Source organism: Megalobrama amblycephala, linkage group LG7 (genome assembly GCF_018812025.1).
Source record: "Megalobrama amblycephala isolate DHTTF-2021 linkage group LG7, ASM1881202v1, whole genome shotgun sequence".
NCBI classification, from domain to species: domain Eukaryota; kingdom Metazoa; phylum Chordata; class Actinopteri; order Cypriniformes; family Xenocyprididae; genus Megalobrama; species Megalobrama amblycephala.
Genome location: NC_063050.1, coordinates 56,211,467 through 56,283,555, shown reverse-complemented (window position 1 = coordinate 56,283,555; position 72,089 = coordinate 56,211,467). Strand labels below are relative to the sequence as shown.

The 72,089-nt window shown below is 33.9% G+C and overlaps 3 protein-coding genes across 4 annotated transcripts; 2 read left to right on the top strand and 1 right to left on the bottom strand.

Annotated features, from left to right (window-relative positions):
• Positions 1–23,409: 23,409 nt before the first annotated feature.
• LOC125272983 lies at positions 23,410–30,684 on the top strand. 2 transcript variants are annotated; one of them, XM_048198196.1, is made up of 5 exons: positions 23,410–23,561; positions 25,044–25,336; positions 25,491–25,757; positions 30,049–30,201; positions 30,305–30,684. In XM_048198196.1, the coding sequence occupies exons 2-5, from the start codon at positions 25,060–25,062 to the stop codon at positions 30,472–30,474; spliced, it is 867 nt and encodes a 288-aa protein (XP_048054153.1). In that variant the 5' UTR covers positions 23,410–23,561; positions 25,044–25,059; the 3' UTR covers positions 30,475–30,684. The 2 variants fall into 2 exon arrangements, with proteins under 2 accessions (XP_048054153.1, XP_048054154.1); XM_048198197.1 differs by having other exon boundaries at positions 25,041–25,336.
• Positions 30,685–31,521: 837 nt separating this feature from the next.
• gart (phosphoribosylglycinamide formyltransferase) lies at positions 31,522–67,007 on the top strand. Its single transcript, XM_048198194.1, has 22 exons — positions 31,522–31,676; positions 33,951–34,105; positions 34,249–34,344; positions 37,413–37,587; positions 38,965–39,076; positions 39,338–39,406; positions 39,482–39,607; positions 41,990–42,077; positions 42,831–42,916; positions 43,519–43,687; positions 46,688–46,922; positions 47,285–47,379; positions 57,146–57,255; positions 57,338–57,536; positions 60,091–60,342; positions 60,419–60,571; positions 61,941–62,144; positions 62,247–62,399; positions 62,481–62,611; positions 64,624–64,765; positions 66,325–66,440; positions 66,543–67,007. Exons 2-22 carry the CDS (start codon positions 33,961–33,963, stop codon positions 66,738–66,740), a joined length of 3,054 nt encoding a protein of 1,017 aa, XP_048054151.1. The 5' UTR covers positions 31,522–31,676; positions 33,951–33,960; the 3' UTR covers positions 66,741–67,007.
• A 963-nt stretch (positions 67,008–67,970) lies between these two features.
• atp5pf (ATP synthase peripheral stalk subunit F6) lies at positions 67,971–71,619 on the bottom strand. Its single transcript, XM_048198195.1, has 4 exons — positions 71,468–71,619; positions 70,126–70,299; positions 69,921–70,048; positions 67,971–68,069 (listed from the first exon to the last, which is right to left on the bottom strand). Exons 2-4 carry the CDS (start codon positions 70,293–70,295, stop codon positions 68,038–68,040), a joined length of 330 nt encoding a protein of 109 aa, XP_048054152.1. The 5' UTR covers positions 70,296–70,299; positions 71,468–71,619; the 3' UTR covers positions 67,971–68,037.
• Between the last annotated feature and the right edge of the window lie 470 nt (positions 71,620–72,089).

The following is a 72,089-nucleotide window of genomic DNA, read 5'->3' as shown; positions in this document are numbered from 1 at the left end:
GGTATTGTGTAGTGAAACATTAACTTACGTAACGTTATATTCTAAAACTGAATTTTATATTTTTACTAAGGAAGAGTAGGTCTCAGCAATCACTATCCAATATTACGCATGTTTTACGGTCTTCGTGATAATCTTTCATAATATGACAACTAAATTTGAGCTTCAGACTTTAAAAAAGTACTTTTTTTGTACAGGTCTTTTAGAAATGCGGAACGAAAGTGCCGTTTGAGACGAGCCGAGCCGCGCCGCACGGACCGTTTATCAGCTCGGCCTACGCAGCGCGAGCTCGGTCCTCGATCCTCGATCATACGGTACTACAACAGAGCTGTTTGAATTCGCTAAAATCTAAGATATTGTAGGCCTAAGATGAAAAAGCGCAATATTCCCAACAGCTTCTATGCAAAACCTGGAAAAACGTTGTGCAACCAATGAACGATTAGTTCATGAGTGGTTATCGATAAATAACCTACTGTTTATTAGATTTACTGTAGTAACACTAACTGCAAATCTGGTATTTGCAGAAATGTGGTATATTAATAATGCATGTTCTATATAGTAATGCATGTAAATGTATTACAGGGGTATCTGAAGCATCTTTGTACTATTATTTCTTATGAAGCTAACGTTATGTTAGTTCTTGCATTTGTGTTGTAGCTACTAAATGTGTTTATACTTGTGTTTTAGACAAATGGAATAATTTGTGAAGCAAAGACTACAACAACCTGCTATTTAATGGAAACATTTGAAGGTAAGCTATTTAAATAAGTGACAACTTACTGACAATATTTCATTTTTCTGTTTCTGTTTATTGTAACAGAACAAGAAGTGGATGAAAGTTTTATGCTGCTGGATGACCGTGGTTCTCAACTGGTCCTAGATTATCCCCAACAATACACATTTTTGATGTCTTCCTTATCTGACACCCTTTTACGGCCTTGGAGTCTCTCTGCTAACAAACTGGTAAGTTAAATCAGGTTTAGAGAGACAAAATGTGCAGTGCTAGGGCTACTACAGAACCAGGTTGTTTGGGAAACACTGGGGTACAGTTTATTACTCTTGTTTTGTTTTTTTCTCAGTTGTCTTCCTTCATTTTAATACATTATGTTTTAATTTAAACAGAATCCAAGTTGTTTAATGACTGACAACGATTTTGTATCAAAAGAATGCAAGAAGTCCTCACAGCCAAGCTAATGTGTTCATTAGACGTACAAAACCTCAGCAAACTGCATGGATTTGATCCTTTGGAACAAAAACTATTGAAGAAATGGAATGCTGAGTTTAATGATGTTCAGAATAGTGAAGGGTTGTTTTATTTTGGGAAAAAATGTATTGACCATGTCATGCTTGTGAAATTTGTCCACACACATGTGGTATAAATACAAATTTTTTAAACTTGTCTTTCAAAGATGGTCATGGAGAAACTGCCTTCAAAACCCTTCCCGCTTGTCCTGCCATCATCGCCATGTCTCACAGATGGGAAAATGGTGCTGAAATGAAGCACAGCTTAACTGACAATCACCCTGTAAGTAAAAGCAACACTACAAAATTAGCTTTGATAAATTACACTGCTCTGTACATATTGATTCTGCTTGTTAATGTGTTAGTTTACCCAAAAATGAAAATGCTGTCATTAAAGGGATAGTTCACCCAAAAATGAAAATTTGATGTTTATCTGCTTACCCCCAGAGCATCCAAGATGTAGGTGTCTTTGTTTCTTCACTAGAACACAAATGATGATTTTTAACTCCAACCGTTGCCGTCTGTCAGTCAAATAATGCTAGTGGATGGGAACTTCTACAATAAGAGTAAATAAAACTTGCTTAGACAAGTCCAAATTAAACCCTGCGGCTCGTGACGACACATTGATGTCCTAAGACAAGAAACGATCGGTTTGTGCGAAGAAACCGAACAGTATTTATATAATTTTTTACCTCTAATACACCACTCGATTCGTTTGGTCTGATCGCGCTCTGACAACGGCAGTGATGTCTCGCTCTCATTGAAGTATATGCGCGAGACATCACTGCCGCTGTCAGAGCGCGATCAGACCAAACGAATCGAGTGATGAATGCAGTTGGACATACAGGGAGTGCAGAATTATTAGGCAAGTTGATTTTCTGATCATATTTTTTTCCCAAGACATTTTACCAATTCCAATCCACATCAATCTTAATAACTACTATTAATATTGTTTTTAATCATTTATAAGTAAATAATTGTTCATGAAGGCTGGAAATAAAAATGCCTTATATTCAGGTGTGCAGAATTATTAGGCAAGTTTTCTTTTACAGGCAAAATGAGCCAAAAAAGAGATTTAACTCAGACTGAAAAGTCAAAAATTATTAAATACTCATGAGAAGGACGCAATGTTATTATGTGTGAAACCATCAGGAACCCTTTAGTCTCCAGCGCCACCATTTTCCAGAACTGCAACCTACCTGGAGTCTCCAGAAGTGCAAGGTCTCAGGATCTCAGAGACTTAGGTTAGCTAAAGAATCCTAAAAAATGACCCGCACTTGATAAGAATCACAAGCTGAAGTGTTATAAAATACATGAAGACTGGGTTTTTATAGGCCTTATAAACAGACAGCTTGAGAGTGACTCCTGAAGGACCAGCACCACATCCTCTTGTACCACTGTTTGAAGAATTTATCTTCCAGAATCTGGCAGTAAGTTTTGGAAGATCATTTTTAGTCCATCTCTGCAAGACAGACATTTCAGGATAAGAGATGGACTAAAAGTGAACTCAAACACCTTACTGCCAGATTCTGGATAAATTCTTCAAACAGTGGTACAAGAGGATGTGGTGCTGGTCCATCAGGAGTCATTCTCAAGCTGTCTGTCTATAAGCCCTATTAAAACCCAGTCTTCATGTATTTTATAACACTTCAGCTTGTGATTATTATCAAGTGCGGGTCATTTTTTAGGATTCTTTAGCTAACCTAAGTCTCTGAGATCCTAACACCTTGCACTTCTGGAGACTCCAGGTAGGTTGCAGCTCTGGAAAATGGTGGCGCTGGAGACTAAAGGGTTCCTGATGGTTTCACACTTAATTCTTCACCTTAATTCTTAATTATTTTGCAGTTAACATGTGTCTTTTCTTTTCCACCTGTTTTTGTCTGACCCCGCTGACCCAATGAGCATTTTGCTGTCCCTTGGTCATGCTTTAACTTTGCAATTTCTAGTATTGCATTAGTATTGCGTCCTTCTCATGAGTATTTAATAATTTTTGACTTTTCAGTCTGAGTTAAATCTCTTTTTTGGCTCATTTTGCCTGTAAAAGAAAACTTGCCTAATAATTCTGCACACCTGAATATAAGGCATTTTTCATTTCCAGCCTTCATGAACAATTATATATCACTTATAAATGATTAAAAACAATATTAATAGTAGTTATTAAGATTGATGTGGATTGGAATTGGTAAAATGTGCTTGGGAAAAAAATATGATCAGAAAATCAACTTGCCTAATAATTCTGCACTCCCTGTAGTGGTGTATTAGAGGTAAAAAATGATATAAATACTGTTCGGTTTCTCACACAAACCGATCGTTTCGTGTCTTAAGACATCAATGTGTCGTCACGAGCCGCAGGGTTTAATTTGGATTTGTCTGTTGTGTTTTATTTACTCTTATAGTCTAAGTTCCCGCTGACTTGCATTATACGACTGACAGACGGCAGCGGTTACAGTTAAAAATCATCATTTGTTTTCTACTGAAGAAACAAAGACACCTACATCTTGGATGCGCTGGGGGTAAGCAGATAAACATCAAATTTTATTTTTGGGTGAACTATCCCTTTAATTTCTCACCCTCATGTTGTTCCACAACTATAAGACCTTCACTCATCTTTGGAACGCAAATCAAAATCTTTATAAAGATATTTAAAGAAATTTCTGTCCCTCCATTAAGAGTCCACGCAACTAAAATTTTTAAGGCCCAGAAGGGTTATTTGAAATTATTTAAAAAATGAAAAGACACTTTAAACCTGAAATTAAACCCGCCAGTAGGTGGCAGCAAGTCCCTTCTAAAGAGCGAGTCATTGAGATTCAACTGGATTCAACCGATTCATTCAAATGGCTGATCAATTCAGGAAGTGTTGCTCAGAGAATCAAAACAATTGTGTGGACTTTGTTTGGAACTATTTTCGTTGGCGAAATGGAGTGAAACAGGCGATTTAGTGTCTAAAATGAAAGTCCATTGATATTAAGTTATTTTTCATTAAACTGTACGCTGAATAAAATCAATATCACATTTGTAATTGTTGATATTTGGAGAAAAATGGCGCTGTGTAATATTGGTTAACTATATTAAGTGATATAAATATAAAGGATATACTGGAGCATTTTTGCCCCTTACCTTGAATTCTGGGTCATTCTAAAGGCATTTTAATAGACTAAACCACGCGCAGTGAAAGCGTACACTCTAAATATGCACGCGCACTAGTCTAACCTAACTGTTACTAGACTACGTCACATATTGCATGCGTGCGCTCAATGGGTGTGTTTTTGTTTGGTTTTGTAAATTGAGGGACATACTTGATAATTTCAGATCGTTAAATCAACAATTGCGATATCATAGACATAGATGATATATATCGCATACCCTACAACACTGGCCCGATCAGACAAGTGACCGTTCCGTCTACTGTCCCGAGCATCGTTCACACTGGCCCCTCTGCCATCGGGCAGTCCTTATTGTCGAGCCCTGAAACTTCATCCACTGTTCCCTTAACGCTGTGCTCTTTGGGAAGCTGAAAAAGGCAGTCTTTCCATCACAACCAAAAACACACTTCTTTGGTGACCACTGTTGAAAAATCTTTTAGCTTCCGTAACCCGAACGAAATGCGTTGATGGGCGTGCTCTTGCTTATCAGAGAGAAGTGCCCATACAAGGAATTCCGTCCTTTATTACATGATAAGGGATACGATAAAGGGCCATGCTCGAAAAAAACTATCCGAAACCAGAAATAGTGAATCCGTCATACATCCAACTCGTGTTTTGAAATTTTGGGCATGTTTAGCATGAGAATACAACTCTTTAACAGTGTAAATAAGTCAGAATACATGAAATAGCATTAGACCCCCCTCCCCCCTTTATGTAAAATGTAAAATTTTACATTTACATAAAGGGGGGGGGGGGGGGGCTAACCCTTTAACAGCAGGTGTAATGCAGTGACTATATTTTAATTCAGTATAGCACTGCTTCAGTGTAACTTTTACATAATTTTACATTGCTTATGTTGTCACAGTGCATGCCAACTAAACTTTATTTATTCTTTGAAGGTTGGCACTAATACAATGCATTACCTGAGCAGTGAGACAAGCCAGGATCCACATGACTTGATGCCTTGAGGACAAAGAGAACTCCCAAGTTTTTTATGTATATATATATATTTTTTTTTGGATCCACTTCAAATGTTGACTATTAAGAGGGGTTCCTTCAACACTGCTGCCTCCTTAAGAACTTTGATCATCATCATTAGGTCCAACATATATGTGGTTTTATTACTTAAGGTATGTTTACAACACATCAATGCATACAATGTACAGTGTTGACCCACAAAATAGAACCGGAGTCCTATTCCATTATTCCTACCTGTGGCCGACCTCACTGTGGACCTCAAGCGCCTGCTGTACGCGTGATATGTTTATTTATTGAAGGATTTAATGTTATGAATTTATGTGTACTCGTAGTTTTTCATTTAGTGTTCATTTTGTATTTGTGTGTTATGTATATGTGCATATTTCATGTATGTTTTGAGTTTACATGGTTGCAAAGGTTTTAAATATAGGTTTTAATTGTGTACTGTTTGCAAATTTATAGGTTTTGAATTTAATATTTACTGTACACTTTTGTGTATGCTTTAGTATAATTAGGCCTACTACTAAATTAGTAGTGATTACCATAAGATTAGTTAAAAAATAGTGTAATAATATTTAAATAGTGTTCATTTTGAATTTTTGTGTTTTGTATACATATTTTATTTATGTTTTAAGTTTACTCTGTACATGTTTGTGTAGGTTTTGAATTGATTTACACTTGTGTTTTGATAATATGTACACTTATATTTACATTAAATGGCTCCACAATATTTCATTTGTAATTTAAAATATATTTGTTAAAACATATTATTTTATACAAATAAACAATCTAGAAAACAAAGTGTATTTTATATATTAAAATAATATCATGAATAAAAGTTAATAGTCATAGTTAGTAAATAACCCAACTATGGGTTAACATAGCACCTTCCCTGCCATAGGCGCCGATTTATGTTTCTGCCGGTGGGTGCCCAGTGCCCCCCCCCCCCCCCCCCCCCCCTATTACATTCATATTATATTACATATAAATCCGCACTTACTTTTCGTGTTCCCTAATAGTGTAGTGGTAGAAATGTTGTTAATACAGTCAGAGGTCCAGCCGTGCTCTAATTATCAGTGGTTCGAATCTATCCTCATATCGTTTTTTTTTTTCTCTCATAAAGTTCAAAGAAGTTAATTAATGTTTGTATATCAAGAGCAGGGACATGTCTGTGTGCATTTTGTTAATGATTTCCCTGGAAAGAAGAGTCAAGCGATAGATTGACGCGTATGTCAGAAGACTAACTTACACGAGCGAGCCACGCATGATTTCAAAAACAACACGTTTCAGCGCTAGTTCGCTTCTTATTTAACTCAAATCAACGTCAACTTGATGTTTTATTTGCATTATATCTGTGCAGCAATATGACAATTTCGACCCAAAAAGCACATTCTTTTCACGAGCGTTGTCGCGAGTCATGCTCTCGCTGATATCTGATGCAAGGAGTGTTTGAGCGCGCTCATGTATCTGATCGAGAGAAGAGCCATTTGTGCTCGCGCATCACTTGGATGCGCTCTCGACGTTTGCCATTAAAATATTCCCATATAAACGGTCTTATTAAACTATAAAAAAGGGTTTGGATAGTGTCTGAAAGCTCCAATTGATTTTCTATTGGTTAAAATCAATGGAGAATATCTCGTATATTTCCGTGGGTGCTCGACCATTTCCGTGGGTGCTCCAGCCTATGCTTCCCTCATCCGTCATAGCTGCCATCAGGACATATAAACTCTTAACACAGCTTAATGGACTCGTACAGTGATATAAAAGACCAAACTCGCACCTCATTTGTGATGTAGGTTAGACTATATAGGCTCCAAGAAAGCAGATACTGGCATTAAGTTGATTTGACGCTGAACGTTTGATTATGATATTCGCAAATTTAGGGACTGTCTCTAAAGTTACAACATTCTGTATTCACGTTTCTACCTTCAATAGCATTTAAAGAGAATGACTTAGTCACAAAACCAACTGTAAATTGTTCATCTAGGTGTCAGGTATAATGCAAACCTTTTAGATTTTTGATGTTTATTAAAATAAAAGGTAACACTTTATATTAAATAGTTGATATGAACGAACAATGAACTGCACTTCTACAGCACTTACTAATCTTTGTTAATGTTAATTCCAGCATTTACTAATACATTATTAAAATCAAGAGTTGTATTTGTCAACTTTAGTTAATGCACAGTGAAGTAACATGAACAATGAACTGCTGTATTTTTATTAACGTTAACAAAGATTAACAAATACAACAACAAATGTGTTGCTCATGGATAGTTCACATTAGTTAATACATTATGAACCTTACTGTAAAGTGTTTCCAAATAAACTGTCAAGTAATATGTAAAGATTGCTATGTATTTCACTACTGTTTTGGATCATACAAAAAAATGCCATAATTTAAAGCTCAATAGCATTTGATGAGAATGATTAACAATCACCAAAACTACCTGTGAAGTGTTCATCTATAGGTGCCAGGTCGAAGAGTGATGCACCCTTCTCTCTCTCTCTCTCTCTCTCTCTCTCTCACACACACACACACACACACACACACACACACACACACACACACACACATATTCAAACACACTCAACTCAAAGTACATGCACATATACTTTTTCTTTTTTTTACACATTCATCACACAATTAGTTCTACTTAGTTAATTTTATTTCTAAATTTTATTTAAAATTTGTATAAGCAGGATAATCTATGATCAGGTAAAATAAAAAATGAACAAAGTAAAAAAAATTGTGTGATGAACGTGTAAAAAAAAAAAAAAAAGAAATAGTATATGCATGTACTTTGAGTGAGGTGTGTTTGAATATGTATATGTGCATGTGTGTCTACAAGAGTTTGGTAGAAGGTAGAAACGTGAATACAGAATGTCGTAACTTTAGAGACGGTCCCTAAATTTGCGAATATCATAATCAAACGTTTAGCGTCAAATCAACTTTATGCCAGTATCTGCTTTCTTGGAGCCTATATAGTCTAACCTACATCACAAATGAGGTGCGAGTTTGGTCTTTTATATCACTGTACGAGTCCATTAAGCTGTGTTAAGAGTTTATATGTCCTGATGGCAGCTATGACGGATGAGGGAAGCCCTAGTATTACAACACAGCGCTGCGATACAAAGTTAAGGAAACTAAACAACAGAGAGAAATATATGTCTATCTCAGATTTAACGTTTGATCTATACACCAGCATCGGGCAATAACGTTATCTTGTTCACTGTAGAGAAAGCTGTAGCTACACAGGGAAAGTAAGCGTAAAGACACTGAATTAAACATAAATGCAGCTTTTGTGTCTTTATCAGCTTTTCTGCATTTATACTGGCCCTGATAATCATCACACATTCACTTACCGCTTGCTCTAATTCTGTAAATCCGTTTTTATGAATGAATGACTTACTAGCGTTGCTTTGGTCTTCCTAAACAGCCGCTAGCGGCACCTGCTGGTGAAGAAGACTAACAGCAGATAGAGATGATGCATCGGCACTCTACTGCTCTTCCTGCAGTTCCCGGATGTGAAATGTTGAATTTTCTGCCGAATTTGAGCCACTGAATTTGTGGAAGCGAATTTGTAAAGTGAAATAAAATGGACTGAAAATTGCTAGTCGAATTTTATAGGTTGTATTTTTAAACAGAATAAATATCTTGGAAGTGAAATTTGAAATCTGAATATGAATTATTTAATTTTTAATAATGAAAATGTGTGTGAAATATTTTTAATTGAAATATTCACAGCTTAAATATACGACTGTGTTGAATTTCATCCCATAAAAATGCAAGCCTTAAAAATACAGTGCATCTAAATGCAAGTACAGCTAATGTAATGCATATTTTTTTTCAGTTAGAGCAATTCAACAAGCTTTTTATTTCAAAAACATTTGGCATTAATTTACTTCCATACGTGCCCGCCCAATTCTTCAATATCGCCGATTCCGGGAGATTTTTTTTTTTTTTTTTTTTAAATCTTGGTTAAAGCGTTCTAAACCGTTACCAAACCAGCTAAATCGCAAGATTACACACTTTCAACTGAAGAAAAAAAAAAAAAATCCAAAATCGAACGTGGACAAGGTACAAGATTGAGTGTTTAATGACTACAATGAGGTTAAAACTGCAAACCCATGAAGCATTGCGCTTTTCTAGATGCGACCTGATTGGTAGATTTTTTTTCCCCATTAAAAATTTTCATTAAACATTTTCAGAGAGAAGACATATATATATATATAATTTGCTTTGTGTACTGTGTTAGACTGTCTTAGTATTGTGCTTTTGTTGGTTTGCTTACTTCTGTTGTCCTCTATTATAAATCTCTTTGGATAAAAATTTTTCCTAAATAATGTAGGCTAATGTATTTAAAGTTTTAATGAATTTAAAGTTTATGGTGTTTCTTAATTATTGATGAAACCTTGTTGATAGAGAGCAATAAACCCACATTGCAAACAGGAATAGGGGAAACAGCTTTGTGTATAAAAAATATTATCAATTATAAAAATATCTGTGGGAAAAGACTGGCCACACATATGTGGTCCACAGTTCTATATTTTACATGTGGGCCAAATAATACACTTAACAGTTGGCCCATATCTTGTTTGCCGTCTTAAAGACGGTTCCATCTCCACCATAACCGGGCCATGTTCGGTTCACGTGCCTTATGCCAGTGCCGACTGAATGCCAGATGTGCCGGCCTAATGCCAAATTAGGGCCAAAAGTCTTTGCTACCTGGGTTCTTTCTGTTGACAGTCACTGGACCGTTAAAATTTAAAACTGTTGTCGCGGGAACCGCATTTAAAGGGTTAGTTCACCCAAAAATGAAAATTCTGTCATTAATTACTCACCCTAATGTCGTTCCACATCCGTAAGACCTTCATTCATCTTCAGAACACAAATTAAGATATTTTTTGATGAAATCCGAGAGGTATATGACTCATCCATAGTCACCAATGTAAGCTTTCAAGGTCCAGAAAGGTAAAGACATCTTTAAAACAGTCGTGTGACTGCAGTGGATCAACCTTAATGTTATGAAAAGACGAGAATACTTTTTGTGCACAAAAACAAAACAAAAAATTATGACTTTATTCAACAATATCTTCTGTTCTGTGTACTTCTCATACGTTGTTTATGTCCAGCACTTCCAAGTTAAACGTCAGAATGCCAACTCATTATTGGCCGGCTCCTGCATCAGCATCACACGCATGCGTCGTGCTGATCACGTGATCAGCTTTGACCAATACTGAGCCGGCATTCGGATGTTAAAGGGTTAGTTCACCCAAAAATAAAAATTCTGTCATTAATTACTCACCCTCATGTCGTTATTTTTGATGAGTGACTGGGGTACGTGAGGTGACAAAAGGGGGTACGCGAACAAAATGCTGAGTAGTTCATTTAATTCTACATTAAAATAATATTAAAATAGAGCATGTATTTCTAACTGCCAAAATGTCGTAAATCCAGTACATTTAATCAAATTACCTCATCATTTGCAGTCAGAAATGACTGTATCCACACAAGCAGCATGCATAGATTGCGTGCCGAATCTGCTGCCTTAAATCGTGCTAAATTACTGCCGTTCTCGACAAAGTGGGGATTTAGCATTTACTCGTATGAAGAATAAATATAGACACAGATAATGAATTAATTTCGATTATAGACTCAAACTTTCTCCGGTACAAAAACATACCTTGTGTGAGTTCTTGTATTTAATGATGATAACGAGCAAGAATGCAATTGTTCTCAAATATCCACATGACTGCAAACGTGACATTATTATCCCTCAGGGGTCTGAGGATTTTTGGGGCCCTGGAGAAGTTTTGACATGCCCTGACATTTGTGCTTTTTTCAGTTGTTCATAAACATATTAATGGAAAAAGTGTCATTACACTGTATTCAGCACAAACTAGGCTACAATAATATGTGAGGAACATGTATGTACATGTTTGTATTTTTGAAGGAATAATGTTTATGCGTGGTTATTGAAAAAACAAAAAACTTAAGTCACTGAAATAAGGCCAAAAAAAGTATATTAAAACTGTGTTCATAAGACTTCTAGGTATTGGAGGTTGTAGACTAGAGTTTTTGCTTCAGAATGAAGTAAAAATTATCCTTCCTACTCCTTCATATAAAACAATAGAGAGATTTAAATTTTCTAAGACACTTTTGGTCAAGAAACACAGTATGCGAGGAGGCGGGAATCCTCATGTATAATGGGTGATTCTCACCTGAGAAGACAAAAGAATTGAATAATAATGACCTGAAATGACTTGCATATTAATGAGGCCTTTCAGTCAGGTAGGCTGTGAAAAAACCCTCTGTGATCATGCTAATAACAGGATTAAAGTCCACTCAGGACAAAAAAAACATGATTTTTGTGATCTCATGCATGCACGTATTATTGCAAATGATATGAAGAAAATTTTGTATAGGCCTATGTTAAATTACACTACCAGTCAAAATATTGAACACATTATAATGCCATTATAATGTTTTTAAAAGAAGTCTCAAGTCACTAAGCAAATAATGGTTTTCTATTTTAATATACTTTCAAATGTAATGTATTTCTGTGATGCAAAGCGTCTGAACATTCCTACCTCTAGGGCATTTCATATAGGCTACTATATTTGTTATATTATAGAGCCTAAATGTTGATGTGCAGTTGACAAATTATACATCATTAAAAAGATCTAAGACTCAAGCTTCACATTTTGACTCTTAAAATCTTATATTGACCATAATTTCTTAATATGCTTAAAAGCATACACATTTGGAGAAATATTGATGGATTCTCATATGTTTATATACATTTTCTATACAGAGATAATATTTATTATTCTATATTTATTGTCATTACTATGAGTGCTGGATACTGTGTTTTCATCATTCATACTTGCAGCCGGAGGGCGCTGTGCCCCTTTTGTCCACAAATGCCTCAGTAAAAGAAGAGGAATATCATGTGACAATCAAGGAACTAACAGAGGCAAGAGATCGCTAAATATGGCTATTCAAAACACTTTTGAAGACAATAAATACACGATTGAGATGATGAATGCATGTATTGCCTCTGAATTTGCGTCTGAATAGCGCTGGCTCCGTGGGCGTGGCCGCATTAGCGGATAATGAGCTGAATCACGGACTTCTGACATGGCTCTCTTTTCATACAGATTACATAAACACAGAAGGTTTGTTTTCGATTTGACTTACATGTTTTAAAGCCTGACATCTTAACGTTTTTTTTAGACATAAGTGTAATTTTTTTGTCATCCGTATTCACTAAGTTACAGTTCATTTTCTAAGAACTATCAGATTGGACTTCGTTCAGAGGGAGATGAGAGATCACGCATCATGTTAGTTTTCTTTATTTTACAAAGAGCACAACATTTTGTTTTTACTCTGAGTGTACACAAATGAAAGAAGATATTCCACAGATTAAAATGGTGTATAACTCTTAATTGTATGTGCAACATTGACGGAGTATTTTGAGTCTCTTTCACACTGATAAGAAAAAACCACGGTGGTATCGCCGGCGATACCTTCAGACCTTCAGAGTGTTAAACAACAGGTCAAAAAACAAAACGTACATTTTAAACACAGTACTGCCAGTATTTACTCTATTTTGCAATGAAATAATAACGAAAACCACAGCAGAACTACAACACACGTCTGTTTCGCGAACAATTCTGCGGCTTTGAACGAATCGTGAGAGTCGATTCAATGATTCATTCACAGCCACTTGCTTCGTTACTGAATGAATGACTCGATGACTCACTCAACAGTGACTTGCTGCCACCTACTGGCGGTTTTAGTTTAATATTTAAAAGTTTTACTTAGTTTTACCATCATTGCATATTTCTCTACTGAACATATTTTTATTTAAAACATTATTTATTTTATAAAGTTATTCATAAAGGTAAAAAAAATCACTGGAAAATCAATTTAAGGGGCAAATATTGTCCCTTAATGGTAAAGGTGTGACCAGACCAGACCAGACCAATGTTCAATTTTAAATTGAGCTTGGTCTGGTGATAGCCAGGGTGTGGAACGACATGAGGGTGAGTAATTAATGACAGAATTTTCATTTTTGGGTGAACTAACCCTTTAACCCAACAGATGGGTTATTACTAAAAATAACCGAACGATGTTAAAAATGACCCAACATAGTGACCCAATATGTGTAACCCAACCCTGTGTGGACAAACCCAGCGATTGGGTTGTTTTGACCCAGCAGCTGGGTAAAATGTTTGACCAATCTGCTGGGCAGTTTTATTCTACTCAACTATTATTTAAAAATGACTATATGGCTGGATTAAAATGAACCCAAAATAGCTTGGAAATTAAAAATCAGACACATTACACTTTGAAAAAAATGCAGGGTCAAAACAACCCAATCGCTGGGTTTGTCCATTTTCAACCCAACTTGGGTTGTTTTTAACCCAGCATTTTTTTTTTCAAAGTGTAAGATTTAATCAGTCAGAAAAAAAATATGTGCAGTGTTGGTTTGTTTGGTTATTTACTCCGTGAGAACCCTGTTTATGTGCAAGTGAGAGTTTGTTTTTTAGACTGTTTGTCACCAGTGAGTTTTGTCGAAACTCTAAGGAGGTGAAATGCTGAGGCAGGAAACATTTATTGCGCAACATTCCTTAATATGAGGACATTATTCAGTCTGCCAGAATGGGACAAGACTCTTTAATTCAGTTCAACCCACATAAAATCCAGCTTCTGCTTAAAACACATCCAAGCTTGTCTGTTCATGGAGTTTTGCTCTTGTATGTTTGACCACCTTTGTTTATACTACACTTTCCACTATCATGATACAAAATGTTCCCAATTATGTCTCGCTGTTCAAGAAAAACTGCTTTTTTTCTGTGTGTTTAGTCTTGGTAGTGATATTTGCCCATCAAACAAACAAATGTTCTGAAATTGAAACAACACGTCTGTCTGTTGACTAACCTGATGGCAGTTTGGAGAGAACAAACTTTCTTTTGGTCAGTTTCACTTCTGCATATTTGTGCCAAATATATGCTGTTTAGGATGTGAAATATAAACCAGATAATGCATCATTTAACTTGACTCATCTGTGAATGTTTAGAGGCTCTGAATGATGGAGACTCTATATTTAATCTGTTTTTGTACATCTATAAATGCTGAAGGGGAATTGTAATGTTTTTAATTTCCTATAGAAATCTCATGGGTTAAAGGCTGCGAGTTTCTGCAGGGTATTTCAACATGTTCAGTGAGTCACACACATTGAAACTGCCCAGACAAATATTAAAGTGGAAAAAAAAAACATATAGTTTTGTGATTGAACATTAACTGTAAGAGAATGACTCAGGAAGAAGGAATTGATAGACAATGAACTCCTATTAGTCATCTATTAACTGTTTGTCGTACATGATTTTACAGATTAAGTGTGTAATAGCCTACTGAAGGACAATCAACTGAAGATATGGAAGCTTGCAAGTGTTTGGGAAACCTGTTTGGTGACACTAGAAGTGGTGTAGAAATCCTAAACACTTCCATTTAAAGTTAAACATGATGTCTATTAGCTTGATTTACTCATATTGAATTATATATTTAAACGTAAAGAAAACCAGTTAGTTTAGAAGTTGCCAGTTTTTAAGTCACCTGTCGGAACATTTTGTATTCGAATTTTGCCTCCAGCTTGACGTTTCACACTCCATTACATTCACAGATGACAGATAAACTCACCGATACCTCAGGTGTCAAGTACAAAATGTGACACAAGATGCTCTAGTACACCACTCACATTTTATTCAGTATTATATAAAGTTTTTATTTTCACACATTTCAGAGACTTTTTAGACTTTTTGTTACTCGTATCCCACCTAACAGTTCTCAGAACATTCTGGCAAGGTTCTCTCAACGTTCTTACTGTAACATTAATAGAACGTTTGTTCAGAGTTATCTGGTCTTTAGTAATGTTCTTGTTCATTGAAAGTTTTTTTTTTTTTCTTTTTTCTGAAATGTCTTCGTTGGACATTAGTCTAACAGTTTTTAAATGGTACTACTTGTTTCGGAATGTTCAGAGAACGTCCAAAAGTAACATTCCATTAATGTTTGATGAACGATAAAATGGAATGTTCCTTTAACCTTCTGATTACCAAGAATTCTTTTTTTAAAAAACATTTTTTTTTTTTTTTTTTTAAACTGGACGTTTTGAAGTTTCTCAGAACCTTCAGAAAAACCGTTTTCATAACTTAATGGGAACATTAACAAAACATTCTTGGAACATATTTCTGTTAGCTGGGATATGATATACAGTAAATGGCATACAAAAGTGCAGCAAAACACATGGAATCAAACAGTTTCTGCATAGATATGATGACATATTTCACTTTAAAAAAGGAAAACAGAAAAGACAGACTTGTTCATGTTTGTGATATATTTCAGTTTAACTAATAACAGTTTGTTGCGCAGAACAGGGTTCATTTCCAGTACAGTAAACAGACATCTCCAAAACATCCCAACACATCAACTTCATTATACACAATTGCTAGAAATGCAGGACTCTGAGATGGCTTACACACACACACTCACACACACAAGTGTGCACACATCTGGTTCACTGGAAGACTTGTGCATTCCTACAATATGACTACATTTAGTAATGCCCTATGAAACCCCCTCCCCAAAAAAGTCTGAAGTTATAAAGTCCGAATTGTGATATATAAACTCGCAATTGTGAGAAAGTCAGAATTATGAGATATAAACTCGAAATTGTGAGGAAAAATTCAGAACTGCGATAAAAAGTCAGAATTGTGAGAAAAAAAAGTCAGAATTGTGAGAAAAATCCATATTTTGAGATAAAAAATTTTTTGAAATTGCGAGGAAAAAAGTCCAAATTGTGAGATATAAACTCAAAATTGCCAGAAAAAGTCAAAATTGTGAGATAAAAAGTTATAATTGCAAGGAAAAAAATCTGAATTCAGATATTAACTCGAAATTGCAAGCAAGTCAGAATTGTGAGGAAAAAAGTCAGAATTGCGAGTTATAAAGTCTGAATTGTGAGAAATAAACTCGAAATTGTGAGAAAATTCAGAATTGTGCAATAAAAAGTCGTAATTGCGAGAAAGTCAGAATTGTGAGAAATAAACTTGAAATTGCCAGAAAAAGTCGTAATTGTGAGATAAAATCTGAATTGAGATATTAACATGAAATTGCGAGAAAAAGTCAGAATTGTGAGATAAAAAGTCGTAATTGCAAAACATGAAGTCCGAATTGTGAGATATAAACTCGCATTTACGAGAAAAGTCTGAATTGTTAGATTAAAAAGTCGCAATTACATTTTTATTGTTTTATTCCATGGCTGAAACAAGCTTGCATAGTTGAATGTACATCTGTGTTGTGGTTGTGTACTCTGTATATATTAACAAGAACACTGTGTTTAGTTGGGAATAAGGAGGTGAAATATTGACGCTGGAAAACAATATAAACAGTATAAAGTGTTTGGACAGAAAGCATCTGTTAAAGCATATTGTACATTATTATTTTGTTTTTAATCTTTTCTCTGTTGTTCACTTGTAATGTTTACTTACTGCATAACATGTTTCTGACCTATTTAACTTTGATTGACCATATTCCAGGCTGGACTGTGAGGTACTTTTCAACAAATTAAATGGGTCACTGAACACTTGTTCGAGCATGTGCAATTTGTTGTTTCGTTTTTTTCTAAGCCGACACTGCACATGTTTTGCATTTCTGTGGCGATATCATCCGTGATAAGAAATTGAAAACCAGAGTGATAAGCAATTTAAAACCAGAGATCTGGATCTGCATTATTGACAGCTCTTAAATGCTCCTTGGCGATGTTGCAATGAATGCTCCTGCAAAGCCAGAAAAATGTCATGAAATACACTTTGATTTTATCTTGATGTAATTAAAGTTTCTAAACAAACATGAAGTTGCAAGAAGAGTGCACGTAATGTGCCTAAGTACTGTAAACTGACATTTATTTCAATTGCCATGAACACATTTAAGTCATAGAGGAAAAAATGGACTTTACCATTCGTTTGATGTCTATTTCTGCGAGTAAATCCCACAAATACTGCAGCCACTGCGACCACAATGACAAGGATACCGCAAACCGAAGATGACACCACAGTTTTCTGGATGCTCAGATCTGAAACTTGTTGTGGGTTATCTACAGAAACAGCAGAAGTTCATTGCATATTTGTGTTGGAATAATGCAAGGGTGCTGATGAAAAACTGTGTTGTGTTGTGTCACATGGCCGTTACATCTCCACAGAAACCATTCTTTTGATGGCAAACAAACTCGATACGGTGGCGGTGAGATAACAAATGAAGGTTAACAACAAAGCCATGTCTTCAGTTCCCAGGGATCAGACGGATAAACAGAGATAAAATGAACGTTGTTGAAGTCAACTGTGACAGTACGGATCAAACAAGTGCATGGAGAGCTCAAAATGAATTTTAATTATGTAATATTACTATTATAACATATTTATCGATTTAGGTTTGGCTTTTCATGTTAATGGTTAGATTGACTTGTTTTAATAAACAATGAAAGATTTTGAAATAAATTATGGAAAAAAAATTGAAAGTGACAACTTAAAATGGAAATGGAAATTAAATGAAAGTGATATTCTTAAAATGGTTCCTTGACAGAAAATAAATTATGCTCCATTTATTTTATTTTAATTTTGAATGTGGCTTAAATGATTTTAAAGGCTACATATTTTTGTTTTATATAACTAGTGAGGACAAAAATGGTGAAAAGAGCAACATCCCTTCATAGTTTTTAAAATGAGCTTTTATTTTTATAATTTGTGCTTTCATTTTAATTCTAGTTAAACTTTTAGTGATTTTGCTGTTTATTATTATTATTGCATATGGTTCTTAAAAAATGTATTTCAGTTTTGTTTTCGTTATTTTAGTGTTTCAAGAAACTACATTTTCTTGTAAACTACAAAAAATCATTTCTTTCTTGAAATCATTTCTTGGCAACTAGCTGATTTTCTTTAGATTTTATTTTGTTTTAGTTAACCATAATAACCCTGATTGTTACTCAAGTGCACACGTACTGACCTGTGACGTCCAGATAGATTTTGTCGTGTTTTAAAGGTTTTGTCTTATAGTAGCACTCGTACACTCCCTGGTCTGACAGAAGCACCTTGTAGAACACAAGAGAACAGTTTCCTGTCTCCAGCTTCAGCTTGGTTCTTTTGTGATACTCTGGTGCCGTTTTTTCATCTTCTTTGTAGGAGTTTACCACGAGCGGTGGTATTTTCGATGTGTTTTCACCAACAGCCTTCTGCCAGACCACATATGGAGGGTCATCAGGCGGACACTCGCAGGGCAGAGCTGCTTCTTTTCCAGCCACGGCTGTAACGGTGTGGTCAGCGCCATCTGTTGAGGAAACATCAAGATAAACATCAGTTTTAACAGAGAGTAATGAGATCAGGTACTAGGTACTTTAAGATTTACCATGAATACTTTTCACATCCAAACTAACAGGGAACGTTAATTTCAATCGTCTTCACACAATCTCTCGTCTATGTAGGCCTCCATTGCTTGCCGAGGTTTCCAGGTTTTCACAACACGCTCCGGGGGGTAAAATCCGCATTTTTTGCAGGGTTCCCCTGGTAAATATTGCATTCCAGGGGCTAAATATTAATTGATGCAATGCTATCATTGCATCGCCATTCGTGGATCGTTTCTGATATTTTCGAAAATGCATCACAAATCGATTCTGAGCTTAGTTTTTAACAGCAGACGGCACTCTAGGCTATTTTTTAACCGCACGCTCAAATGCTCATGAAGAAGAGCGCTCGTGCATTCGGCTGAGTCTGAGAATGTAATTGCACCTCAGAATGCTTTTATGACGCGAGATTACTGTAAACAGACCACTGCAAACACCCTTCTAATTCACTTCAACCTTTTCAAACTTTATGAATGATTATTTTATAGAAGGTTCAACTGGTGTGTGTACCGATGTTGATGAAAACGAAGCTCAGAATCGATTCGAGAGAGAATCGTGATACATACAGAAAATCGATCCAGAATCATTTCTCGATTCGCGATGCAACGATGTATTGTCCCAGGCCTACTAAATATCATGTTATTTAGGGTCGCTTCAACTCGCGGACATGAAAAACAACCCACAGCAACAGTGTTAAAGTAGCCCAATTCTGCAGGAAAACCGCAGACTTGGCAACACCGTTGACTACCTTGTGAAACGACGCAATAAACAAGTCATTGCAAAAAAAATTATATGCGCATGTGCGGCGGTTACAAAAATCCGGCGGTCCATACTCTTCTGATGACGCCATTTGCGTCACGCGCAATGAACAAGTAAAAAGTGAAGTATACTTTGGGCTTAACGTTAATATAACGTTCGTTCAGTGTTATCTGGTCTTTAATAATGTTCTCAAAACATCAGCACAAAAACATTATTTATACATCGTTCATGGAACACTTTTATTTTCTTTAGTTGGACTTTTTTAAAAAAATTTTTATAAATGTTACTGCTTGTTTTGGAACGTTCAGATAACATTCAAAAGTAACGTTCCAATAATGTTTCATGAACGATAAAATGGAATGTTCCAGGGGATAAAATCCATGATTTTGGGGAGGGATTTCCCTGGTAAAATTTGCATTCCAGGAGCTAAATATCATGCTATTTGGGATTGCTTCAACCTGCGGACATGAAAAACAACCCGCAGCAACAGTGATAAAGTAGCCCACTTTCGCAGCAAAACCGCAGACTTGGCAACACTGTTGTTTTTTGTCAAATTTCATTATACATTTTTGTTATATTTTGACTTTTTTATCATAATTATCACTTTTTATGTCATATTTATGTTTTTATAGTCATAATTGTGAATTTGCATGTCATTTAGCATGTTATAATAATTGTTTTTAGGTCATAATGTGAATTTTTATGTCATATGTTTGACTTTTAATCATCATTTTTTCTTGTGCCATTAAAAATTTGTGCGGAAGAGGGTTATTTATCACTTTTTATGTCATAACGTTGACCTTTTATGCCATAATTATGACCTTATCTAAATTTCATTATACATTTTTGTCATATTTTGACTTTTTATCCTTTTTTTTAATCTTTGTTATCACTTTTTATGTCATTTTCATGTTTTTTAAGTCATAATTATTATGACAACGTTCAGATAACATTCAGAGAACGTTTTCATAACTTACATGTGGAATGTTAGCAAAAGAGCATATTTTGTTAGCTAGGACAAATTTGTACCCTTAATAGTGAGATAAATCTGACAAAACCTTCTTTTGGGCATGTCCTAATTTGTAAAAAATCTATTTTGTTATTTATTTTTTAATACTTTTTATTAACTACCCGAATATATAATACGATAACATAATAAAATAGAATAGAGAGAGATAGAGACATTAGTTTTTTTCTGATGATAATCCCCTCCAGTATTGATTATGATAGGCTACTCACCACCGCGCGCGCATATCGATAAGAGCATAAACGCAGCTGAAATTCCCCTGAAGCGAACAGATCGTTTTCCGGAGGCGAAATTCATCCCAGAGCTCTTCATTCAGCCTCTTCTCATTTCAACAGGATCACGTATTCCCAATAACTCTAAATGTTTAGCTACACACCGGAGCTCGTGTTTGCATGTTTGTGCACGAGCACACTTTCACTGAATGACACATTCACACTTTTACTCGAACAAACAGTGCGGACGAAAGCGAAAGCAGTTCCACTGACACACATTCACTGACTCTGAGCTGATCCACCCAATGACAGACAGACAAATAATGCTAAAGAAGTGTGAATAACATAAATGTCCTCTGTAAGGCTGTACGTGAGTATTTTTAATTGCGTCAATAAAAATGATATTGAAATGTGAATTTTAATTAAATTAGGCCTACATTAAATATTCCTATAGCAAATCTACGGAAGCCTATTCTCGTCAAAAAAGCAATGTTATTGTAAATCATAATTATGACAGAAAGTAGAAATTATGACAAACTATGAGATGAAAAGTCGAAATTGACTTTCTATGTCAAAATGTCGATTTATGTTAGAATTATGACATAGTATATGAATTTGTCTCATGATTTCGGCTTTTTTTTGTCATATTTATGAATTTGTATGTCATAATTTTGACTTTTCATCATAATTATCACTTTTTATGTCATAATTATGATTTTTTTTATGTCATAATGTCGATTTATTTATCGCTTATTGTCATTTGTTTTTGTCATCTCAAATTTCATTTGACATTTTTTTGTCATATTTTGACTTTTTATCCCATAATTATCACTTTTTTATGTCATATTTATGTTTTTATAGTCATAATTGTGAATTAGCATGTCATTTAGCATGTTATAACAATTGTTTTTTATGTCATAATGTGAATTTTTATGTCATAATTCTGACTTTAGATCTCATAATCACTTTTTATGTCATATTTATGTTTTTATGTCATAATTGTGAAATTGCATGTCATTTTGCATGTTAGAATAATTGTTTCTTATGTCATAATGTGAATTTTTATGTCATAATTCTGACTTTTCATCTCATAATTATCACTTTTTATGTCATATTTATGTTTTTATAGTCATAATTGTGAATTAGCATGTCATTTAGCATGTTATAACAATTGTTTTTTATGTCATAATGTGAATTTTTATGTCATAATTCTGACTTTAGATCTCATAATCACTTTTTATGTCATATTTATGTTTTTATGTCATAATTGTGAAATTGCATGTCATTTTGCATGTTAGAATAATTGTTTTTTATGTCATAATGTGAATTTTTATGTCATAATTCTGACTTTTCATCTCATAATTATCACTTTTTATGTCATATTTATGTTTTTATAGTCATAATTGTGAATTAGCATGTCATTTAGCATGTTATAACAATTGTTTTTTGTCATAATGTGAAGTTTTATGTCATAATTCTGACTTTAGATCTCATAATCACTTTTTATGTCATATTTATGTTTTTATGTCATAATTGTGAAATTGCATGTCAATTTGCATGTTAGAATAATTGTTTTTTATGTCATAATGTGAATTTTTATGTCATAATTCTGACTTTTCATCTCATAATTATCACTTTTTATGTCATATTTATGTTTTTATAGTCATAATTGTGAATTAGCATGTCATTTAGCATGTTATAACAATTGTTTTTTGTCATAATGTGAAGTTTTATGTCATAATTCTGACTTTAGATCTCATAATCACTTTTTATGTCATATTTATGTTTTCATGTCATAATTGTGAAATTGCATGTCATTTTGCATGTTAGAATAATTGTTTTTTATGTCATAATGTGAATTTTCATGTCATAATTCTGACTTTTCATCTCATAATTATCACTTTTTATGTCATATTTATGTTTTTATAGTCATAATTGTGAATTTGCATGTCATTTAGCATGTTATAATAATTTTTTTTGTCATAATGTGAATTTTTATGTCATAATTCTGACTTTTCATCTCATAATTATCACTTTTTATGTCATATTTATGTTTTTATAGTCATAATTGTGAATTTGCATGTCATTTAGCATGTTATAATAATTCTTTTATGTCATAATGTCAATTTTTATGTCATAATTTTGACTTTTTAATCCCATAATTATCACTTTTTATGTCATATTTATGTTTTTATAGTCATAATTGTGAATTAGCATGTCATTTAGCATGTTATAATAATTTTTATGTCATAATGTGAATTTTTATGTCATATTTTTGACTTTTCATCATCATTTTTTCTTGTGCCATCAAAATGTGTGCAGTAGAGGGTTATTTATCACTTTTTATGTCATAATTATTACTTTATCTTAATTTCATTATACATTTTTGTCATATTTTGTCTTTTTTATCCTTTTTTTATCTTTATCACCTTTTATGTCATATTCATGTTTTTATGTCATAATTATTGTAACTTAGTATGTAATAATTGCGACTTTTTATGTCTAAAGTAAGATTTACCTGCGCATGTTTTTGAAAGGCTTCCATAAATCAGAAAACCAGCAGCAAATATAAATAACGTTCAGATTTGTACCTCAATCAGTCATGCGCAAATTAGACCAATAACAGCACAAAGACTGAGTCCCGCCGTCCAATCACAACACACTGACTGAGTCACGAGGGCTAATCAAGGAATGAAAACAAACCAGAGCTTGTTGTCAGAGTCGGTCGGTCGAGCTCTTCCAGGTGAAGTGGTTTGGTTTGATTTGAACTAGATGATTCATTTTAACGTTTTATTCTAGTCGTGTTGGCATCGATACTCAATATATCTTAATGATTTCCCCTGACATCTGCAGCGAGCGTCGTGATGTGTGAGAACTGCTGTGTGCGCGCGCGTGTTGACGTGCTTCCTGTCCTTCAGAACGATGAAATATCTTAAACATGAACAGCCATTGTGCAGTTTTAATGCAATTCTATGTAAATATTTCTAATGAGTCAAGAAATGGATTATGGTTGAGCTGGAGTTTGACTGCATTGCATTGTGGGATACATCATTCAGTGCAGTGTGATTTGTTGTTTACTGTACATTTTGAAAATTATGTGCATATTTCATGCATGTTATAGTCATTCTGCTTCTAAATAGAGTGCAATGCTATTCTGAACATGTCTAGAGATTATATGTGGAAATATTTGTGTTATAATGTTATCTGAAAAGGTTGTCATGTATGGACTATTTTTTGATGTTATTGTGAATCAGATTTGCATGTTTATCACCAATTATCATTTCTAAAAACTGTAAAAATTAAGTAAATAAAGTTTTTTTTTAATCTTTCATTTTGTTGATACATTTTATGAATAAATTTTATCAAATACTATAAAATGCGATAATAAAACTAAAATAGAATTATAAAATATTTGTGTAAAATACATTTGATCAAAATAAAAATAATTTAAATAAATAAATAGTTTCACTGAAATAAATAAATAATAGAAATTAATACATTAGATTAAAATGCATACAATTGTATTTACGTTAAATTAAAATGATTGGAAATAAATAGCATTTAATATAAATAATACATTTGATTAAAATGAAAAATTTAAATAAATAAAAAATAAGTAAAATCACTAACATTTGATTTAAATATAAGATCAATTTGATAACTAAATAAAAGAATAAATCTATTTAAATAAAAGAAAATCAGTGTAAAAAGGTAAAAATAAATTAAACTAAACTAAATCAATAAACAAATGTATTAAAATAAAAAAAAATATAAAAATAAATAAAATGAATTTGATTTTAAATAAGTAATAAATTAATGCATTTGACTAAAATAAATAACATTTGATTTAAATATATAAAATAGATAAATTTCATAAACTAAATAAACAAATAAAAGTAAATATAAGACAAGATTAAACTACCTAAATAAATGTATTAAAACAAAAAATGATTAAAATAAATAAATGAAATTTGATTTAAATAAATAATACATTTGATTAAAATAATTTGATAAAAATAAATAAATGAACAAAATACGTCTAAGTACATTATTACAGTGAGTAGAAGAAAATACAGTGATGTAATGTAATATAATCTAAATATTTTACACATTTATAATGTTAATTTTTACAGTATTAATTCATTTTTTATACATGAAAATGTATAGCTGCCTTTTAAATTTTAGGATGGTGATAAACAGATGTCTTGCATGTGTTTTCCAGCAGACAGCATCCAGCAGAGATGGAGGTGATCCGGTCTGAATCCGAGAAGGATCCCGCTCCTGACGGATCTGCGGAGGCCGAGATCCAGACGGCCATGCTGTGGAGCATCCAGGAGGCCGTTCAGCGGCAGACGCTGCAGATCGGGGTCTCTGCGTGCGGAGCCACTGCGGTGGTGGACGTCCTGCAGGCGCTGGGCATCACGGTCACACCAGAGACGGTCAACCACTGCGTGCGGACGTGTCTGAGGAGGAACGAGGCGCCGCTGCCCGATTATCTGCACTCGCGCAGCAATGCTGGTACAGACGTTTTATTTCACAGTAAGGGAGGGGGGGAAGTTATTTTGATGCATTCATGCATGTTTCTTTATCACTCTAAATAGTGTCATACCGCCCAGCCCTAGTCTAGATACTGTGTTTTATTCTCTAATCCAGCACACTTGACCTCCTCCAGGTGCGACACACCTGCAGCTGATGGACGGGGCGGAGCAGGCCAGTGGGGGCCGCGTCATGGGCCGCTTCTTTGGCTTCTATCCGCGGCGGAGGGTGAAGCTGGTGCCGTGGTTGGCGCGATGGATACTGCGTGGAGCCATTCCCGTCGCCACCATGAACATGCAGAAGGCCGTTCCAGAAGGAGAAGAGATTCCCGACGCCTGGCACCACCAGCTCATCTTCGGCGTGGGACCCAGTGCCGTATTCATGACCAACCCTCTGGACGTGGGTACGTCCCAAATCACACAGGGTTGATATAGTTCACTGAAACTGAAACCATAAAAAAGGTCTTGTTAAACTAGTTATTTTTATTTAGCTTAACTTGTTTTTCTATGTAAACGCTCGCTAGATGGACGCTTATGCCCGTTGCGCTCACGTCTTTTTGAGTTCTGTGTGAACGAGCCCTAATACATTTTATCATGCTCATTACTCAATACTAAATTATACTTTGTGTTAGTTTTACTAGAGGATACTGTCAGACAATAATATTTAAAAAGAACAAAAACTAATAAAAATGACAATAGCATATAACAAAATTAACAAACATTATACTAAAATTAAAATAACTGAAAATATAAAAGCTAAAGAAAAATAAACTATAGTACAGTAAAAAAAAAAATAAAAACTAGTGGTCGATCGATATATCGGCCGAAATTTGTTTTTTTTTAAAATATCGGCATTAGTGTTTCTGTTTGGCCGATATGTCGGAAACATATATATATATATATATATATATATTATAAGTTATATACGTTATATATAACGTATTACAGAGCTCCGCACATGACATGGCAGGAAAAAAAAGTAAATTGTGCGCACGATTTACTACTTTGTTCCCTCAATTTACTAAAACATGCACACTATTTACTATTTCGTTCCCTCGATTTGCTAAAACGTGCAAAATTTACTATTTAGTTCCCTCCATTTGTTAAAACATGCGCACAATTTACTATTTCGTTCCCTCGATTTGCTAAAACGTGCAATTTACTATTTAGCTCCCTCCATTTGCTAAAACATGCGCACAATTTACTATTTCGTTCCCTCGATTTGCTAAAACGTGCAATTTACTATTTAGCTCCCTCCATTTGCTAAAACATGCGCACAATTTACTATTTCGTTCACTCCATTTGCTAAAACATGCGCACAATTTACTATTTCGTTCACTCCATTTGCTAAAACATGCGCACAATTTACTATTTCGTTCCCTCGATTTGCTAAAACGTGCAATTTACTATTTAGCTCCCTCCATTTGCTAAAACATGCGCACAATTTACTATTTCGTTCACTCCATTTGCTAAAACATGCGCACAATTTACTATTTCGTTCCCTCGATTTGCTAAAACATGCGCACAATTTACTATTTCGTTCACTCCATTTGCTAAAACATGCGCACAATTTACTATTTCGTTCACTCCATTTGCTAAAACATGCGCACAATTTACTATTTAGCTCCCTCCATTTGCGAAAACGTGCAATTTACTATTTAGCTCCCTCCATTTGCTAAAACATGCGCACAATTTACTATTTCGTTCACTCCATTTGCGAAAACGTGCAATTTACTATTTAGTTCCCTCCATTTGCGAAAACATGCGCACAATTTACTATTTCGTTCACTCCATTTGCGAAAACGTGCAATTTACTATTTAGCTCCCTCCATTTGCGAAAACATGCGCACAATTTACTATTTCGTTCACTCCATTTGCGAAAACGTGCAATTTACTATTTAGCTCCCTCCATTTGCGAAAACATGCGCTCAATTTACTATTTCGTTCACTCTATTTGCGAAAACGTGCAATTTACTATTTAGCTCCCTCCATTTGCTAAAACATGCGCACAATTTACTATTTCGTTCACTCCATTTGCGAAAACGTGCAATTTACTATTTAGCTCCCTCCATTTGCTAAAACATGCGCACAATTTACTATTTCGTTCACTCCATTTGCAAAAACGTGCAATTTACTATTTAGCTCCCTCCATTTGCTAAAACATGTGCACAATTTACTATTTCGTTCACTCTATTTGCAAAAACGTGCAATTTACTATTTAGCTCCCTCCATTTGCTAAAACATGTGCACAATTTACTATTTCGTTCACTCTATTTGCAAAAACGTGCAATTTACTATTTAGCTCCCTCCATTTGCGAAAACATGCGCTCAATTTACTATTTCGTTCACTCTATTTGCAAAAACGTGCAATTTACTATTTAGCTCCCTCCATTTGCTAAAACATGCGCACAATTTACTATTTCGTTCACTCCATTTGCAAAAACGTGCAATTTACTATTTAGCTCCCTCCATTTGCTAAAACATGTGCACAATTTACTATTTAGCTCCCTCCATTTGCGAAAACGTGCAATTTACTATTTAGTTCCCTCCATTTGCGAAAACGTGCAATTTACTATTTAGCTCCCTCCATTTGCGAAAACGTGCAATTTACTATTTAGCTCCCTCCATTTGCTAAAACATGCGCACAATTTACTATTTCGTTCACTCCATTTGCGAAAACGTGCAATTTACTATTTAGCTCCCTCCATTTGCTAAAACATGCGTACAATTTACTATTTCGTTCACTCCATTTGCGAAAACGTGCAATTTACTATTTAGCTCCCTCCATTTGCTAAAACATGCACACAATTTACTATTTCGTTCACTCCATTTGCGAAAACGTGCAATTTACTATTTAGCTCCCTCCTTTTGCTAAAACATGCGCACAATTTACTATTTCGTTCACTCCGTTTGCGAAAACGTGCAATTTACTATTTAGCTCCCTCCATTTGCGAAAACGTGCAATTTACTATTTAGTTCCCTCCGTTTGCGAAAACGTGCAATTTACTATTTAGCTCCCTCCATTTGCGAAAACGTGCAATTTACTATTTAGCTCCCTCCATTTGCTAAAACATGCGCACAATTTACTATTTCGTTCACTCCATTTGCTAAAACATGCGCAAAATTTACTATTTAGCTCCCTCCATTTGCGAAAACGTGCAATTTACTATTTAGCTCCCTCCATTTGCTAAAACATGCGCACAATTTACTATTTCGTTCACTCCATTTGCAAAAACGTGCAATTTACTATTTAGCTCCCTCCATTTGCTAAAACATGTGCACAATTTACTATTTAGCTCCCTCCATTTGCGAAAACGTGCAATTTACTATTTAGTTCCCTCCATTTGCGAAAACGTGCAATTTACTATTTAGCTCCCTCCATTTGCGAAAACGTGCAATTTACTATTTAGCTCCCTCCATTTGCTAAAACATGCGCACAATTTACTATTTCGTTCACTCCATTTGCGAAAACGTGCAATTTACTATTTAGCTCCCTCCATTTGCTAAAACATGCGTACAATTTACTATTTCGTTCACTCCATTTGCGAAAACGTGCAATTTACTATTTAGCTCCCTCCATTTGCTAAAACATGCGCACAATTTACTATTTCGTTCACTCCATTTGCGAAAACGTGCAATTTACTATTTAGCTCCCTCCATTTGCTAAAACATGCGCACAATTTACTATTTCGTTCACTCCGTTTGCGAAAACGTGCAATTTACTATTTAGCTCCCTCCATTTGCGAAAACGTGCAATTTACTATTTAGTTCCCTCCGTTTGCGAAAACGTGCAATTTACTATTTAGCTCCCTCCATTTGCGAAAACGTGCAATTTACTATTTAGCTCCCTCCATTTGCGAAAACGTGCAATTTACTATTTAGTTCCCTCCGTTTGCGAAAACGTGCAATTTACTATTTAGCTCCCTCCATTTGCGAAAACGTGCAATTTACTATTTAGCTCCCTCCATTTGCGAAAACGTGCAATTTACTATTTAGCTCCCTCCATTTGCTAAAACATGCGCACAATTTACTATTTCGTTCACTCCATTTGCTAAAACATGCGCAAAATTTACTATTTAGCTCCCTCCATTTGCGAAAACGTGCAATTTACTATTTAGCTCCCTCCATTTGCGAAAATGTGCAATTTACTATTTCGTTCCCTCGATTTGCTAAAACGTGCAATTTACTATTTAGCTCCCTCCATTTGCTAAAACATGCGCACAATTTACTATTTCGTTCACTCCATTTGCTAAAACATGCGCAAAATTTACTATTTAGCTCCCTCCATTTGCGAAAACGTGCAATTTACTATTTAGCTCCCTCCATTTGCGAAAATGTGCAATTTACTATTTAGCTCCCTCCATTTGCTAAAACATGCACACAATTTACTATTTCGTTCACTCCATTTGCTAAAACATGCGCAAAATTTACTATTTCGTTCCCTCGATTTATAAATTGTGTGCATGATTTAGCAAACTGAGGGAATTAATTTGTAAAGCGTGCGCACTATTAAAAACTAGTCTACTATTTTTTTTCCTTCCATGACATATGTGCGGGGCTCCGCAATATATATATTAAATATTAAATATATATGTTAAATAACCATGTGGTGATGGCAGTTTTGCATATCCCTTGGTGTAATGGAATTTCTTTGTGTTCCTTCTTAGATCCTAGACTTGTTGTTTTCTTCCACAGTGAGTGAAGAGGAGGTTCATGAGCGTCTTTGCAGCGAGTCTGTGCTGCTCATTCGCCGTGAAGACGTTCTGAAGAGACTGACACCAGATGTTCACCTAACACAGATCTCAGATCAGCATCCCGACCTGCGCTGGAAAACACTGAATGTGGAGGGTACGACACCCTCTATCCACTGCGAGACCTGATCCTCAGATCAGTGGTTTGTTCTCCAGCTGAATGCATTGAGCAACTGACCGTGAGTTTCTTTTATTTATAGGTCAAGTTAGAGAGATGGTCAGTGAAGAAGAGCAGAAGGATGAAGAGCGTCCTAAGATGTCTCATCTCATGATTCCAGCGGCGTACAGCTCCGGAGTGACTCTCTTTGCTCTCAGAGACTCTGATGTCGGTCGAGAGCTTCTCAACACGTCAGAACTGCCTCTGCTGTGATTTACAAAACTGCTGATGAAATCAACAGTTAAATAAGTTATTAAGGAGCTGACATTGGATCAATATTTATGTCTGTTTTTATCCTTGGGATTTTAAATAGATGTGTTTTGTCTTAACAATGTTGTTTTTTCATGTTGTTTCAGCATTTATTGGTTGACAGCATCATGTTTATCAAATAAAAGGCAAGAAATGCAACTTTGTTTTAAAAGATCTGGTTTTCTGTTTTGTTTTGCTTTGTGTTGTGTTGGAACATTTTTAAAGGATTTATTATGATAGAAATTTGTGCACGTTCTGGATCGTTACATAAACTACATTTCCCAGAATTCTCCATGACCTCTGAAAGGAAGTTGATAAAACTGAAACTGAAGGGTATGTAAAAAAAGTTTAAACTCCCAACCACTATATATTTATTTTACAATTTAATCTAATATCCCAGATTTACGACACTGTCTGTGTTTTTTTATTTATTTATTTATTTAATGTGTGTGGAGTCCATTAGCGTCTGATTCATTTTGAGCGAATCGATTCGTTCGGACGGCTCGGTTCAGTTAATCAGCTGAAATGAAATATTTGTTAAATACTACTGTTTTCACTTGAGATATACACGTTTATACACATATTAAGAAAGCTTGTTTCCGCCACGGAATAATAATAAAAAAAAGCTAATTGCTACTTTTATCCTATATTTCCTCCTACTTTTTTTCGCAATTACGAGTTCATCACTCGCAACTCTGAAGTACAAAAAAAAAAAAAAAACTTATAATAGATAAATATATAAAATATTATATATAATATAAAATATATATAAATAAAAAGTTACAAACTCTCAGCTGTGAGAAATAGTCAGCATTGTGATATATAAACTAGCAATTGCGAGTTATAATGTAAAAAAAAGTAATTTTTAAGTAAATTTTTTTATTAATGTTTTATATATATATATATATATATATATAATTAAAAACAAGCATCCATAGTGTATGGGCATTCTGTTTATGATCTCACCTCAGTCTAACTGAATCATTAAAGCGAACCGATTCAAAAGAACGATTCATTTCGCGAATCGAACGTCAGTAGCATGTCCGTCAGTGATTCTGCGCACGTGGTTTGTGGAGTGAAACACACGCTGGTCTTCTGTCCATCGCTCAAACACGACCTGACCGCCACAGGATCCCGACTGTATCCTGCTGTTCATCAGAAATAACGTAAGTGAGCAAAATTACACCTACAGAAACAATGAATACACAACTTGAACAAGTTAACTTAGGAACTGCATGAAAGAGTTTTTCATTGTTTTGGCAGTCTGACCTATGTTGCATCATGATTGATTGTGCAGTGCTGAATGTTTTACAGGTTTTTTAACATAATATCATGGTAATATTTTTGCACATGTTCATAAAACATGGTATTCTTCACTTTGATATTACATTAGAGATGCATGCATGAATATGCATTACAAACCATAACAAAGTACCTGGAACCACCACAGTAGTTCTTTTATAAGAGTTATGTCTGAAACATGTTAATTACTCATGCATTTCAACACATTAACATGCATAATCATTAATATGCATGCATATATAGTTGCATTTGGTGTAGGCCTACTTAAAAACATCCACGGTAGAAGTAAATGAGCAGCAGTCCCTGAATCTCGTGATCCAGTCTCTCATGTGCTGCTTGTTAACATTCTCCCTGTGATTGTGTGTTTAATTGATTTGTGATCATCAGTTATCAACATCCACTCTTGCTCAACCTGAGGAATTGTGTCAGTGTGTTTTGGAGCCAAAGTTCAACTAAAGACAGTCGCAGCTGATCATCAGTTTTGTTTTCAAAGTTAATTGCTGGTATTTGTGCAGATGCACCATGATTTTGTGCTCTCAGTATCATGATAAACACAGTGTTGCACTGATTTGTTGACGTTTATGTCTGTTGGGATTGAAGGTCAGCAGCACTGAAAGGTCAGCGGCAGGAGATGAGATCACACTCGCATCGATGCATCCTATAGGTCAAACAGTTCATGCAATTAAACCGGCTCTTTAGATGAAATAAAACAGTTCGGCATGCAGATAGTGACATTCTGCGAGATAGTGACTAATATATCAGAGATCATCGGTAACCGCCAATAACCGTGTCCACTTGTACAGTGAACAGAAATGCAAAAAAGGACAATTTTTTAATTAATTAAATTGTTTGGTACCGTAAAACTGTTCAATAAAAGGTTCTATTAGTTAACTACATTAGTTAACATGAACTAACAATGAAAAATACATCGAAATAATCTTAATTAATGTTAATCTCAACATTTGCTAATGCATTATTCAAATTAAATTGGTTGTATCTGATCATATTTATTTATTTAATGGACCTGAGCTGACATAAACTAACAATGAACAGTTATTACCTAACTAACAAGATTAATAAATACTGTAACAAATGTTGCTCATTGTTAAAGCATAAATTAATTAAAGTGTAAAGTGTATCCAATTATCCAATTATAATTAAAATTACACTTTAATTAATTAAAGTGTAAAGTGTATCCTTACTGTAAAGTGTATCCAATTATTGATTATTTAAAATATTATTGAAAATTATTTAATTTTATTAGAATATATTAATATTCAATTATTTTATTTTTTGACACTGTAACTAAATAAATGGCAAAATTTAGTCTAAGTTCTCATAATTATGCCAGTCATCGTGCACGAGTTGTTGCATTAATTAACACTAATTAAATGGATGTTACTGTAGTCTTACCAAGTAGCTATTTATTAAAATATTTTATTGTTTAAAGTTATTTAATTTAATTATAGGTTTTCATTAATTCTTTCAAATAAAAAAACATATATATATATATATATATATATATATATATATATATATATATATATATATATATATATATATATATATATATATATATATATATATATATATATATATATATATATATTTATTTAATTTTTTGACACTTATAAATAAATTGTACAATTTCTCATAATTATGCCAGGAGTCATAAACAAATTGTTGCATTAATTAATTAAACACTAATTAAAGGGACGCTATTGTAAAGTCTTACCAATTATTTATTATTAAAAATATTTATTTAAAATTATTTCATTTATAGTTATTTCAAATAAATTAATATTTAATTATGTATTTTTTAAAAAAAACTATAATTACATAAATGGCACAATTTCTCATAATCATACCAGTAGTTTTGCACGAGATGTTGCATTAATTAAACAATAATTAAAGGGACATTATTGTAAAGTCTTGCTTATTATTTATTTTTTTAAAATAATGAGCAAGAAATAAAAATTAAATTTTTTTTAAAAAAATGATTAAATTTATAGTTCATTAATTTTGTTTTTAAATAAATTAATAAATAATATTTTATTATTAAATTTTTTTACACTATAAGTCAATGGTGGAATGTATTTTCAAGTCCTGTCATTCTGATCTTGATTGACGCGCGACAGGTTTGACGTCATGGCGGAGCGGGTGTTGGTCGTGGGCAGTGGCGGGCGCGAGCACGCGCTGGCGTGGAAGTTGGCGCAGTCTCCTCACGTTCAGCAGGTCCTCGTGGCTCCTGGAAACGCCGGCACTGCCAACAGCGGGAAGATCTGCAACTCGGGTGAGACTTGATGAATGTGTTCAGAGAATCACGCTGGGATGGACAACAGCATGCTTTAAGAAAATGCTTCCACTAGTACATTAATGTACATGTGTCTGCATGAAGGCATGTTATATTTGTAATATTTGATCTTCTTTTTCCAGAGGTGTCGGTGAACAATCACACAATTTTAGCTCAGTACTGTAAAGATCATCACGTGGGACTCGTGGTTGTTGGTCCAGAAGTTCCTCTGGCTGCTGGTGAGACGCTTCATCTCTTCATTATTAAAATAAAATTGAATTAAAATAAAGTAAGGGATTACACTTGATTTAATTACAGTTACTTCTGATGTAATTGCATTAAATCCTAAATACTGTAGAACAATTCTATATAAAAATAGTGGATTTAATGTCTGTTTTAATGTAACCTTCTCCCTTTAAATACTTTGGTCAGTTTAAGCAATTTTATCTCATTATCTTTATTTGAAAGAATTAAAAGAGCCGTTCCATGTCTGTCCCTGTACTGTTCAACTGGTCGATGTTCAGATGGGATTTAGAAAGTAATTAGTAACAAGACACTGATTTGTTACAAGCATGATAGTAACATGATTAGCATGTTAGCATTATGTTAAAATGGTTAGCATGTTTTGCTAGCATGATGTTAACAAAATTAGCAAGTTGTTAGCATTATTAGCATGTTTTTGCTAGCATGTTTTTAGCATAATGCTGACATTAACATGTTTTCCTGACATTAGCATGTTGTTAACATGACGTTAACAAGATTACCATGTTAGCATTATGTTAGCACAATTAGCATGTTGTTAGCATGATTAGCATATTGTTAGCATTATGCTAACACGATTAGCATGTTGTTAGCATGATTAGCATGTTGGTAGCATAATGCTTACATGATTAATATGTTTGCTAACATGTCTTTAACAAGATGGTAACACGATTAGCATGTTTTTGCATTAACACGGCTAACATGATTAGCTTGTTACAAGCATGATATAATCACAATTAGATTGTTGCTAGCATGATTACCTAGTTGTTAGCATTATGTTAACACAATTAGCATGTTCGCTAACATGTTTTTGAGTAGAAAGTAATATGCGCACATTCCAACACAACTTGGAGCAGGTTCTCGATTATCAGAATTAGCATTTTGTTAACATAATGTTAAAACGATTAGCATGTTAACAAAATTAGCATGTTGTTAGCATTATTATTAGCATGTTTACTAGCATGTTTTTAGCATAATGATGACATTAGCATGTACTAACATGACGTTAACAAGATTACCATGTTAGCATTATGTTAGCACAATTAGCATGTTGTTATCATAATTAGCATATTGCTAGCATTATGCTTACATGATTAGCATGTTGTTAACATGATGCTAACATGATTAGCATGTTGTTAGCATTATGTTAAAAAGAATAGCATGTTGTTAGCATTGTTAGCATGATTAGCATGTTTGCTAGCATAATGCTTACATGAATAGTATGTTTGCTAACATGTCTTTAACAAGATGCTAACACGATTAGCATGTTTTTTGCATTAACACGGCTAACATGATTTTAACATGATTAGCTTGTTACAAGCATGATATAATCACAATTAGATTGTTGCTAGCATGATTACCTTGTTGTTAGCATTATGTTAACACAATTAGCATGTTCGCTAATATGTTTTTGAGTAGAAAGTAGTATGCGCACATTCCAACACAACTTAGAGCAGGTGCTTGATTATCAGAACCACGTGAATGTCAAATAAATTTCTCAAAATTTATTTAAAAGACAACGTTGCGACCTGAAAGGTCTTTGTCAGGTCAGACAAACAGTGTTGACTGCTAACATGTTTTTGTAAGATGCTAACGCAATTAGCATGTTGTTAACATTCAAACACAATCAGCATGTTTGCATGTTTTTAGCCAGATGCTAACATGATTAACGTTGTAAGAATAATGTTAACATTATTAACATGTTGATAGCATGATGTTAACATAATTAGCACGTTATTAGCATGATGTTAACACAATTAGCATGTTGCTTGCCTGTTTTATCATGATGTTAACATTATCATGTTGCTAGCATGATGTTAACATGATTAGCATGTTGTTAGCATTATGATACTAACACAATTAGCATTTTGCTATCATGTTTTTAACAAGACACTAACACAATTAGCATGTTGTGAACATGTTTTAAGCAAGATGCTAATATGTTTAAAATTGTTAACAGTTTGTTGTTAGCATGTTTTAATAGGTGCGTTCCAATTCACCTACTTATGCACTATTCTATGACGTTTTTAAGTACAAATAGTGCGAGTAGTGTGTTCACACTGAAAATTCCAAAAGAAAAAGTGCACTTTAAATACCCGGATGATGCACTAAATTATCGGAAAAAAACGAAGTGTGGAATGTTGGACACTTCATGCACTCAACTGCACGTCATTTGAGACGTAACTAATGTTTCAATAGATGTTGCTAGCTTGTGATGCTAACACATTTTGATTTTTTTTAATCATAGTTGCGTCCCAAACGACGCACTATACACTTACACACCCTGTACTTATGCACTATGTACTCATCCGTGTAGTGTGTGAATTGTATAAGGTCACCCCCCTCCGCTACGTAATTAAAGCTGCGACAGTCGAGTGCGTGAAGTGTCCAACATTCCACACTTCGTTTTTGCGTTAATTTAGTGCATCATCCGGGTATTTAAAGTGCACTTTTTCTTTTTGGAATTTTCTGTGTGAACGCACTACTCACACTATTTATACTTAAAAACGTCATAGAATAGTGCATAAGTACGCAAATTGGGACGCACCTCATGCTTTAATAATTTAGCATTTTAGCACTTAGCTAATCACTATTAGCATGCAGCTATTCACTGTTAGCATGTGTAGCATGTTGGAAGTCCTGTTTGCTAGCATGAGTCAAAAGAGCCAACCCCCATGTCTTTACGATGCAGAGATGTGATTTAGAAAGTAACTGACCCAACTCTGATTATGACACTGACAAAATAGATGATGAAAGACTATTGCGTTTAGTTTGTCATGTGATCAGAGATAATCTGTGATGTCATATTTGTGTACCTGCATGCTGTCTAAAGTTTAACTGTTTGATATGTGCATTTTTATCTGGACGATCTGAATAAAACTTATTCAGATTTATAATGCAAGTGAATCTGATCTTTTTAAGATGTTTAGCAGATGTTTAGCAGATGTTTGGGACACTTTTAAACAGGAGCACTTTCCGCATGTTGTGCTCTTGATTACACGCGTGTGCTGTCTGGGTACATGTAATGAGGCGGAGTCTGTCTTAGGCATAGTGGACGATCTGACGGCCGCTGGCGTCCCGTGTTTCGGCCCGTCGGCGAAGGCGGCGCAGCTGGAAGCCAGTAAGAGTTTCTCCAAGTCCTTCATGGACCGTCACAACATTCCCACCGCCCGCTGGAGCTCCTTCACCGACCCGCAAGACGCCTGCCAGTACATCCGCGGGTAAACATCTACAGCATGCGCAGAATATAATTAAAAAACAATGGCAGCAAATGAATGCAAATTATAACAAAATGCGTATTTTAAAGTCGGCATGAAACTGAAGTTGTGCTGGTCTTTTCTTGTCTATTGTGTCGTATATCTGAGTAAACGCTTCACAAACAAGAACAAATGTAGGGCGGGGCTTGATTTTGTCTGTGGGGAATTGATTGGATGGTTGTGGTTTGCTATTGGTGGATCTCATGTGAGTGACAGGTTGCCACGCCCTCTTTATCAGAGAAGAGAAAAGATGCTGCAAGAGGGAGGAGAAGATATTCTGACGCTCTTAATTTTCTTATTCATGCATGTTTCTTTATCAGCTAGCGGACGCTTGGCACGGTTTTTATTTATTGCCTTTTTTTGTTTCACATATTCTAGTAAGCATCATAAATTTGGTCGAAAGCTTAACTCTTGGACATTGCATTACCATGGAAACAAAACATTAAATTCTTTCAGCGGGCTCCTCCCCCTAGTGGACGTTGTCATGTTTCATATTACAAAAATTATTTGAACTACTTTACAGTAAACTTTTTTTTATAGTAAAAGTTTAAACTTTTCTAATCTTGACAAAATGCATATCGTCGGAAAGGTCTGAATCTCAAGCTTCCATATTTGGTGTCTGTTTTGTGATAGAAGTGATATTTCGGCAGAAATGTATTAATTTGTTACAGGAGAATGCGTCAAAAAAAATTGTTGATGACACCTGTGGCTATTTTTGGTTCAACGCCTAAACAAAGTCTCATGGGAACTTAAATTTTTGTGATATCAACTTCAAATTTGGAACACAACTTAAAATATGTTAAACATATGGCTTTGATTTTATATCAATTTTAGAGTAAAAATTTAGTAAAATATAGATTTTAGATAAAATAAAAATTGATTTACAGTAAATTAACTTCTATAACTTTTTTATACTTTCATTTTTTTTTCATGCTTTCACTTCAGCCGAAATCTGCTTGGTGTCTTCTTTAAAACAAGACCAAACTTAGTTTATATTCTAAAGCATTCTTGAATTACAACTATTTAAGTTTGGATAGTGCCATTTCACGTCTATGCTCAAGAAGGGGGGTGACTGTAGTACCGTGATACACTGATATATTTACATACAGTGAATTAAATGATATAGCGATAGACGCAGAAGAGGGAGAGGAAGTTATTTTGATTCAAGATTATGAATAACACAATGATGTGCATGGAGAAATCATCATAATAAACACTGTAATATTTCATAAAAAATAAGAATTGTCCAATTTGATTTCATGATGACTTGAGGATGCATCTAAAAACATTGCCCCTTCAGTACTGCTCAGTAAGATGCCGTGTGTTTTTGTGTTTGTTTAGTGCGGAGTTTCCCGCTCTGGTGGTGAAAGCCAGCGGTCTGGCTGCTGGGAAGGGCGTTGTTGTCGCTCGCGATAAAGACGAGGCGTGCCAGGCGGTTCTGGACATCTTGAAGGTCAGTCACTGATAATTCTGTTTTCACAGTTGCTGTTTGTGTATAGCTGAAAGAATGAAGTGTGTCCTTGGATTTTTCCCAATTAACAAAATCATTCCCTGATTCAAAACACGGCTCGATAAGGGCGTCTGCTGGTCGAAATTAGTGTGAACATTGCAGTCATTTATTTGAAATAGAATCTTTTGTAACATTATTCATGTCTTTCATGTCACAAATTTAATGCGTACTTGCTGAATGAATGTATTCATTTTGATGTTTCAGGACAAGGCGTTTGGTTCTGCTGGCGAGACTGTGGTGGTAGAGGAGCTGCTGGAAGGGGAGGAAGTCTCTGTAAGTACTTCCTGTTCAGGCCCTGGTATTAACGAGATGATCAGATCACACTAATCAGAACTCGTCTGTTCTCAGTGTTTGTGCTTCAGTGACGGCGTCACAGTGTCGCCGATGCCACCGGCACAAGATCACAAGCGTCTGATGGATGGAGACCAGGGACCGAACACGGGCGGCATGGGCGCATACTGCCCTACACCACAGGTCAACATCTCATACTAGAGCTGTGTGATTAAATCGTTAAAAGATCACAATCCACCTCCATTTTCTTCACAATATTCCTCATTTGAATAATTCATACGCAGAATAAAGGGGCGGGGCCTGGTTGAGTTAGTTAGTAGTGTGATGAAACTGGCAGTTATGGTAAGGGGCGGGGCATTTCTCAAATACCAATCACAACACACTGCTCCAGCCGACCAATCAGAGCACATTGTGCTTTTCAGAAGGAGGGGCTTCATAGAGACAGGAACTAAACAGAGCGTTACTGACAGACTGGGAAGAGAGGAGCTGGAGCTATCAAGTACTGGGATAAAAGTTTATAGTTCAGATGTAAACATTGATGCCTAAGTTAGCGATAAAAATAGAGTGAATCATCATTTGAAAGTAACTTGATGCTTCCAATGACGATTGTATCAATTACATCATTAAACCAGTAGGTGGCGACAAGTGACTGTTAAAATAATGTGTTTGTCATTGAATCATTCACTCAAGAGATTTGTTCAAAAACACTGATTCATCCTGTAATGAAACAAGTGAAGTCTCTATGAGTGAGTCATTGAATCATTCACTCAACCCGATTTAAAAAAAAAAAAATTCTAATTAATTAAATAAATCTGCCTTTTATACCTTGTTTTAAATTAATGTTAATTTCATTATAATTAATCATTATATTTTTAATTATTATATTTTGAAAGAAATGCAAATTAAAACTTTATTCTCTCCATTTCATCAACTCAGAGTAACTGGTATCAGTTATAAACATAAACACATTACTCTAATTTCTTATATCTTAATTACTCTTTTTCACATTAAATATATCAAACTTCTTAGCATTTTCTATACACAAAACTTTTGATTAACAGGATATATTGGTCCTGACTATTGGCTGTTTTTCTATCTGCCGATATCCGAAAGTGTGAAAATGTGCTTTTATCAGCCGATACCAATTATATATATAATATATATATATATATATATATATATATAATATTTTATACACACAGTACAGTCCAAAAGTTTGGAACCACTAAGATTTTTAATGTTTTTAAAAGAAGTTTGGTCTGCTCACCAAGGCTACATTTATTTAATTAAAAATACAGTAAAAAACAGTAATATTGTGAAATATTATTACAATTTAAAATAACTGTTTTCTATTTGAATATATTTCACAAAGTAATTTATTCCTGTGATCAAAGCTGAATTTTCAGCATCGTTACTCCAGTCTTCAGTGTCACATGATCCTTCAGAAATCATTCTAATATGCTGATCTGCTGCTCAAGAAACATTTAATGTGTACAATTGTACAAAATATTTGTGTACAATATTTTTTTTCAGGATTATTTGATGAATAGAAAGTTCAAAAGAACAGTGTTTATCTGAAATCTAATCTTTTGTAACATTATAAATGTCTTTACTGCCACTTTTGATTGATTTAATGCATCCTTGCTGAATAAAAGTATTCATTTCTTTCATTTCTTTTCAAAAAAATAAAAATAAAAATTCTTACTGACCCCAAACTTTTGAACGGTAGTGTATAATGCTACAGAAGCTTTGTATTTCAGATAAATGCTGTTCTTTTGAACTTTCTATTCATCAAGGAATCCTGAAAAAAAAAAAAGTACACAACTGTTTTCAACATTGAAAATAATCATAAATGTTTCTTGAGCAGCAGATCAGCATATTAGAATGATTTCTGAAGGATCATGTGACACTGAAGACTGGAGTAACGATGCTGAAAATTCAGCTTTGATCACAGGAATAAATTACTTTGTGAAATATATTCAAATAGAAAACAGTTATTTTAAATTGTAATAATATTTCACAATATTACTGTTTTTTACTGTATTTTTAATTAAATAAATGTAGCCTTGGTGAGCAGACCAAACTTCTTTTAAAAACATTAAAAATCTTAGTGGTTCCAAACTTTTGGACTGTACTGTGTGTATATATATATATATAATGAACATTTTGGCCTATATGATACTTTTTTTATATTTGAAAGCCGATAAATCCAAATTTTTATATAAATTTTGAGAACCTGATTACTAAAACAAAAGTCTCACCATTAAAAGCCGTGTCCTAAACACACAATTATGATGTTCTCATAATTTTATGTAGCCTATATGACAGACTTGTGCTGTAAATGTTGCACTTAACAGTATTTTCCTTTTTTGAAGTGATTTTCAATCATATTTCAAGCAATTTAAAATCATTATGGCGAATAGTACGCATCTGAAGTGTCTCAGCTGAAGGAAATAATCCATTATTTATCGGCCAAATCATCTTATTGGGCCGATAACTATAACATTAAAAATGAACATATATTGGCTGATATTATTTTGATGGAGCTGTTGAATGTTTGTGAAGGTGTCAGAGGAAGAGCTTCAGGAGATCAAGAGATCTGTTCTGCAGAAAACCGTGGACGGCATGAGAGACGAGGGAACGCCGTATGTGGGTGAGTTTGACAAACAGACCAGTACAGCTGGTACCCTTATCCTCAGGATACTGCATTACAAGATTGTCTGAGATTTTTACAAGATTTTTACTGTTTTTCTCAAGTAAACTCAATAATAACTCTGATATTGTTAGTAAATATTTCAAGATGAACACTTACTGGACTGAAGCAGGTTTACTTGATCATTTTTTAGAGAATTCATGAGTGTCAAAAACGATCTTCAGGCTTTTGAGGAAGGTTTATTTGTTCATCTCTCAATCATTGTGTTGCATTGCATTATGTTTTAAAACTACAGAGCTTTGATCATAAAACTAAGCATTTAATATCATCTTAGTAAGACATATTATTGGCAGCTCTTATTAAAAAAATTCGATTTCTTCTTAAGTCAGGCTGTTCAGGGTTATTAACTTTGATTGGGCAATTACAGCATGTTTGGCGTCACTGTTAAACATTTTTAAAGTGACAGTTAACCCAAAAATGATCGTTATGTCATCATTTTATCACCTTCATATAGCTCTCTTTATCATTTCATCACCCTTATGTAGTTCCCCATATGTATGATTGACTGTCTTTCTTCTGTGGAACATAAATGGAGATGAAACACTAGTCCATATGTGTCAGGTGTCTTCTGAAGTCGTTCATTAGGTGAAAAGAAGAGACACATTTATGTCAGTGGAGTTCAAACTTGAGAACAGAATGTTCTCATTATTTTCAGTCAATCATTCTTCCATCTCGCTCGTCTTCCTCTCTCAGGTGTTTTATACGCGGGACTGATGTTGACTAAACAGGGGCCGAAGGTCCTCGAGTTCAACTGCCGCTTCGGTGACCCCGAGTGTCAGGTGAGATGATTAATGGCACATTTTTTGCATGGTTTTTGTGCTTTTGGCAGGTTATATCTCTGGTGATCATCAGTTAATTCTGTGGAAGTTTGATGTGTGTTGATCCTTGAGGCGAAATCTCACCGTATGACATCCGATCAGAAAATAATATACGGCCGTTGATGTAATGACAGGGTGTACAGGTAAACAAGTCAATTAAAGAGATTTAGCTAGACATCATCAGATTTTTCCTTTAGTGGAACGCAAAGTTATTTTGATTAAATGCCATTCAACTCTTTTCAATGACATAAAGCATCATAACAGTAGTCCAAATGACTTTGTACAAAGTCATGTGATGCTTTTTGTGACTGAATGTAGTGAAGCGCTGTGATCAGATCAGGTGGATTTCAATATTTTCAGTCTGATCCTCACAAAAAAAGTCCAATTTGTGAACCCAGTCAACTGGTTCATTGTAACGAACGGCTCAAAAGAATCAGAATGATTCAGTGATTCAGTCTCGGTGATTCAGTCACGCTAACAGCAGAGAATATAATCAGCTTAAGTTTGAGTGGTTTTGTGCTCTGTTGAACATGGTTGTTCAGGTGTGTCTGTGTCTCTGTCAGGTCCTGATGCCGTTGCTGAAGTCTGATTTATATGAGGTGCTGAAGAACACGCTCCAGTCGGACCTGAGCTCGAGTCCAGTGCAGTGGCTGGAGGACAGCGCGGCCGTCACTGTGGTCATGGCCAGCGGAGGATATCCCGCCTCGTATAAGAAGGGTCTGGACATCACCGGTGCGTTACCTCTTATGTTTATGTGACGTTATGTTAATTATTATAATTGAATGTCCCAGATTATAAAAGCCTGAAACACACTGGTACTCTTAAATTTGATTAAACTGAATATAATATAATATAATATAATATAATATAATATAATATAATATAATATAATATAATATAATATAATATAATAAATAATATTTATTAATGTTATTATATTTAATAATATCGTAATGTTTTAATAATAATATTATTAGAAAAATGCATTTTAATTTTTTTTTAATAATTGTTATGATTTTATATATATATATAAGATTTAACACTGAATGAAAAAAAGCCAATAATTTGAAAACCTTAATTTTTATTTGCAGATATATGCAATATTAAATATCCATTTTTAATAAATATATTTAAAAAAGAATAATTATCATAAAATATTGCTAAATAATCTTTATATTTTTTTAACACATACACATATTTTTGCTGTATTTTGTCTTTAACACTTATATGAAAGCTTGTTTCTGCCACTGAATAAGAAATAATAAAAAAAGGTAATTGCAACCTTTTCTTTCACAATTTTGATTTTTTTTCCCTCTTATTTGTGGTGTAAACTCGAAATTGTGAGTTATAAAGTCAGAATTGCAAGAAAAAAGTCAGAATTGCGAGTTTATATCTCAATTCTGACTTTATAACTTTATAATTCTGGGGGAAAAAAAGTCAGAATTGTTAGATAAAAAGTTGCAATTACCTTTTTTAAATTTAACAGTCTGAACAAAAAAAAAAAAAAAAAAGATATCTGAAATTTTAAAATAATATAATATAATATAATATAATATAATATAATATAATATAATATAATATAACATAATATAACATAATATAATATAATTTTTAATAAATAATATTTATTAATGTTATTACATTTAATAATATCGTAATGTTTTAATAATATTATTAGAAAAAGCATTTTAAAAATTGTTATAATTGTTATAATAATATTTATAAATAATATATATTTTCCTTTTTTTGGGGGGGGTTAAGATTTAACACTGAATGAAAAAAAGTCAATAATTTGAAAATCTATTTGCGGATATATGCAAAAAATTAAATACATTTTTTTTAACACATACACATATTTTTGCTGTATTTTGTCTTTAACACTTATATGAAAGCTTGTTTCTGCCACTGAATAAGAAATAATAAAAAAAGGTAATTGCAACCTTTTCTTTCACAATTTTGATTTTTTTTCCCTCTTATTTGTGGTGTAAACTCGAAATTGTGAGTTATAAAGTCAGAATTGCAAGAAAAAGTCAGAATTGCGAGTTTATATCTCAATTCTGACTTTATAACTTTATAATTCTGGGGGAAAAAAAGTCAGAATTGTTAGATAAAAAGTTGCAATTACCTTTTTTAAATTTAACAGTCTGAACAAAAAAAAAAAAAAAAAGATATCTGAAATTTTAAAATAATATAATATAATATAATATAACATAACATAATATAATATAATTTTTAATAAATAATATTTATTAATGTTATTAAATTTAATAATATCGTAATGTTTTAATAATATTATTAGATAAAAGCATTTTAAAAATTGTTATAATTGTTATAATAATATTTATAAATAATATATATTTTCCTTTTTTTGGGGGGGTTAAGATTTAACACTGAATGAAAAAAAGTCAATAATTTGAAAATCTATTTGCGGATATATGCAAAAAATTTAATACATTTTTTTTAACACATACACATATTTTTGCTGTATTTTGTCTTTAACATTTTTATGAAAGCTTGTTTCTGCCACTGAATAAGAAATAATAAAAAAAGGTAATTGCAACTTTTTCTTTCACAATTTTGACTTTTTTTCCCTCTGATTTGTGGCGTAAACTCGAAATTGTGAGTTATAAAGTCAGAATTGCAAGAAAAAAGTCAGAATTGCGAGTTTATATCTCAATTCTGACTTTATAACTTTATAATTCTGGGGGGAAAAAAGTCAGAATTGTTAGATAAAAAGTTGCAATTACCTTTTTTAAATTTAACAGTCTGAACAAAAAAAAAAAATAAAGATATCTGAAATTTTAAAATAATATAATATAATATAATATAACATAATATAATATAATTTTTAATAAATAATATTTATTAATGTTATTAAATTTAATAATATCGTAATGTTTTAATAATATTATTAGAAAAAAGCATTTTAAATTTTTTTTATAATTGTTATAATAATATTTATAAATAATATATATTTTCCTTTTTTTGGGGGGGGTTAAGATTTAACACTGAATGAAAAAAAGTCAATAATTTGAAAATCTATTTGCGGATATATGCAAAAAATTAAATAAATTTTTTTTAACACATACACATATTTTTGCTTTATTTTGTCTTTAACATTTATATGAAAGCTTGTTTCTGCCACTGAATAAGAAATAAAAAAAAAAAGGTAATTGCAACTTTTTCTCTCACAATTTTGACTTTTTTCCCCTCTGATTTGTGATGTAAACTCGAAATTGTGAGTTATAAAGTCAGAATTGCAAGAAAAAAGTCAGAATTGCAAGTTTATATCTCAATTCTGACTTTATAACTCACAATTCTGGGGGGAAAAAAGTCAGAATTGTTAGATAAAAAGTTGCAATTACCTTTTTTAAATTTTACAGTCTGAATAAAAAAAAAAAAGATATCTGTGATATCTGTGAAAGATATCATCAAAAGACGTCATTCCCCGTTTTTGTGCTTTTCTTGTCACATGACAAGTGTTGATTACATCACACTTGCTGCGTCCAAAATCGCATACTGTACTACATTTGGTTTAAAACTTACTTTGTGACCGTTAAAAAAGTATGTTCTGTGTAGTATGAATGAATCGTGATCGTCATGTAACCTACGAGTCGCATCGCTTCACCTCCATCGAACGCGAACTTCGAACTACAGTTTTATGAATTCAGAGACTGACTTTTTGATGTCAAATCAGTGCAAAATGACTGAATCTTTTGCTGTGTTCCTCAGGTCTGTCTCGGGTGTCAGAGATGGGCATTCAGGTGTTCCATGCGGGCACTGCGCTTAAGGAAGGAGGCGGGGTTATTACGAGTGGTGGGCGTGTCTTGACGGTCACCGCGGTCCGGCCCACCCTTGAGAGCGCCTTACAGAGTGCCAATGAAGGCGTAGCAGCGATCAGCTTCCCTGATGCCGTGTACCGCCGCGACATCGGCCACCGCGCCATCACGTACCTCACCCGCACCAGGTGTGTGTCGCCCGCACCAGCTGACAGCTAACTAACCCTGGAAGACATACACACTTCACATTTAATATCAGTGTTATGTCTGATTTGTATACATTTTTCTAATAAACAAAGTCATAAATACAGTATTTTGGCCTCTTTTGTGTGTCGTCAAGCATCTCTAGTACTGTTGCAGCTGTGTTTAGAGTTATACGTTTGTTACATGGCATTTTATCATATTTCAGCTTTATTTAAATGACCAAAAATGGTTTTAAGAATAAAATGATTGCATCATGGTGGCGTGTTTTGCGCAGATGAGCAGCACTCGCTCACACAGCATATGATTTGGTGATTTCGATCAGCTGACCGTTGCGTTTGTCCCACAGAGGACTGACGTATAAAGACAGCGGCGTGGACATCGCTGCAGGAAACCGACTCGTGGACTTGATCAAGCCTCTGGCCAAGGCGACATCTCGACCAGGTGCGTCCTCAGCCGTATCTCCGATCGCTCAGGTGCCTGATGTTCCGGTTTCACACGGCCTGCATAATTACTGTTTTCATAACTGCAAGTGAATTTCTCATTCATTGATGATTGATGTTCCTGTACTCTTCTGTTACTTTACTCTTCTGACAGGATGTTTCTGGGTTCAATTTCAAAGCTTAAACTCCTTTAATAACATCAATCAACATGCTGTCGTTAACCCACAGTCATTTCAGCTTGTCACTCAAACTGCAAACACACAAAATCAGATATAAACTTGTTTATGGTATGAGAGGAGATGTTAGCGGTTATATGGGTTCGTTCAAATCACTGACCTGAACTATTAAAGTTTAGTGTGTGTGCACGCATTTTTGTGACATATCAGGACACAAATGTGTATAATGACATGGGTATCACAAGGAGATGGTGACTTATGAGGACATTCCCCATGTCCCCACTTTTCAAAAGGCTTATAAATCAAACAGAATGAGTTTTTGTGAGAAAGTAAAAGTGTGCACAGTTTCCTGTGATGGGTAGGGCGATGGAAAATACGGTTTGTACAGTATAAAAACCATTACGCCTATGGAATGACCCCACAATTCACAAAAACAAACCTGCTGTGTGTGTGTGTGTGTGTGTCAACCAGTGTTGGGTAAGTTTCTCTAAAAAAGTAATTAGTTACTAGCTACTAATTACATCTTTGTAGTGTGATTAGATTACTGTACTAAGTAGTCTCTCTAAAAAGAATTGCATTATTCTTCTATCGCAGTTCAAATTTCCGCTTTGGAAAGTGTCCTGACTGTAATCCAGAGATATCTTAACCATGCACCACAGCTCAGATTTCCCCATGGTTTTTCCCCCTATCCAAATTTACCAAATTTTAACCTAATCACAAATGCTTTCTTCCTAATTCTCCCAGCTCTTTCAACCAGACAGCAATATTTAAAATGCATTAAAAGTGAGAATAACAATATGATACATAAAAGATATAAAATACATTAAAGGTGCCCTAGATTCAAAAATTGAATTTATCTTGGCATAGTTGAATAACAAGAGTTCAGTACATGGAAATGACATACAGTGAGTCTCAAACTCCATTGTTTCCTCCTCCTTATGTAAATCTCATTTTGTTCTCCGAAGAACAGGCGAATCTCAACATAACACCGACTGTTACGTAACAGTCGGGATCATTAATATGTACGCCCCCAATATTTGCATATGCCAGCTCATGTTCAAGGCATTAGACAAGGGCAGCCAGTATTAACGTCTGGATCTGTGCACAGCTGAATCACCAGACTAGGTAAGCAAGCAAGAACAATAGCGAAAAATGGCAGATGGAGCAATAATAACTGACATGATCCATGATATCATGATATTTTTAGTGATATTTGTAAATTGTCTTTCTAAATGTTTCGTTAGCATGTTGCTAATGTACTGTTAAATGTGGTTAAAGTTACTATCGTTTCTTACTGTATTCACGGAGACAAGAGCCGTCGCTATTTTCATTATTTAAACACTTGCAGTCTGTATAATTCATAAACACAACTTCATTCTTTATAAATCTCTCCAACAGTGTAGCATTAGCCGTTAGCCACGGACAGTGGCGGAGCCAGGATTTTTTCATAGGGGTGGCCAGGCAGGGGCCAGCAACCAGTCTGGGGTGGCACCGAAATATTCATAATTTCAACATAAAAATTAGTCTGACTATAATGTACTGGACTGTGATTACAACACAACTGAATACAGTTAATTTGTACTTAATTGTAATTAATATAGTGAATTAGATCATGGAATGCTGAGTGAATTTGACCCTTTTTTTTTTGTTTTGTTGTAATCATTCCTCACTTGCAGGCATATTAATAAAGGGGCTCACACTATAGCTTCAACTTGTTCAGTCAGTTCTGGTTCTCAAAACCCCCAATAGCTTGTTCTCCATTGTTGCATCTCCATGGATGAGACATGCAGATAACTATATACTGTAGTTCAAAGATTATTCAACCTTCATTTAATTTTATGTATAATCAATGAACCTCAACAATTCTGAGTTTGTCTGTTTCAAAAAGTAACCAAAAAAGTAAACACTAAATGTTTAACTTTCTATATTGTCAAAATAAATAATTGCAACAGTTCTATCATACCTAAATTAAACTCAGTACAAAGAAAAAAAAGTGTTCTCTTTTGAATTCCCATTTGCTGACAAGGAAGCAGAAATCAACAGCACACAAATGCCAGAATGTAAAATTAATTATGCATTTAAATGTGATATTTTTGTTTGTACTTTATAAATTAACAAAATTAGAATCTTCTATTACAAATGCACAGTTCTCACATTTATTTGTGCATTAAAAAAAATTATATTTATATCATATATTGTGATCTCACATAGGCAGAATATTTTAGTCCAGAGACATGTGATGCATATATATCTCAAATAGGCCTACATACATGCATGCACAGTTTTTAATAGATGACAGAGCTACGACGTTGCATGCTTGTTCTTTTGCGCTTTATTTATAGTGATAATATACAGCGCATCATATTTGTGCGTGATTGAAAAGTGCGCCGTCTTGCAACCCACCAGTTGAGAAACATTGACGTAAGCTATAATGTTATTGTTCGCTGTTCACTGCTGTTCTGCTGAAGCTCATTCCGCACCTGTATATCATTTCCGCACGTGTTTGACTTGCGCCTGGCGCTGAGGCGAAGCTGGAGTACGCGTCTGAAAAGTCTCCCGTATTTTGTGGTCTTAAAGAGACAGTTCTGCATTTAAATAAACGCAATTCTTGTCATCAAAAAAGTAGACAGAAACAGCAGTTGTGAGCGGGGTGGCCAAAGGGGTGGCCAAGCTTAGGCCAAGGGTGGCCACGGCCACCCCTGGCCACCCCCTGGCTCCGCCCCTGGCCACGGAGCACAGCCTCAAATTCACTCAGAATAAAACTTTAACATCCAAATAAATATTTTACTCACATAATTCGAAGCATGCATGCATACAGCATGCATGACGAACATCTTGTAAAGATCCATTTGAGGGTTATATTAGCTGTGTGAACTTTGTAAATGCACTGTATTATAGTCGAGAGCTCGTGTGGCAGGGAGCACGCGATTTAAGGGGGCGGCGCCGAGTGTAAATCAGTGCATTGTTAATGATGCCCCAAAATAGGCAGTTAAAAAAATTTATTTAAAAAAATCTATGGGGTATTTTGAGCTGAAACTTCACAGACACATTCAGGAGACACCTTAGACTTATATTACATCTTGTGAAAAAGCATTCTTGGGCACCTTTAAAAATGAAATAAAAACAGGAAAAGGAATTAAAAGAATAAAAAGATAATACGTATAAAATCAAATGCAAACAGTTCGGACATAGCACAGTGCTCAATCAGCAAATGCATAGATAAAAAGATGTGTTTTGAGTCTGGATTTGAATGTGAGCACACCTGATCTCTTCTGGAAGCTGGTTCCAGCTGCGGCTGACATAATATAAAAATGCTTAAATCATTCATGAATTGACCAAAATATTTAATAGAAGTTTACATTAAAAAAACATACATTTTAACAGTAGACATTACATCTACTATTGTTTTAACAGGATTCCCACTCATCCTGGAAAACCTGGAAAATTAGAGAAAATGTAAAATGTCCTGGAAAATTATTTTTTTTTTAAAGTTCTTGGGTTTTTCTTTAGTCGAGACCAAAGAGTTTATCACTGATCTAAAACAATCACCATTAGTGTCAGAAAGTGCGATGTTCAGGAATGCTGAGAGTAGTATTTTTTTCAATGATGATGTTTAGTCTTGTGTTGCCACTTGCAGCAGTTGTTATTATACTATTATAGTATGTTTTTAACTGCTTAAATGAATAATCTTTTGCTTAATTATTATGCAAGTTGATTTTCTGATCATATATTTTCCTAAGAACATTTTAACAATTCCAAACCAATCAATCTTAATAACTACTATTAATTTTGTATTTAGTCATGAGGTTAGTTTATGAAGGCTTGTTTTCTTTTACAGAACTCACAATTCTGACTTTATATCTCGCATTTCCGACTTTATATCTCGCAATTCTGACTTTATATCTCGCAATTCTGACTTTATATCTCGCAATTCTGACTTTATATCTCACAATTCTGACTTTATATCTCGCAATTCCGACTTTATATCTCGCAATTCTGACTTTATAACTCGCAATTCCGACTTTATAACTCGCAATTCTGACTTTATATCTCGCAATTCCGACTTTATATCACGCAATTCCGACTTTATAACTCGCAATTCCGACTTTATAACTCGCAATTCTGACTTTATAACTAGCAATTCTGACTTTATATCTAGCAATTCTGACTTTATATCTCGCAATTCTGACTTTATATCTCGCAATTCCGACTTTATATCTCGCAATTCCGACTTTATATCACGCAATTCCGACTTTATAACTCGCAATTCCGACTTTATATCTCGCAATTCTGACTTTATATTTCGCAATTCCGACTTTATATCTCGCAATTCCGACTTTATATCTCGCAATTCCGACTTTATATCTCGCAATTCCGACTTTATATCTCGCAATTCTGACTTTATATTTCGCAATTCCGACTTTATATCTCGCAATTCTGACTTTATATCTCACAATTCCGACTTTATATCTCGCAATTCCGACTTTATATCTCGCAATTCCGACTTTATATCACGCAATTCCGACTTTATAACTCGCAATTCTGACTTTATATCTCGCAATTCCGACTTTATATCTCGCAATTCCGACTTTATAACTCGCAATTCTGACTTTATAACTCGCAATTCTGACTTTATATCACGCAATTCCGACTTTATAACTCGCAATTCCGACTTTATAACTCGCAATTCTGACTTTATAACATGCAATTCCGACTTTATATCTCGCAAATCTGACTTTATAACTCGCAATTCTGACTTTATATCTCGCAATTCTGACTTTATAACTCGCAATTCCGACTTTATAACTCGCAATTCCGACTTTATAACTCGCAATTCCGACTTTATATCTCGCAATTCTGACTTTATATCTCGCAATTCTGACTTTATATCTCGCAATTCCGACTTTATAACTCGCAATTCTGACTTTATATCTCGCAATTCCGACTTTATAAACCAAACCAATCAATCCTAATAACTACTATTAATTTTGTATTTAGTCATGAGGTTAGTTTATGAAAGCTTGTTTTCTTTTACAGGTAAAATGAGCCAAAAAGAGATTTATCTAAGACTGAAAAGTCAAAAATTATTAAATTCCCACAAGAAGGATGCAATACTAATGCAATAATAAAAATTGCTCATTGGGTCAGCAGGGTCAGACAACAACAGGTGGAGAAGTAAAGACACATTAACTTACTGCCAAAAAAATAGAAGTGTTCATCAGTAGTTAAGTAATGACAATAAACTATGGAATCTTGTTTCCGCCACTGAATATTAAATTAAAAAAGTTGGCGTAATTGCAACTTTTTATCTCACAAGTCTAAATATTTTTCTTACAATTGCGAGTTTACATAAGTGTGATATAAGCTCGCAATTGCGAGGGGAAAAAAGTAAGAACTGCGAGTTTAAATCATGCTATTCTGACCTTTTTTCTCATAATTATTACTTTTTTCTGCCATTTGACTGTTTATATCTTGCGATTCTTACTACTTTTCTTAGAATTGTGAGATAAACTTGCAATTGCGAGAAAAAGTCAGAATTGTACGTTTCTATCACGCAATTCTGACTTTATATCTCGCAATTCTGACTTTATATCTCGCAATTCTGACTTTATATCTCGCAATTCTGACTTTATATCTCGCAATTCCGACTTTATATCTCGCAATTCTGACTTTATATCTCACAATTCCGACTTTATATCTCGCAATTCCGACTTTATATCTCGCAATTCCGACTTTATAACTCGCAATTCCGACTTTATATCACGCAATTCCGACTTTATAACTCGCAATTCCGACTTTATAACTCGCAATTCTGACTTTATAACTCGCAATTCTGACTTTATAACTAGCAATTCTGACTTTATATCTAGCAATTCTGACTTTATATCTCGCAATTCCGACTTTATATCTCGCAATTCCGACTTTATATCTCGCAATTCCGACTTTATATCACGCAATTCCGACTTTATAACTCGCAATTCCGACTTTATATCTCGCAATTCTGACTTTATATTTCGCAATTCCGACTTTATATCTCGCAATTCTGACTTTATATCTCACAATTCCGACTTTATATCTCGCAATTCCGACTTTTTATCTCGCAATTCCGACTTTATATCACGCAATTCCGACTTTATAACTCGCAATTCCGACTTTATAACTCGCAATTCCGACTTTATATCTCGCAATTCCGACTTTATAACTCGCAATTCTGACTTTATAACTCGCAATTCTGACTTTATAACTCGCAATTCTGACTTTATAACTCGCAATTCCGACTTTATATCTCGCAATTCCGACTTTATATCTCGCAATTCCGACTTTATATCTCGCAATTCCGACTTTATAACTCGCAATTCTGACTTTATAACTCGCAATTCTGACTTTATATCACGCAATTCCGACTTTATAACTCGCAATTCCGACTTTATAACTCGCAATTCTGACTTTATAACATGCAATTCCGACTTTATATCTCGCAAATCTGACTTTATAACTCGCAATTCTGACTTTATATCTCGCAATTCCGACTTTATATCTCGCAATTCCGACTTTATATCTCGCAATTCCGACTTTATAACTCGCAATTCTGACTTTATAACTCGCAATTCTGACTTTATATCACGCAATTCCGACTTTATATCTCGCAAATCTGACTTTATAACTCGCAATTCTGACTTTATATCTCGCAATTCTGACTTTATAACATGCAATTCCGACTTTATATCTCGCAAATCTGACTTTATAACTCGCAATTCTGACTTTATATCTCGCAATTCCGACTTTATATCTCGCAATTATGACTTTATAACTCGCAATTCTGACTTTATATCTCGCAATTCTGACTTTATATCTCGCAATTCTGACTTTATATCTCGCAATTCCGACTTTATAACTCGCAATTCTGACTTTATATCTCGCAATTCCGACTTTATAAACCAAACCAATCAATCCTAATAACTACTATTAATTTTGTATTTAGTCATGAGGTTAGTTTATGAAGGCTTGTTTTCTTTTACAGGTAAAATGAGCCAAAAAGAGATTTATCTAAGACTGAAAAGTCAAAAATTATTAAATTCCCACAAGAAGGATGCAATACTAATGCAATAATAAAAATTGCTCATTGGGTCAGCAGGGTCAGACAACAACAGGTGGAGAAGTAAAGACACATTAACTTACTGCCAAAAAAATAGAAGTGTTCATCAGTAGTTAAGTAATGACAATAAACTATGGAATCTTGTTTCCGCCACTGAATATTAAATAAAAAAAGTTGGCGTAATTGCAACTTTTTATCTCACAAGTCTAAATATTTTTCTTACAATTGCGAGTTTACATAAGTGTGATATAAGCTCGCAATTGCGAGGAAAAAAGTAAGAACTGCGAGTTTAAATCATGCTATTCTGACCTTTTTTCTCATAATTATTACTTTTTTCTGCCATTTGACTGTTTATATCTTGCGATTCTTACTACTTTTCTTAGAATTGTGAGATAAACTTGCAATTGCGAGAAAAAGTCAGAATTGTACGTTTCTATCACGCAATTCTGACTTTATATCTAGCAATTCTGACTTTATATCTCGCAATTCTGACTTTATATCTCGCAATTCCGACTTTATATCTCGCAATTCCGACTTTATATCACGCAATTCCGACTTTATAACTCGCAATTCCGACTTTATATCTCGCAATTCTGACTTTATATTTCGCAATTCCGACTTTATATCTCGCAATTCCGACTTTATAACTCGCAATTCCGACTTTATAACTCGCAATTCTGACTTTATAACATGCAATTCCGACTTTATATCTCGCAAATCTGACTTTATAACTCGCAATTCTGACTTTATAACTCGCAATTCTGACTTTATAACTCGCAATTCCGACTTTATAACTCGCAATTCCGACTTTATAACTCGCAATTCTGACTTTATAACTCGCAATTCCGACTTTATATCTCGCAATTTCGACTTTATATCTCGCAATTCCGACTTTATATCTCGCAATTCCGACTTTATAACTCGCAATTCCGACTTTATAACTCGCAATTCTGACTTTATATCTCGCAATTCTGACTTTATATCTCGCAATTCCGACTTTATAACTCGCAATTCTGACTTTATAACTCGCAATTCTGACTTTATATCACGCAATTCCGACTTTATAACTCGCAATTCCGACTTTATAACTCGCAATTCTGACTTTATAACATGCAATTCCGACTTTATATCTCGCAATTCTGACTTTATAACTCGCAATTCTGACTTTATATCTCGCAATTCTGACTTTATATCTCGCAATTCCGACTTTATATCTCGCAATTCCGACTTTATAACTCGCAATTCTGACTTTATATCTCGCAATTCCGACTTTATAAACCAAACCAATCAATCCTAATAACTACTATTAATTTTGTATTTAGTCATGAGGTTAGTTTATGAAGGCTTGTTTTCTTTTACAGGTAAAATGAGCCAAAAAGAGATTTATCTAAGACTGAAAAGTCAAAAATTATTAAATTCCCACAAGAAGGATGCAATACTAATGCAATAATAAAAATTGCTCATTGGGTCAGCAGGGTCAGACAACAACAGGTGGAGAAGTAAAGACACATTAACTTACTGCCAAAAAAATAGAAGTGTTCATCAGTAGTTAAGTAATGACAATAAACTATGGAATCTTGTTTCCGCCACTGAATATTAAATAAAAAAAGTTGGCGTAATTGCAACTTTTTATCTCACAAGTCTAAATATTTTTCTTACAATTGCGAGTTTACATAAGTGTGATATAAGCTCGCAATTGCGAGGAAAAAAGTAAGAACTGCGAGTTTAAATCATGCTATTCTGACCTTTTTTCTCATAATTATTACTTTTTTCTGCCATTTGACTGTTTATATCTTGCGATTCTTACTACTTTTCTTAGAATTGTGAGATAAACTTGCAATTGCGAGAAAAAGTCAGAATTGTACGTTTCTATCACGCAATTCTGACTTTATATCTTGCAGTTGCGAATATCAAATCACAATTACGTAAACTCGCAATTACGAGAAAAAAAAGTCAGAATAGCGAGATAAAAAGTAAAAGTCACAATTACTTTGTTTCCGTAAAAAAAAAAAAAAAATCTTCCATAGTCATAATGTATGATTAAGAGTTCATATTAAAAACTGATTTTATAGTTAAGTCATGGCAATAAACCTTTTAAAGACTTAGAGAGCAATATATTACTTTAGGGCGTAATGCCAGTCTTTTATTCCCATTGTTGTAAAATTAAAAATGTCCTGGAAAAATCCTGGAAAATGATCGCTGAAAAAGAGTGGGAACCCTGTTACTGCTATACAGTATGTCATGTAATTAAATGACAGAAAGAAATAAGAGAAATCCTTTACTTCACTTTTCAAGGGAAAAGCAATTAAATGACATTAATTCATTGATTAGAAATGCATTACGCCCAACACTGGTCACAACCTCCGAGAGCGCTCAAGCGTCGATCACGTCATAAATCATGAACTATCACATGTGGTTTTCTGTGAAATGCCAAGAGCAACAGAAAGCATGAGATCAAATCATCTTCAGCATGTGTTTCTCTCTCTGTGGTTCAGGGTGTAACGCGGAGCTCGGCGGGTTCGCGGGGCTTTTTGACCTGAAAGCTGCAGGATTCGTCGACCCAATCCTGGTGTCGGGAACAGACGGAGTGGGAACCAAACTGAAGGTACAGTGAACTGACACAGATGCTTCAGTGATGCTGGTCCTCATCATGAGTCGTGGTGTTTGTGTGTGTGTGATGGCCGTAGATCGCTCAAGCGTGTGGCGTCCACAGCACTCTGGGACAGGATCTGGTGGCCATGTGTGTGAATGATGTTCTGGCTCAGGGAGCAGAGCCTCTGTTCTTCCTCGACTACTTCTCCTGCGGACGTCTGGACGTGGGAGTCGCATCTTCTGTCATCGGTGGCATCGCAGACGCCTGTCAGACGGCCGGATGTGCTCTGTTAGGTCAGTTACGCAGCCAAAACATGACAATACATGCTTGTTCTTATTTTTATAAACAAACAATGAATCGTTCAATTAAATGCAGGCAAAAAGTGCTGCATTTCACTTTATCGCTTTGTTTGTGATGTGATTCAGGCTTCTACATGATCACTCAGGTGTCGTTTTTTTTTCATATTAATTTGAATGACAAATATTAATATTGTTTTTGAATGTTTATTTAGAAATGTGAAATGCAATTCTGACTTTATATCTCGCAATTCTGACTTTTTATCTCGCAATTCCGAATTTATATCTCGCAATTCTGACTTTATAACTCGCAATCGCTTTATAACACGCAATTCCGACTTTATATCTCGCAATTCCGACTTTAATTCGCAATTCTGATTTAACTCGCAATTCCGACTTTATTCTCGCATATCTCGCAATTCCGACTTTATAACTCGCAATTCCGACTTTATAACTCGCAATCGCTTTAATCACGCAATCCGACTTTATAACTCGCAATTCTGACTTTATATCACGCAATTCCGACTTTATAACTCGCAATTCCGACTTTATAACTCGCAATTCCGACTTTATATCTCGCAATTCCGAATTTATATCTCGCAATTCCGAATTTATAACTCGCAATTCCGACTTTATATCTCGCAATTCCGACTTTAAGCTCGCAATTCCGATTTATACTCGCAATTCCGAATTTATATCTCGCAATTCCGACTTTATAGCTCGCAATTCCGACTTTATAACTCGCAATTCCGACTTTATAACTCGCAATTCTGACTTTATATCACGCAATTCCGACTTTATAACTCGCAATTCTGACTTTATATCATGCAATTCCGACTTTATAACTCGCAATCCGACTTTATAACTCGAATTCCGACTTTATATCTCGCAATTCCGAATTTATATCTCGCAATTCCGAATTTATAATTCGCAATTCCGACTTTATATCTCGCAATTCCGACTTTATAGCTCGCAATTCCGACTTTATAGCTCGCAATTCCGACTTTATAACTCGCAATTCCGACTTTATATCACGCAATTCCGACTTTATAACTCGCAATTCCGAATTTATAACTCGCAATTCCGACTTTATATCTCGCAATTCCGACTTTATATCTCGCAATTCCGAATTTATAACTCGCAATTCCGAATTTATAACTTGCAATTCTGACTTTATATCTCGCAATTCTGACTTTATAACTTGCAATTCCGAATTTATATCTCGCAATTCTGACTTTATATCTCGCAATTCCGACTTTATATCTCGCAATTCCGAATTTATAACTCGCAATTCCGAATTTATAACTCGCAATTCTGACTTTATATCTCGCAATTCTGACTTTATATCTCGCAATTCCGACTTTATAACTTGCAATTCCGAATTTATATCTCGCAATTCTGACTTTATATCTCGCAATTCCGACTTTATATCTCGCAATTCCGAATTTATAACTCGCAATTCCGAATTTATATCTAGCAATTCTGACTTTATAACTCGCAATTCTGACTTTATATCTCGCAATTCTGACTTTATATCTCGCAATTCCGACTTTATATCTCGCAATTCCGAATTTATAACTCGCAATTCCGAATTTATAACTCGCAATTCTGACTTTATATCACGCAATTCCGACTTTATAACTCGCAATTCCGAATTTATATCTCGCAATTCCGACTTTATATCTCGCAATTCCGAATTTATAACTCGCAATTCCGAATTTATAACTTGCAATTCTGACTTTATATCTCGCATTTCCGACTTTATAACTTGCAATTCCGACTTTAAATCAAGCAATTCTGAGAAAAAGTCAGAATTGTGAGGAAAAAAATCACAATTAACTTTTATTTTTTTATTTAGTGGAAACAAGCTTTCATATTTGACAGACTATGAAATGCAAAAATGCTAAATTAATAGAATAATCAAATGAAAACAAAAATGATACAGACTATGAAATGCAAAAATGCTAAATTAATAGAATAATCAAATGAAAACAAAAATGATAGTTTGTATATTAATTATTTAATGCAGAAAATGTTTTCGATTTCACTTCACTTTGTCATTTTGCTCTCAGTGTGATTGTTTTCTGGACTCATTAATACATTGAACACTCAAACAAGGTTTTTAATGATAACTAATTTGTCGTATTGTAATAAATTTTTTTACGATAATACGACAAATATTAATAATGTTTTTTGTGTTTATTCAGAGGGCAAAACTGCATATTTGATATATGCACAGTCACACTTTGTCAAATTAAATGAATTAAATTCAAATTAAAACAATCAAAAGAACATTTTATACTGATCTTATATACAAAAATGAGTCCTGAACATGGGATTTAATCAAAGCTCCTTTTTTTTGCGAATAATTCCACCGTGAAAAGTGATTTTTGCATGTTTGTATATTAATTGTCCTGGTGCAAAAATCGTCTCAGTTTTGTGATTTTGCTCTGGGTGTGGTTTAGGTTTCTGGACTGGAGATAAGGACGTTTATCACTCAGGTGTGTTTTATGTTAATCTGAGTGACATCAGTAATGATGTGTGTGTTCAGGAGGAGAGACGGCGGAGATGCCGGGTGTTTACGGCCCCGGTGAGTACGATCTAGCGGGCTTCTGCGTCGGGGCCGTGGAGCGAGGGGCCGTCCTGCCCAGACTCAAGGACATCACAGAGGGAGATCTGCTCATCGGTGTGGCCTCCTCTGGGATTCACAGCAACGGCTTCAGCCTCGTGCGCAAGGTCCTGGAGCGGGCCGGCCTCCAGTACGGCTCGCCTGCTCCGTTCGGACAGCCCGGACAGAGTCTTGGTATGATATCATCAGAGCTTCACATGGTTAGCAGAGCTGTGTTTATGAGTCCTCACATCTGCGCTCTGGTCTGAAGGTGACGTGCTGCTCACGCCCACGAAGATCTACAGCCGCCTGCTTCAGCCAATCCTGCGCAGCGGAGCCGTGAAGGCCTACGCCCACATCACCGGCGGCGGGCTTTTGGAGAATATTCCTCGCGTTCTCCCGCCAGAACTTTCAGTGGACCTGGGTGAGTGACGTCTGGACCAATTTAAGTTACAGTTTGTAATTAAAATTAAAATAAAAATAATAAAATAGAGACAAATTTAATATTATAATGATAAACTGCATATTTCATGCTGAAAATGAAAATAAATATGATAAAATAACAATAAATTTTTTTTTTGCACAATTGAATGTGCAAAAAAAAAAAACACATTACTGAATTTATTCTGTTCTCATAATTATTATATTGATAAACTGCACATCAATCACAGAGAGCAAGAATAAGTTACAGTTGTAATTAAAATTGAAATAAAAATGATGATAAAATAACACAAAATTAAATAAATATTTTTTGCACAATCGAATGTAAAATTGAAATAAAAGTGATTAAATGATGATAAAAAATTCTGGTATGTTTTTATACTATTTAATACGCAAAATAAAAAAATATACAAACTGAATTTATTCTTTTATCATAAAATTATTATAATGATAAACTGCATATGTCAATCACTGAGAGCAAGAATAAGTTACAGTTTTGTAATTAAAATTGAAATAAAAATGATGATAAAATAACACAAAATTAAATAAATATTTTTTGCACAATCGAATGTGCAAAATATAAAAATTTCACTGATTACTCAATTTATTCTGATCTTATATAATTATTATAATGATAAACTGCATATATCAAGCTGCGAATTGAAATACAAATGATAAAATGGAGATTTTTTTTATATCAATCACTGAGAGCAAGAATAAGTTATGGTTTGTTATTAAAATTGAATTAATAATTATAAAATTACTAAAAAAAATTTTTTTTTACTATTTAATATGGTTTGTAATTAAATTTGCAATAAAAATTATAAAATAATGTATAATAAATAAAATAAAATAATTTTTAATATGCAAAATAAAAAATTCACTTACTGAATTTATTCTGATTTCATATTAAAAATAAGCACAGGTTTAGATCAAAATTGAGAAATTCTTGTTCTCAATTATTGATATATGCAGCTTAGTAACAGCTTGATTAAAATAAAAATAATGAAAAAATTAAATGTATTTTTTGCAATCAAATATGCAAAAACAAACAACTGAATTTATTCTGATTTCATATTAATATAATAATATTCTTGCTTTTTTAAGTGATTGATATATGTAGTTTAAGTTCAAATGAAGATAATGTCTAATTAATTAAATAATTTAAATTAAAAGAATTTATTATAATGCTTATAAAAATGAGTCCTAAATAAGACATTAATTTAATGTTATTTTTTATATATTTGTTATTTAATTCATTTATTTGTAATACTTCAGTTTAATTATTTTTGAAAGGTTTGATCATTATTTGAATATTTGAGTGCGTCGGCCTCATTGATGACGTGTTTCAGACGCGTCCCGCTGGAGGATCCCGCCCGTGTTCTCGTGGCTGCAGCGGGAGGGCGGCCTGTCGGAGGAGGAGATGAGCCGCACCTTCAACTGCGGTCTGGGCGCCGTGCTGGTGGTCAGCAAACAGGACGCTCAGAGGGTCGTCCGGCTGCTGCGGGCCCAGGAGGAGGCGTGGATCGTGGGATCGCTCGCTCACAAACACCCCGGTCAGAAACACAAACATCATCCTCTACACAAAATCTAAACGGCAGGAGGAGTTCTGCTTCAATAAAGTCTTAAAAACATGCATTGTGCTGTTGAATTCTCAGGAGCGGAGGCTGTGCTCATCAGAAACCTGGAGCGGAGTTTAAAGGACAGTCCCGGACGCTCTCCGGACACCAGCGCCCTCGAGAACGGAGCTCTTCACGGGGAACACGCCACACGCAAGAGGACCAAAGTGGCCGTTCTGATCTCTGGGAGCGGTGCGTGTGCTTTTCTGAGCTCCGTTCCCTGATCACATGTGCCGGCGGAGTCCAGTAATGAGACGGATGTGTGTTTGACAGGAACAAACCTGCAGGCCCTGATGGAGCAGGCCAAGAAACCCTCGAGTTCGGCGGAGATCGTGGTGGTCATCTCCAACAGACCGGGCGTCATGGGGCTGAAGAGAGCGTCTATGGCGGGCATTCAGACGCGGGTTTGTCTGAAATATGCAGACGCATTATTCATATAATGATGGAAATGAACTTTTTCTCTAAGGGTGATATTTGACACCTAAAATTGATTTCCAGGGGATTTATACCTTCATCAGGGCAATCATTACTACTGAGTCTTAATTATGACAGACAGAAAGACCTCATTTTGACTTTATAATATCATAATTATGACTTTTCTTCATAATTATGACTGTCAATTATGACTTGTCATAATTTCTACTGTCTCATAATTAATATAAATTATTGCGTTTAACACATTATCTTCATTTTTATCTCATAATTGATTTAGTATCTCATAATTATGACTTTTTATCTTATAATTGACTGTCATAGTTATGACTTATTTTTTACTTTTTATATCATAATTATGACTATCTTATAATTTTTCATAATTATGACTTGTCATAATTTATACTGTCTCATAATTTAAATAAATTATTGCATTTAATTACACATTATCTTCATTTTTTTAATCTCATAATTGATTTAGTATGTCATAATTAAGACTTTTTATCTTATAATTTACTGTCATAGTTATGACTTATTTTCTACTTTTTATATCATAATTATGACTATCTTATAATTTTTCATAATTATGACTTGTCATAATTTATACTTTATCTCATAATAATGACTTTTTATCTTATTGACTGTCATAATTATGACTTTTTATCTTATAATTGACTGTCATAATTATGACTTGTCTTAATTTATACTTTATCTCATAATTATGACTTTTTATCTTATTGACTGTCATAATTATGACTTTTGTCTTAATTTATACTTTCTCATAATTATGACTTTTTATCTTTATTTTTTATCTACTTTTTATATCATAATTATGACTTTTTATCTCATAATTGACTTAGTATGTTATTATTATGACTTGTCATAATTTCAACTTTTTTATCTCATAATTAGGACTTTTTATCTCATAATTGACTGTCATAAATGTGACTTTTGTCATAATGTCTACTTTTTTATATCATAATTATGGCTTTTTATCTCATATTTGACTTAGTATGTTATAATTATGACTTGTCATAATTTCTACTTTTTTATCTCATAATTAGGACTTTTTATCTCATAATTGACTTAGTATAATTATGACTTGTCATAATTTCTGCTTTTTTATCTCATAATTATGACTTTATCTTATACTTTTTCATAATTATGACTTTTGTCATAATTTCTACTTGATCTCATTATGACATTTTATCTCATAATTGACTGTCATAATTGTGACTTGTCATAATTTCTACTTTTTATCTCATAATTGACTTAGTATGTTATAATTATGACTTGTCATAATTTCTGCTTTTTTATCTCATAATTATGACTATCTTATAATTTTTCATAATTATGACTTTTGTCATAATTTCTATTTGATCTCATTGACATTTTATCTCATAATTGACTTAGTATGTCAAAATAGTTTTTTGTCATAATCATGTCTTTTTATCTCATAATTATGAATTTTTCTCATAATCGACTCTCATAATCATGACTGTCATAATTCCGACTTTATCTCAATCTCATAATTTTTCTCAATTGATTTTTACTATGTCATAATTATGACTTTTTTTATCTCATAATTCTAAATTTTTCTTATAATTGACTTTTTTATAATTATAACATCTCAATTATGACTTTTTCTCACAATTTTGACTATATATCTCATGACTTTTATCATAATTATGATCTAGTATGTCATAATTTTGCTTTTTTTTCATAATTGACTTCGAATCTTATAATCATGACAAGTATAATTTTGACTTTGTCATGATTATGACGACGTTTGTCATTTTGACCTTTAATGTCATAATTATGAATTACCAAAGCATGATTGATTTATTTGATGTGGCAGAGATGGGCAGTTTTCCACTGCAGAAGCTTCATCTGAAGCAGCGTTTAGATGTTCTTCACACTGATGACGGCTGATGTCACAGCAGTTCTCTTCAGTCAGGTGTTCTGGATGTTGTTTGTCCGTCAGGTGGTGGATCATAAGCTGTACGGCAGCAGAGCCGAGTTTGACGGCACCATAGACCGAGTCCTGGAGGAGTTCGGGGTGGAGCTGGTTTGTCTGGCGGGTTTCATGCGAATCCTCACGGGAGCCTTCGTCAGGAAGTGGAGTGGTGAGTGTGAACATGAACCGCAGTCTGCTTGAAACCAAATCTGTGCTGCTTCACGTCTGTTTTTGATTTATTAGAACTTGTATTTAACTTTGATATTGTTAGTGATATTTCAAGATGAACTTACTGGACTGAAGCAGACAAAGATGTTCATAAAGAGCAAAGGCTTCAGTGCTTTCTGTTATTTGATTGAATGGATTGAATGTTTCAGAGTGACACAAACCTACTACATCATCCCAGAATCCATCAGATCTATTGCTAATAGTTACTGATGATTTCCCACCAAAATGAGGTCACTTCCTGTGGGATGATGTCATTAAGAACCGACTGCTGCTGTTTAAAGGGGTTTTACAAAATAATAGCAGGATGCCAAGTGATACGGAAGTATGTTGAGATATTTTCATTACTCAAAATAAAATAAACGTTAACTGAAATAAATTAAATATTTAGCAACTTGATGTACTAAAATAATAAAACTAAAATTTATATTAAAAAATGGACATTTTAAAAAAAAGTTACTAAAACTAAAATGAAATTATAAAAAAAAAAAAACGTAAATTGAAATAAAAAATAATATAAATTATTTGAATATATTTAAAAACAAATACTTAAATTAAAATGAAACTTAAACATTTTCATTACTTAAAATAAATGTTAACTGAAATAAAATATAAAAAGTCATCATGAGTTTTAAAAACTTCATGTACTAAAATAATAAAACTAAAATTTATATATAAAAATTGACATTTTTAAAAAAGTTACTAAAACTAAAATGAAATTATAAAAATAAATAATATAAATTATTTGAATATATATTTAAAAACAAATACTTAAATTAAAATGAAAATTAAACATTTTCATTACTTAAAATAAATTTTAACTGAAATAAAATGTACTAAAATAATCAAACTAAAATGTATATAAAAAAATGGACATTTAAAAAAAAAAGTTAGTAAAACTAAAATGAAATGTATAAAAATAACTAAATTGAAATAGAAAAATAATATAAATTATTTGAATATATTTTAAAAAAAATACTTAAATTAAAATGAAAATTAAAAATGTTTTTAAAAAAATTACTTAAAATAAATGTTAACAAATAAAATATAAAAAGTCATAATTTTTAAAAACTTGATGTACTAAAATTGAAATAAAAATATTTGGACATAAAAAAAGAAATTACTGAAATGAAAATTAAAAATTACTTGAATTAAATGTTCACTGAAATAAATATAAAGTCATTTTAAAAATTTGATGTACTAAAATAACAAACTAATATTGAAATAAAAATAACTATTTGGACAGATACACAAAAAAAAAAACAATTACTGAAATTAAACATAAAAAGTAATTCAAAAATATTAAAATAACACTGCCGAGGACAGGAATAAAATGGTAAAAATGATTAATTATAAAAACATCAGGAATATTTCTGAACTTCATTTATTCATTTTAAAAGAACAAATAAAATCTGATTATCATCTTTAAAGCGGTCGTATCTCTCCTGCGCTCGTGTCTGATGGGAGATCAGGACTGACGGTGTGTCTGTGGTTGTCTCACAGGGAAGATGCTGAACATCCACCCGTCGCTGCTGCCGGCCTTTAAAGGAGTGAACGCACAGAAACAGGCGCTTCAGGCCGCCGTCCGCATCACCGGCTGCACCGTACACTTCGTGGCCGTACGTTTGTTTCATTCGTGTTTCCTCACAGCCTGATTCACTTACATTAACCAGCACCACAAACTCTACATTATCAAATTCACTGTTTCTCTGGTTCAACAGGAGGAAGTGGACGCAGGAGCGATCGTCGTACAGGAGGCGGTTCCCATCCTGGTGACTGACACCGAAGACAGCCTATCAGAGCGCATCCGGGAGGCGGAGCATCGCGCCTTCCCCGCGGCACTAGAGCTGGTGGCCAGCGGCGGCGTGAAGCTGAGGGACGACGGGCGGGTCGTGTGGAACCAGAGCGTTCAGGGATAGATCCGAACGGACCGATGACACTAATGGATGCATGTTTCATGAATTTCGTTGACATTCCACATCGAATCATTCCAGAATGTTTATAAAAACTCGTTTCTTCTGCTGAGGTTCATCTTTGTAGTGCAGATTCTGAACACTATTAGTCAGATTCACTGTTGAGGAATAATATTTACTCACGCCTGAGAATTAGTCACGATGAACTTTATTCTCTGCATGTAACGAGATCAGTATTTGTTCTTGGCATTAAACTTGCACTGATAAACGTGATTATGTGCGTTATTGCTTTGTTCCCACTCTTTCATGAACACCAGAGTCAGACGGTTTCAAACTAAATCAGAATTATTAATCTTACCACAGAAATATGAATGGTTGTGATGACAAGATTAAGTATTCATCTTTGAACTAGAGATTTTTCATAGGGCTAGATATAGTTAAACATCATTATTCAGTTGTTCAACCAATTAGATATTTTACATCTCGTCATGATTTCCATTCCACTTCGACGCTTTAGCTGAGAAATAAAAATCCTGTTTATTTTGTAACATGCAGAAATGAATTTGTAGTGTAAATCTTTAACTACAAGGTTATTAATTGGTATATAAACTTCAGTTCGGGCCGTCATTATGTTTCAATAACTACATTTTAATGAGCAAATCAATGTACAGGTGAGTAAATGAAGACAATTTTCATTTTTGAGTGAATAATGCCTGTAAAAAATGCTGTAGAAATTAAAAAAGAGAACCTTTTGAACTCATTTCATCTAGAGATGCACCGATATATCGGCCAATAATCGGGATCGGCTGATAGTTTAAAAACAGCCAATGATCAGGGCCGATATAGCCTGTCAATCAAGAGGGCAGGAAAATGCACTGAATTTGTGCAAAATGCTAAGAAACCAGTTTGATGTTCAATATTAATAGTAATTATATGAATATTCAGAAAGTTAAGAAATATCAATTTAATCTTCAGAATTTAGTTAATGTGTGTTTATAACTGATAGTTACTCAAACAAGATGAAATGGAGAGAATAAAGTTATTTGCATTTCTTTCAAAATACAATTATAATGAAATTATTATTAGTTTAAAAGGTGGTATAAAAGGCAAAAGCCCCAAAACTATCGATATCATCAGATATCACTCTGAAAAATCAGCTATCTGGAGAAATTTAGTATTGCTGCATCTCTATTTTCAACAAACATGAATGTTCAGGAAAGCGATTCAGAGACTAAATGAGTTTTGAACCAAAGTTTGTTTATTAAATATTTTCAGCACACGGACAGCGATGGACAGACGTCGTTCATTTAGTCGTCACCTCCTCCAGTTTGGGTTCTGTGGAAAAACACAAATGAGTCATTAAACATCTAGTTTATCCACCTAGACTGACCTAAAACAAACAGTGCGGATCAACTTCAGCTCCTCAAACGCTTCATTAGTCCTGATCATCTGGTGTAGTTTAACTAGACAAACTAGATGACTCAAATAATGTCATAAATCATTATGGTTTTAAACTAATATTTCATGATTAAGAGCAATAATTTACTGTTATGACAGGAAGCACTTGTAACAACTAAAATGAAGTGTTACCATGTTTTGCAACACAAAATGAACAATAATTGTACCTAATAAATATTTTTTGAAGCAAATTTATAGTATATTTTTACCTGATCTCAGATCAGTTTTACACATTTGTATAATAAAAAGGAAGAGTTGTATTTAAAAGTCTCTAATTGGTTTCCATAAAACAAACAAAAACCCTACAATTTAATAAAATAACATATTAAAGAGACACTTCATATTTAATGGTACTAGATTTGTTAACTGCATTTAATACATTATACCTTCAATGAAACATTTGCAAATAGTTTGAAAAGGTGTTTTTATGCATGTTTTTGGCTGCATTTGGGTCAATAATAATAATAATAAGGCCTTAATAATAATAAAAAAAACAAAGATTTGACATCCAATTCATGTAAGGTAGTACAACTAGATCTCTTTTATTGAATCCAAAAGGTTTTAATTATAATAATTGCATTTTAAAGATAATGAAGTGTCAAAAGGTCATTCGGTTTAACCGTCCAACCGTTCATTTGTGATTAAAATATCTTAAAATGTAATAAATGTATATATTTTTTTTATTCTGGCATGATTTTATAACATCATATATCAACATAGTGCAAAATGATATTAAAATTATGTGTAGAAGTCGTTGTTTTGTTATGAGAAAGAATGTCCGGAGAAATGAATTTCATTGATGTCATTCGGAGTAACCAATATAAAGGCACCATTTTGGATCAAGTCATGCGGTCAATATCATGTGACAGGATGTGACGTCATTCACACACCTGCAAAGGATCACATGGTCATGAAGCAAAGTAACTAACTCTCTTTTAACTATTTGAAAAATTCATGTTTTCTCTTGATCATACGCATGTCCCGAAACATCAGGTCATTCGGTGCAACCGCTATAAAACATGGAAAATGTTGCAATATTTTAAAAACTTGTACTAAATACAAAATATTTGATTGTTCTTTTGTTAGCTAGCTAGAGATCAGCCTGTTAGCATTGTTTGAAAATATTGTCATTCTGTAAAACCAAAAGTGTCATTCAGTAAAATTTTAAACTGAATGACTTTTTTGGTGACAAATTTTGGCCATCTTGTAAAAAATGACAAAAGCAGCGTTAATTGATTATAAAAACCACATAATCTCATTGTTAACACTTAATAAAACTTCAAAGTTAATTATATCTCCATTATGTTATTTTTATTATACTTTTAAAATCCTTATTCATCAATGATCCGTTTACACTGATCTGACCAGCAGGGGTCGCCAGCGTGTGGTGATTCAAAACAGTGAATCATTTTGCATTCAACTGATTCAAAGTTTTGAAAAGCTTCGTTTCTCTCATCACTATTACTCAGTGTTTATTAAGATCAGCTTAAATTTATAAAAATTAATTTCTTGTTTTTTTTTTTATCATTATTGATTTTCAATGTTACACTTTTTAGCTTTTTAATCTTATCGTCACTGATCTTATTTCATTTGTTATTTTTAATCCTGGCATCAATTGCTTGTACTTGCCTGTATTCACCGCATTGATTCGTTTGGAAAAGAGCTGTATGAATGAAATCTGATTTATTTAAACTAAAGCTTCAAGCAGCAGATCTTCCTCCGGCTCACCTGGGAAGTTGAACTGAGGGAATTTGGTCAGATCTCCTCCGCCGTACAAGCGCTGTAGTTTGGTCATCTCCTCCGACAGGTTCTTCTGATAGGCCGGACCAGCGTCCACCACACCGCCCGCGACGGCCCTGAGAGAGAGAGAGAGAGATGTGAGAAATGCTGTGAAACACTCGCACATCGTTGCAGCGCAGCGTCATCCACGCACTTGCTCTTGGAGTTGTACTCGCGGATCTTGTCCAGGAAGAGCTTCTGTACGGGGTCCAGGTCTTTGGCTTTGTTGAAGAGCACAGCGGACAGACCGATGTTCCTGCGCAGCGTCACGCGCACGGCCGAACCCAACAGAGACGACAGCTGGAAGAGCCGATGAAGAGCCATGATGCTGCAAGAGGGAGAAACACAAACACCATCATCAGAAACACTTTTTATATCGTCCCAGAAATAACTGCCATAAACAATATTATTGTCATCTTAAAGGGATAGTTCACCCAAAAATGATTTACTCACCCTCAAGCCATCCCAGGTGTATATGACTGTCTTCTTTCAGACGAACACAATTGGAGATATATTTAAAAATATATTGGCTCTTCCAAGCTTTATAATGGTTGTGAACGGGATTTTGAAGCTTTAAAAAAGTGCATCCATCATAAAAGTTTTAAATATGGATATTTTTCTTATAAAATCCCATTGCTTCACTTTAGAAGACCTCTATTAACCCACTGGAGTCGTATGGATTATTTTTACGATGGATGGATGCGCTTTCTGGAGCTTCAAAATCTCGGCCCCCATTCACTCCCATTATAAAGCTCGGAAAAAAATAATTTCTCATTTTGAGTGAACTATCCCTTTAAAACCATTTTTTTGCCACTGATTATATAATGACAAAAATACACCCTTTAAAAAAGACTTTTAATTTGCAAGAATATCTAAAAAAATAATCACATATCCTAAATAAATGAAACATAAATAATAAATACACTTTTGTTAACAAAGTGCAGTTACAGGCATATTTGAAAATCATTATAAATTCATAAAATGTATAAAAAATAAGCTAATTTTTCTGCCACATTCGTTTTGATAAATCTTATTTATGACAGAGGTAAAAATGATGGCGTTAAAAGTCAAATTTGAGAGTATGTAATAACTTCGCCTTACAAAAACTTGACTTAGCATGACATTTCGAGTTATGTCAATTATAATTTACAAAAGCATGTTTTCACTGATATATTTGTGCTCATTTCACAAAACACGGTATTTACATGATATTACAAGGTATTTATGTGAAATAACCAGGGGATTTTGACTTTTAACCTTCAGACCGTGTGATTTGACGGTGATTATATACAGATGATGTTTAATTATCGTGTTAAATTAATTAATAGTTCATTAGCAGTGACTCGTCTGATAACATTGACCTCTCGCGCACTGAAGCGCTGCAGCTGTTTAGTAACTGTTTAAAACACACACACGAGCTTATATACACACTCACAACAATTATATTCACATTTCCATGCGAAACAAACACGATAAAGAATAAAATCACGTCTAACCTTGTGTTTGACACCCGAGGCACCGACGAACAGACGCTTGAGTGTTTCCGGATCACCGCGCGCGCTTATGACGCGTGATGACGTCAACGGCTTCTTTTGCCACATTCACTGCCGGTGTCATGACGAATCGAGACCCCCCCCTGGAAATCGGGTCTCTTATCAACTATCAGTTAATGATCATAATAAGTATATATTATTTTAAAATTTATAATATATAATTTTCGGTTTTGTTTGTTTTGTGTGTGTATAAATATATTCGAACACACATTTCAGAATAGCAGTCCTTTTTTTTTTTTTTTCAGAAAATGACGTCATGCCTGAACAGTCTGATCGATCAAATAAAGCCAGGCTATATTCGTAATATTCAAGACTAAAAAAATATATTTTTTAATCATTTTAATTGTAAAAAAACAAAAAAAAACAACAACAACAAAAAAACATCTATGAGGAATTATGATATTTGGACAGCAGAGGGAGACAGTCTGCATAAATGTGTTTATATCACAGACTGTGAAGGTTATAGAGTTTCTGTGAAATATTGTACAGAAATGATGTGAACATTTTTAAGCATATAACATGGCAATATGACAACTGATGACAGAAATAAATACTGATTTTAAAT

Excerpts from the sequence above, each read along its gene's own strand:
- gart (XM_048198194.1), top strand. The coding sequence starts at position 33,961 with ATGGCGGAGCGGGTGTTGGTCGTGGGCAGTGGCGGGCGCGAGCACGCG. Across the intron at positions 42,078-42,830 it reads CGAGGGAACGCCGTATGTGG|GTGTTTTATACGCGGGACTG; the intron begins GTGAGTTTGACA and ends TTCCTCTCTCAG. Across the intron at positions 46,923-47,284 it reads ACGTACCTCACCCGCACCAG|AGGACTGACGTATAAAGACA; the intron begins GTGTGTGTCGCC and ends TTTGTCCCACAG.
- LOC125272983 (XM_048198196.1), top strand. The coding sequence starts at position 25,060 with ATGGAGGTGATCCGGTCTGAATCCGAGAAGGATCCCGCTCCTGACGGA. Across the intron at positions 25,337-25,490 it reads GCACTCGCGCAGCAATGCTG|GTGCGACACACCTGCAGCTG; the intron begins GTACAGACGTTT and ends GACCTCCTCCAG. Across the intron at positions 25,758-30,048 it reads GACCAACCCTCTGGACGTGG|TGAGTGAAGAGGAGGTTCAT; the intron begins GTACGTCCCAAA and ends TTTCTTCCACAG.
- atp5pf (XM_048198195.1), bottom strand. The coding sequence starts at position 70,295 with ATGGCTCTTCATCGGCTCTTCCAGCTGTCGTCTCTGTTGGGTTCGGCC. Across the intron at positions 70,049-70,125 it reads GAGTACAACTCCAAGAGCAA|GGCCGTCGCGGGCGGTGTGG; the intron begins GTGCGTGGATGA and ends TCTCTCTCTCAG. Across the intron at positions 68,070-69,920 it reads CCCTCAGTTCAACTTCCCAG|AACCCAAACTGGAGGAGGTG; the intron begins GTGAGCCGGAGG and ends GTTTTTCCACAG.